The sequence below is a fragment of the Aquarana catesbeiana genome, linkage group LG06 (assembly GCF_042186555.1).
Source record: "Aquarana catesbeiana isolate 2022-GZ linkage group LG06, ASM4218655v1, whole genome shotgun sequence".
Lineage (NCBI taxonomy): Eukaryota > Metazoa > Chordata > Amphibia > Anura > Ranidae > Aquarana > Aquarana catesbeiana.
This window is the reverse complement of record NC_133329.1, coordinates 26,440,404-26,512,492: the sequence shown is the minus strand read 5'-3', so window position 1 is coordinate 26,512,492 and position 72,089 is coordinate 26,440,404. Positions and strand designations below refer to the sequence as shown.

The 72,089-nt window shown below is 44.8% G+C and overlaps 1 protein-coding gene across 1 annotated transcript; it reads left to right on the top strand.

Annotated features, from left to right (window-relative positions):
* Nucleotides 1-41,071: 41,071 nt before the first annotated feature.
* Nucleotides 41,072-67,352, top strand: LOC141148239 (guanylate-binding protein 3-like). The gene is made up of 11 exons (XM_073635492.1): nt 41,072-41,255; nt 41,352-41,550; nt 41,732-41,859; nt 44,203-44,312; nt 44,963-45,150; nt 49,622-49,879; nt 52,977-53,257; nt 61,185-61,397; nt 61,698-61,800; nt 65,418-65,611; nt 66,655-67,352. Exons 2-11 carry the CDS (start codon nt 41,364-41,366, stop codon nt 66,874-66,876), a joined length of 1,884 nt encoding a protein of 627 aa, XP_073491593.1. The 5' UTR covers nt 41,072-41,255; nt 41,352-41,363; the 3' UTR covers nt 66,877-67,352.
* Nucleotides 67,353-72,089: the final 4,737 nt, after the last annotated feature.

Sequence of the window (72,089 nt, the reverse complement as noted above, 5' to 3'; positions counted from 1 at the left end):
TCTTTTTTAAGCTTTTTGGAAAACAAAGGGAAGGGTTATCACCCCTGTGACATTTGTTTTGCTGTCTGTCCACCTCTTCAGAAGATTTCACCTCACTTTTTGTCCCAATGACAAATGTTTTTTGAAAATTTTTTTTTTGTGGAACAAGGATTGGAAAGCATCAGTGGAAAGAAGAAATGTTTTTCCCATATTAACTCTTACAGGAGAGAATTTCCCTTCCTAGGGGTATGTGACAGACCTTGCCGGAAAAGAGGCTTTTGGAGGGGACTGAATGCCAGCCTCCTGCAAACCGATTATGGTCCCTGGCATTTGGGGGGACGGTGCTCTTTGTGAGCTGTATGCCTGGGGACCCTGGAGGTGGCGTTACTTTAGATTCAGGTCCATGTCCCCCAAGACACACAGACTCTGGGGACCCTGGATATGCCATTGTGATGGGAGTCACTAATAGGGGCACAAGGTGAATGAGAACCCCACTATGATCTGTGCTAGTCAGAGACTCAATGCTGTGTATATGTGTATATAGAATGTGTACTGTTTGCTGTGCTACTTTGGGGAGGGGCTGTATTCCAATGTTCTATTGTGTTTGTCTGCCTTGGATCACAGGATGTGTATTGCTGTGAGGAAAGAGGGAGGGGGGATTCCTCCAGCAGCCCCCCTGTTAAGACTGTTTACTGATGAGAAGTTAAGCACACCTGACCTGTGTGTCCATTGTTATTGGACAGTTTAACCCGCCCTGTTTTCCAAGGGTGGGGGGGAAATGTTTTGAAGTGGGATCTGTATAACATGTGTTTTTTGAATAAAGATTCATTCCTGCTTGGAACCTGAAGACAGAGCTGTGTCTCATTTTTAAGGGTGGATTATTTGTATGGGTTCCTTGTTTGGCTGATTGGAGTGTTCGGTAGCTGCCTTTGTGTTTGGGTTTGAAATGTCCTAAACGACTTTAACCCCTTTCATACTCGGGGTGTCGTTACAGGGTAGATTTCATCTCACTTCCTGTTGTCTCCTTCCGTTTGCAAGTAGGAGTCGTTTGTAAGTTGAATGTTTGAAAGTAGGGGCCTGCCCTATATACGCAGAAATTTGGGCCTTAGGTGTTGTTGTGGCCACAACACTCTAAGCCCTCACAGGGCCCTGCTGTGAAATATTAGATCAAGAATTGTAATTACATGCCCCTGTTGAACAAGGGCAGAAAAATTGGGCCTTTGGTGGTGGTGGTGGTGCTGGTGCCACAACACTGTAAGTCCTCACTCGCTCTTGGTGGGTGCAGAAATGGGCCCTGCTGTGAAATATTAGATCAAGAATTGTAATTACATGCCCCTGTTGAACAAGGGCAGAAAAATTGGGCCTTAGACACTGGTGCTGGTGCCACAACACTGCAACCTCTCACAGATACTCTAGTTGTAACACAGAAACGAGCCCTGCTGCAAAGTATTGCATCAAAAAGTGTAATTACACGCCCCTGTTAAACAGGGGCTGAAAAATTGGGCCTTAGGCACTGGCGGTGGCGCCCAGAACCAAAAATGTTCTTACAAGCTATCAGCATGATCATTGAGGAGGAAGAGGATAATTAATCAGGGATAGTCACTCAGCATTAGCATAGGCAGTTTTTGAAGGGATCTGAAAAAAATTATTCGGTTACATCAGCATCAGGTGCTTGGTAGCTGGTGATAATCCAAGACTGATTCATTTTTATGAAGGTCAGTCGATCGACCGAGTCGGTGTACAGATGCACACTGTGATCGGTTACAAAGCCTCCAGCAGCACTGAATGTGCGTTCCGAAAGAACACTGGATGCAGGACAGGCCAGTAGCTCAATTGCATACTGTGCAAGCTCTGGCCAGTGATCCATCCTCAAGACCCAGTAACCCAGAGGATTTTCGGTGGGAAAGGTGTCCAAGTCAGATCTTGCCCCTAGGTATTCCTGCACCATGTAAAACAGACGCTGGTGATGGTTGCTGGAACCGATCATACCTTGGGGCTGCGGACCAAAAAATTGTCTGAACGCATCGGTCAGATGGCCACCTTCTCCACCGCTCCTTCTTTGACTGACCGAAGCCTCAGCAGCAAGTTGTCCCGAAAACAGGAGTTTGTAACCTCCCAGTCTCTGGGAAAGCGTTGCACAGACCTTTCTGCAAGGCCTCCCGAAGATGTTTCATCCTCTGCTCCCTCTGCGATGGCAAGATAAGGTCCGCAACCTTACCCTTGTAACGTGGATCAAGAAGGGTTGCCAGCCAGTATTGGTCCTTCTCCTTGATACCACGAATACGAGGATCCTTACGCAGGCTTTGCAGGATCAGGGAGGCCATGCAGCGTAGGTTTGCTGAGGCATTCGGTCCGGAGTCCTCTGGGTCACTAAGGACGACATGGTCCACAGCCACCTCCTCCCAGCCACGTACAAGTCCATGTGTTTCTTGGGACTGATCCCTTAAAGACTGCTGCTGAGTGCCAGGCTCCACCTCCATACTGACACAATCTTCCTCCTCCTCCTCTTCCTGTGTGATCGGCGGGCACGCAGGAACACTGTCTGAATAAAGGGGAGCTAAGGAAGTCCTCCTCTTCCTGCCTCTGTTCTGCCTCAAGTGCCCTGTCCATTATTCCACGCAGCGTGTGCTCCAACAGGTGGACAAGGGGGACAGTGTCACTGATGCATGCACTTTCACTGCTCACCATCCTCGTGGCCTCCTCAAATGGTGACAGGACAGTGCATGCATCCCTGATCATGGCCCACTGGCGTGGGGAAAAAAAACAAGCTCCCCTGACCCTGTCCTGGTGCCATAGTTGCACAGGTGCTCATTGATGGCCCTCTGCTGCGTGTGCAGCCGCTGCAGCATGGCCAACGTTGAGTTCCACCTGGTAGGCATGTCACAGATTAGGCGGTTCTTGGGCAGGTTAAACTCCTTTTGGAGGTCCGCCAGCCGAGCACTGGCATTATATGACCGGTGGAAATGCACACAGACTTTCCTGGCCTGCCTCAGGACATCCTGTAAGCCCGGGTACCTGCCCAAGAACCGCTGCACCACCAAGTTAAGGACGTGAGCCAAACAGGGCACATGGGTCATTTGTCCCTGTCGGAGGGCAGAGAGGAGGTTGGTGCCATTGTCGCAAACCACCATTCCTGCCTTAAGTTGGCGTGGCGTCAACCACCTCTGAACCTGCCCCTGCAGAGCTGAGAAAACCTCTGCCCCAGTGTGGCTCCTGTCCCCCAAGCACACCAGCATAAGCACCGCATGGCATCTTTTGGCCTGCATACTTGCGTAGCCCCTTGAACGGCTACGGAGCACTGCTGGTTCCGAGGACAAAGCACAGCAAGAGGCCATGGAGGAAGAAGAAGAGGAGGGGGTGGAGGAGAGAGGTGTGTCACAATCATTAGCATTTTGGTGGCATGGTGGCGGAACAACCTCCAACACTACTGCACCTTGTCCTGCATCCTTTCTAGCTGCCAGCAAAGTCACCCAATGCGCCGTGAAACTTAGGTAACGTCCCTGTCCATGCCTGCTGGACCATGAGTCAGCGGTAATATGCACCATACCGCTGACCGCCCTGTCCAGCGAGGCATGGACATTGCCTTCCACATGCCGGTAGAGAGCCGGAATCGCCTTCCGTGAGAAAAAGTGGCGTTTGGGTACCTGCCACTGAGGAACCGCACATTCCACAAACTCACGGAAGGGGACAGAGTCTACCAACTGAAAAGGCAGCAGTTGAAGTGCTAGCAATTTTGCCAAGCTAGCATTCAACCGCTGGGCATGTGGATGGCTGGGAGCAAACTTCTTTCGGCGGTGCAGCAGCTGGGGCAGGGAAATTTGCCTGGTACAATCTGATGTCGGTGTACCAAAAGCAGATTGCCCACAAGTACTTGGCTGTGACACACCTAATTCTACACCTTCATTCCTCTCAGTGCAGGTCTCAGAGAGGACTGAAGGTATAGTGGGGTTGGAGATCTCAGCTGATGAGGAGCAAAGAGAGGTCCTCTTTGTTCTTTCGTGTGGGTCTTTTAGATACGCTTGCCAACGAACTGTACGGCAGGTCAACATATGTCTGGTCAAGCATGTGGTACCCAAGCAGGAGATGTTTTGGCCACGCAAGATATGCTTGAGACATATGTTGCAAATAGCAGCGGTGCGATCTGATGCACTCGTCTCAAAAAAGGCCCACACCACAGAACTTTTTGAATAACGCGCAGAGACTGCAGCGTCCTGCACATGTGGAGCTTTGGGGTGTGATGCAGTCAATGTGCTGCCCTTAAGCTGGCCCCTGGAGGGCATCCTGCCTTGTTGGTGATGTGCCACCTCCTCCTCCTTCTCCTCCTCTCTCCTATCAGGCACCCACGTTGAGTCAGTGACCTCATCATCCCCTCCCTCCTCATCACTGGAGCAAACCTGGCAGTATGCTGCAGCAGGGGGAGCATGACTGCCAGTTTGCTGTCCTTCTTGGGCACCCCCTCTGTCCGTGCTCACATTACTGCCTTCATTGAGCTCAGTATCATCATAAGAGCCTTCCAAACGCTGGGCATCCTCCTGGAGCATGTACCCAACACTGTGGTCAAACAGTTCGAGGGACTCCTCAGGAGGATATGGTGGGGCTAGGGAAGGAGTCACTGATGACATTGAGCCAAGGGAAGAGGCCGCTGCTTTGCCAGACAAAGTACCCTGGGCATGGGTGAGAGAGGATGAGGAGAATGAGGACGGCTTGGTCATCCACTCGACCAAGTCTTCCACATGTTGCGGCTCAACGCGGCCAGCTGCCGAAAAAAAGGCCAAGCGTGTCCCACGGCCACGTGCTGATGAGGATGCTCCGTCTCGACGACCAGCACTAGACACAGAGCCTGCTTGCCCTTATTGGCTTGTGACTGTCTGCCTCTCCTTCTTGGCCTTCCAGACATACTAATGGCCTGTAGCTGCACTAAACTGGGATATATATATATATATATATATATATATATATATATATATATATATATATATATACATATATGTACTGATACAGCAGCTAGCAAAATCAACTGCCTGCCTGTAGTATGAGAACACCACCAACCTTCTACAGGTAGCTTTAGCTAAACACTGTGCAGAGCTTGCAAAAAAATAACTTGTAGCTTTTTTAGCTGCCTGCGGTAGTGATATGATCAGGAAAACACCACCAACCTTCTACAGGTAGCTTTAGCTGAACACTGAGCAGAGCTCGCAAAAAAATAACTTGTAGGTTTAGCTGGACACTGTGAGGAGGACGCACCACACTAACTTGTAGTTTTAGCTGAACACTGTGAGCAGGACGCACAGCACTAACTTGTAGTTTTAGCTGAACTCTGTGAGCAGGACGCACCACACTAACTTGTAGTTTTAGCTGAACACTGTGAGCAGGACACACCGCACTAACTTGTAGGATTAGATGAACACTGTGAGCAGGACGCACCCCACTAACTTGTAGTTTTAGCTGAACACTGTGAGCAGGACGCACAGCACTAACTTGTAGTTTTAGCTGAACACTGTGAGCAGGACGCACCCCACTAACTTGTAGGATTAGCTGAACACTGTGAGCAGGATGCACCCCACTAACTTGTAGGTTTAGCTGAACACTGTGAGGTGGACGCACCGCACTAACTTGTAGTTTTAGCTGAACACTGTGAGCAGGACGCACCGCACTAACTTGTAGGTTTAGCTGAACACTGTGAGGTGGACGCCATGCACTAACTTGTAGTTTTAGCTGAACACTGTGAGCAGGATGCACAGCACTAACTTGTAGTTTTAGCTGAACACTAGGGATGAGCTTCGAGTTCGTGTCGAACTCATGTTCGACTCGAACATTGGCTGTTCGCAAGTTCGCCGAACAGCGAACAATTTGTGGTGTTCGCGGCAAATTCGAATGCCGCAGAACACCCTTTAAAAGTCTATGGGAGAAATCAAAATTGCTAATTTTAAAGGCTTATATGCAAGTTATTGTCATAAAAAGTGTTTGGGGACCTGGGTCCTGCCCCAGGGGACATGGATCAATGCAAAAAAAAAGTTTTAAAAACGGCCGTTTTTTCAGGAGCAGTGATTTTAATAATGCTTAAAGTCAAACAATAAAAGTGTAATATCCCTTTAAATTTCGTACCTGGGGGGGTGTCTATAGTATGCCTGTAAAGGGGCGCATGTTTCCCGTGTTTAGAACAGTCTGACAGCAAAATGACATTTCGAAGGAAAAATTCCATTTAAAACTACCCGCGGCTATTGCATTGCCGACAATACACATAGAAGTTCATTGATAAAAACAGCATGGGAATTCAACACAGGGAAACCCCGAACCAAAATTAAAAAAAAAAATTACGTGGGAGTCCCCCTAAATTCCATACCAGGCCCTTCAGGTCTGGTATGGATATTAAGGGGAACCCCGGCCAAAATGTAAAAAAAAATGATGTGGGGTTCCCCCTAAATTCCATACCAGACCCTTCAGGTCTGGTATGAATTTTAAGGGAAACCCCGCACCAAAAAAAAAAAAAAAACAGCGTGGTGTCCCCCCAAAAATCCATACCAGACCCTTATCCGAGCATGCAACCTGGCAGGCCGCAGGAAAAGAGGGGGGGATGAGAGTGTGCCCCCCCCTCCTGAACCGTACAAGGCCACATGCCCTCAACATTGGGAGGGTGCTTAGGGGTAGCCCCCCAAAACACCTTGTCCCCATGTTGATGAGGACAAGGGCCTCATCCCCACAACCCTGGTCGGTGGTTGTGGGGGTCTGCGGGCGGGGGGCTTATCGGAATCTGGAAGCCCCCTTTAACAAGGGAACCCTCAGATCCCACCCCCCCCTGTGTGAAATGGTAAGGGGGTACTTACCCCTACCATTTCACTAAAAAACTGTCAAAAATGTTAAAAATGACAAGAGACAGTTTTTGACAATTCCTTTATTTAAATGCTTCTTCTTTCTTCTATCTGCCTTCATCTTCTTCTGGTTCTTCTGGCTCTTCTGGTTCTTCCTCCGGCGTTCTCGTCCAGCATCTCCTCCGCGGCGTCTTCTATCTTCTTCTCCTCAGGCTGCTCCGCACCCATGGCATGAGGCGAGGCTCCCGCTCTTCTCTTCATCTTCTTCTTCATCCTCTTCTCTTCTTCCTTCTTCTCTTCTTCTCTTCTTCATTTTCTTCTCCGGGCCGCTCCACATCCATGCTGGCATGGAGGGAGGCTCCCGCTGTGTGACGGCGTCTCCTCATCTGACGGTTCTTAAATAACGGGGTGCGGGGCCACCTGGTGACCCCACCTCCTCTGATGCACGGGACATGACGGGACTTCCCTGTGGCATTCCCCGTGACGTCACAGGGAAGTCCCGTCAAGTCACCTTGCATCAGAGGGGGGCGGGGTCACTGGGTGGCCCTGCCCCCCGTTATTTAAGAACCGTCAGACGAGGAGACTCCGTCACACAGCGGGAGCCTCCCTCCATGCCAGCATGGGTGCGGAGCGGCCCGGAGAAGAAAATAAGGAGAGAAGAAGGAAGAAGAGAAGAGGATGAAGAAGAAGATGAAGAGAAGAACGGGAGCCTCCCCTCATGCCATGGGTGCGGAGCGGCCCGAGGAGAAGAAGATAGAAGACGCCGCGGAGGAGATGCTGGACGAGAACGCCGGAGGAAGAACCAGAAGAGCCAGAAGAAACAGAAGAAGAAGAAGATGAAGGAAGATAGAAGAAAGAAGAAGCATTTAAATAAAGGAATTGTCAAAAACTGTCTCTTGTCATTTTTAACATTTTTGACAGTTTTTTTGTGAAATGGTAGGGGTAAGTACCCCCTTACCATTTCACACGGGGGGGCAGGATCTGGGGGTGCCCTTGTTAAAGGGGGCTTCCAGATTCCGATAAGCCCCCCGCCCGCAGACCCCCACAACCACCGGCCAGGGTTGTGGGGATGAGGCCCTTGTCCTCATCAACATGGGGACAAGGTGTTTTGGGGGGCTACCCCAAAGCACCCTCCCAATGTTGAGGGCATGTGGCCTGGTACGGTTCAGGAGGGGGGGGCGCACTCTCGCCCCCCCTCTTTTCCTGCGGCCTGCCAGGTTCCGTGCTCGGATAAGGGTCTGGTATGGATTTTTAGGGGGACCCCACGTCATTTTTTTAAAAAAATTTTGTCCGGGGTTCCCCTTAATATCCATACCAGACCTGAAGGGCCTGGTATAGAATTTAGGGGGACTCCCACGTCTTTTTTTTTTTTTTAATTTTGGTTCGGGGTTTCCCTGTGTTGAATTCCCATGCCGTTTTTATCAATGAACTTCTATGTGTATTGTCGGCAATGCAATAGCCGCGGGTAGTTTTAAATGGAATTTTTCCTTCGAAATGTCATTTGGCTGTCAGACTGTTCTAAACACGGGAAACATGCGCCCCTTTACAGGCATACTATAGACACCCCTCAGGTATGAAATTTAAAGGGATATTACACTTTTATTGTTTGACTTTAAGCATTATTAAAATCACTGCTCCTGAAAAAACGGCCATTTTTAAAACTTTTTTTTGCATTGATCCATGTCCCCTGGGGCAGGACCCGGGTCCCCAAACACTTTTTATGACAATAACTTGCATATAAGCCTTTAAAATTAGCACTCTTGATTATTCATGTTCGTGTCCCATAGACTTTAACGGTGTTCGCGTGTTCGAGGGAACTTTTTTCCTGTTCGCATGTTCTGGTGCGAACCAAACAGGGGGGTGTTCGGCTCATCCCTACTGAACACTGTGAGCAGGACGCACTGCACTAACTTGTAGCTTTAGATGAACACTGTGCAGAGGTCTCACTACACTAACTTGTAGGTTTAGCTGAACACTGTGAGGTGGACGCACCACACTAACTTGTAGTTTTAGCTGAACACTGTGAGCAGGACGCACCCCACTAACTTGTAGGTTTAGCTGAACACTGTGAGCAGGATGCACCCCACTAACTTGTAGTTTTAGCTGAACACTGTGAGCAGGACGCACCCCACTAACTTGTAGGTTTAGCTGAACACTGTGAGCAGGACGCACCGCACTAACTTGTAGTTTTAGCTGAACACTGTGAGGTGGACGCACCCCACTAACTTGTAGCTTTAGCTGAACACTGTGAGGTGGACGCACCCCACTAACTTGTAGGTTTAGCTGAACACTGTGAGCAGGACGCACTGCACTAACTGTAAATAGTCTAGCTGCCTGACTGTAGTACTAATAGGATCAAAAGAACACCAGCAATTTTCTTCAGGTAGCTGTATATACTGTAACAAGACAAGCCTGCCTGTCAGTAAGAAGATAACAGGAATGGATCTAGCTGAACACTGTGAGCAGGACGCACTGCACTAACTGTAAATAGTCTAGCTGCCTGACTGTGGTACTAATAGGATCAAAAGAGCACCAGTAATTTTCTTCAGGTAGCTGTATATACTGTAACAAGACAAGCCTGCCTGTCAGTAGGAAGATAACAGGAACGGATCTAGCTGAACACTGTGAGCAGGACGCACTGCACTAACTGTAAATAGTCTAGCTGCCTGACTGTGGTACTAATAGGATCAAAAGAACACCAGTAATTTTCTTCAGGTAGCTGTAAATACTGTAACAAGACAAGCCTGCCTGTCAGTAGGAAGATAACAGGAACGGATCTAGCTAAACTGAATACAGTGTATATATATATATATATATATATATATATATATATATATATATATATATATGCAACACCTGGGATGCATATATATACACAATACACTGCAAGTGCAGCTAACTCACTGACTGTCCTGCCTAATCTATCTAACTCAAATAAAATGACACTGTCTCCCTGTCTATCTATCTCTCTTTCAACGCCGGAACACACACTACACAGGGCCGCCGTGCAGGCGGCCTTATATAGTGTGGGGCGTGTTCTAAACCCCCTGAGCCAAAATTGGCCAAAGCCACCCTGGCTTTGGCCAATTACAGCTCTCTCTACCGACGGCGCTGTGATTGGCCAAGCATGCGGGTCATAGTGCATGCTTGGCCAATCATCAGCCAGCAATGCACTGTGATGCCGCAGTGAATTATGGGCCGTGACGCGCCACACGAATTTGGCTCGAACGGCCCATATCGTTCGCAATTCGGCGAACGGGCGAACAGACGATGTTCGAGTCGAACATGGGTTCGACTCGAACACGAAGCTCATCCCTACTGGGCACTATGGCAAATAATAGCGCCCATTTTAGCCAAATGGAAACAAAACCGGCGAATTTGCGCATGAAAATTTTCCTTCTTATGTTAAGAAATGCAGTTCTGAATGATTATTACATAGTAATGTCTGCTATTCTGTAAAGTTACATGTATTAATCATTTAGGTTACCTATTTGTTGTATGTTGTTTTTTTCATGTTTTTGATTTATTATTTATTAATTTAGTTGACTATAAAGCAGTAATTATTTATGTTCATTCTTTAATAATACTACACTATTATGCAGGTCTTGTACTTAGCACAATGGCTTAGTGGTCTGCTTAGATATCTCCACACCACTCATGGTATGAGTTCAAACAACAGCCAACCTACCATCCACCAGCTGTGTTTATTTTTTCAGTGCACAAGTGAATTAAAATAAACAAACAAAGAAATGTAAACTGCCCTTTAGCTAGTGTGTGGTGTTTGGAATGTCACATCATAATATAATTGAATACTTACATACCATTGCATGCATTTAAAGAGTTAATACAATAAAATCATTCACATTAAAGGGCTATTTGGCAATCACCTATTTTCAGGATATATATATATATATATATATATATATATATATATATATATATATATATATATATATATATATATATATATTTATATATATATTTGTGTTGCTTTGGCTAATTGGCATTCTCCTTTTCCCACCAATGCAGTCTTTTAGCATTTTTCTGTGGGATTTGAACCCATGAGTCTTTCAATACCTGAATGTTTGAAGGTAGAGGTGCTAACTGCTAGCCTATTGGGCTGAGCACAGTTATACATACAAAATACTTTTTTGTTGCAAAAGTTTTTATTGAAGAGTATTTAGAACATAACAAAGCCAAAGTATGCGAGTTTGCGGGCGCAGCCGCCATGCAAGGGTATATAAGATATAACAAATACAGTCAGAGTTGTGTAGAATACTCATATATCGTAGCTGAGGAACTCGCGTGTGTCAATGACAATAACAATAACAATAACAAATCTAGTGGATGCACATGTTGAAGTATTATCGGACATCAGTCAGGTAAGAGAAGCAGAATAAATTATTTATTGGAGCTGAAGTCATAGTGGGTTCATTAGAGTCCAGGACGTGAGGATATCGTCTGGACATTATGATAAGACAGGAGGGGGGGGGGGGGGGATCATGTATATCTGAGAGTTTCGCGTATGTTTGTCCGGATGTTGTCTAGGAGAGGTTATAAAACTGGGGTTATGTCAGGAGGAATAATATGTTCGGTTTGGTGGTTAGGAGAAGGGACGTTAGCAAAATGTTTCCTCAAGTATTTCTTATCTCTACTAGTGTTATTAGTAAGCATTCATGTGCTATACTGTTGAAATTCGTCAGTAGTGATGAAATGTAACCAGCACGACCATATTGTACAGAATTTAGATGGCGTATCGTGAGCCTGATGTATCAGTTCCTCCATTTCTGCGAGTTTTTGTATTCGTTTGAACCATTTCGCTATAGACGGCGGTTTTGAGGATCGCCAGTTTGCTGGGATGCACATCTTAGCAGCATTGATCATATGCATTGCCAAGGATTGTACATAATTTTTAGTCGCTGAGTTGGCGTGATGTAGCAAAAATTGTGCAGGTGAGTATTCTACTGGGTAGGTTGTTACGTGTTTGATTAATCTGTGCACTTCTTTCCAAAAAGGTTGTAGTTTAGGGCACGCCCACCATATGTGTAAAAGGGAGCCAATGTCAGTCTCGCATCTCCAGCAAAGTGGGGGGATGGAAGGGTAAATGTGGTGTAACCTCAGGGGGGTTTTGTACCATCTTGAAAATACTTTAAAAGCATTTTCTTGTGCGTGTACGTTTACTGTTCCTTTGTGCATGCATTTGTATATTTTTTCCCATTCCTGATCTGACAGATCGAGGGAGAGTTCTTTTTCCCATTTGTGACTGGCCCAGTTAAGTTTGGGTCGTTGTTCTGAGAAGAGAAGCGTGTATGTGTAAGAGATCAAATGTTTTAGAGGTGTAGAACTTTGACATAGAGCTTCAAAGGGGGTGAGTTGTCTTGACCATTCAGGTTTAGGTTTAGGTTTATCAAAGAAATGTTTAATTTGGATATATGTCCAAAAGGGGAATGTGCCAGAGGTCGTTGTGGCCGCCAGATCAGTGTGGGAGACCATGTGGTCATTTGCAAAGAAGTGTTCAGTGCGGGCGGTTGTGTGTGGCCAGATGTCCGATAAGAAGGAGGCAGAGGTACCTGGGGTGAAGTCCGGGTTTTGTCTAATTGGCGTCATTGGTCCTAAGGCGGAGGAGATTTTAGACCTAGTACAGGCAATACGAAAGGAGGTCAATGTAGGGTTGATGAGTGGGTGGTTCTTACATGTGGGGGGAATGTGTTTTGGTGCAATCCAGGGTACTTGGGAGAGCGGGATAGGTGATAGAGATTGTTCTAAGTGGACCCACGCTTTGGTGTTGTGGTGTACATTCCAGTCAATAATTCTTGTTAAATGGCAAGCTTGTTGGTACTTGTGGATGTCAGGGAGGCCGATGCCTCCTTTGAGTTTTGGGATGGTGAGTCTAGCATAACTTATTCTAGGGTGTAGTCTGCCCCAGATAAAGTTTGAACAGGTTCTTCGATATGTTGTAAAGAAAGCAGGTGGGAGCCTAATTGGGACTGTTTGCAGCAAGTACAGGAGTCTGGGTAAGATGTTCATTTTAATTATGGCGGCTCTGCCGAACCAGGAGAAGAGCCCTGTGGACCCTTTTTTCAGATCGTTCACAATGTTGTGTATAAGAGGGAAATAGTTAGTGGAATATAGATCAGATAGTGAAGAAGGTAGTTGGATACCCAAATAGGTAATGGAACGGTTGTTCAATTTAAATGGAAAGTTAGTTTGGCATTGTGTACATAGGTCAGGGGGCAGTGTTATGTTAAGGGCGTCAGATTTTGTAAAGTTAATTTTGAGGTTCGTTAAATAATTGAAAGTGTGGAAGTCTTTAAGTAAGTTTGGGATTGTAGTGAGAGGTTCAGTAAGAAAGAGGAGAATGTCATCCGCGTACGCGGCTATTTTGTAGGTGTGACTTTTGATATCTATCCCTTTTATGTCAGGGTTTATTCTGAGACGTCTGAGTAGCGGTTCTAGAGTGAGAACAAAGATTATTGGGGAGAGTGGACACCCTTGGCACGTCCTATTAGAGATTGTAAAGGCATTCGATAGGTGGCCATTTACTCTCACTTTAGCAGTGGGATTAGCATAAAGGGCGAGTATGTGTTGCAGCATACGTGGGGGGAGGCCCAAGAATCGAAGGGCTTCCGACATGTAGTCCCAGGCCACTCTAACGAATGCCTTTTCTGCGTCAAGGGAAACCCTGTCACTGCTGAGTTGTTAGCCAGTGGTGCACATTAAGAGCCTTAAGCGTGTTGTCTCTCGCTTCTCTGCCTGGTATGAAGCCGACTTGGTCCAAATCTATCCATTGGGAGAGCAAAGGGAGCAGTCGGTTAGCAAGCATTTTGGCATTCCACTTGAGGTCAACGTTCAGCAGTGAAATAGGTCTATAATTTGTGACTGCGGAGGGGTCCTTTCCTGATTTTGGAATCACTGTTATGTATGCCGTGAGTAGATCTCGAGGGGGTTCGATAGGTGATGTGAGGGAATTAAAAGCTGTGAGAAAAAAGGGGGTAAGGAAAGTAGCAAATGATTTGTAGTAGCCTGGGCTTTTGCCTGATTTCATTTGTTTCAGCGCTATGTCAGCTTCCTCAGTAGTCAAGGGGTCATTTAGTTGCTGCACTAAGGAAGTTGAGATTGGGGCGGGGCTGTATTGCTGCAAGAAATCTCTGATAGCTTGTTGTCTCAAATCCACTTCTGTGGGTGGGCAAGCAGGTGGCAAATTGTACAATTGCGAATAGTAAGTGACAAATTGTTCGGCTATGTCTGGGGTAGCCGTTAACTTACGGCCTTTGGAATCCGTCAGGGAATGTACTGTAGTGGTCGTTTTTTTGGCCTGTAAGGCTCTCGCTAGTAGCCGTCCAGCTTTGTTGCTATATTCGTAGAATACGCGTTGGGAGAGAATGTATTTAAGTTTAATTTGTTTACCTAATAGTTCTAATAGTTCGTTTCTAGCTTGTAAAAGGGGTTGTAACGTGTCCAGTACTTGCGATAGTTTATGAGCGTTTTCCAATGTCTTTATTCTGTTTAAAAGGCCTAGGAGGTGTTGTTTTTTTTCTTTACGACGTCTGGATGCGGCCGCTATTAGGACGCCCCTTATTACACATTTGTGGGCTTCCCAGGTGATAAAAGGGGAGGTGTCATGGGGTTTGTTCTCTGCAAAGTACTGTTTGATGTGTAGTTCGACCTCCGCCAGCATTGCCGGGTCCGTGAGCAAGGAGGGGTCCATTTTCCAGTATTGTGGGCGAGGGTGTAGTTCTGGGAAAGCAATGGTCATGGAAATAGGATGGTGGTCAGAGAGAAACATCGGATCTATGGATGCGTGCTGTAGGATAGTTAGGTCATTTTGTGTTATGAACATGTAATTGATCCTAGAATATTTATTGTGGGGAGCAGAGAAAAAAGTGTAGTCTCTGCCGTTGAGGTTTAGGAAACGCCAAGAATCATGTAAGAGCAACAATTGGAGTTGTGATTTGATGGCTTTCAGAGCAGCATAGGGGAGGGAGGATGTACCTGTAGAGGTGTCTTGGATTGGGTTTAAGGGGACGTTAAGGTCTCCACCCAGGATTAGAATGCCTTCGTGAAATGTAAGGAGAGCACTGGTGATGTCACGGAAGAATTTCACTTGGTGGGAGTTAGGAGCATATATGTTTGCAAACGTGATTTTTCTGCCAAAAATCACCCCCTTAATGAAGAGGCATCGGCCTTCCATGTCAGTCAGTGTGTCTGTGAGTAGGAGGGGGCAATGCTTCGATAGAAGTATTGAGACATCCTTCGATTTGGACGTTTGGGAAGTGGCATGAAACGTAGTAGGGTAGTATTGGTTCTGTAGTTTTGGTATCGCATCAGTGCGGAAGTGCGTTTCCTGTAGGAATATTATGTCCGCTTTGCTGCGTTGCATAGTAAGGAGTAGTTGGGATCGTCGCTCTGGAATATTAAGTCCTCTCGCGTTTAGCAAGATGATCTTGATAGGGAGCTTGTCGGTATTGGTCTTTGTGGGGGCCATTGTTATCGATGCAACCAGAGTCCTTCGGACTGAGTTTAAGATGGTCTCTAGTGTTGTGTTAGAGGTGAGGGGGTGGAGAGCAACAAGTAGAGGTTCTGGAAAATTAGCTTAGGAATTAGGGGATTAGAGTCAGTTAGTGTTGTGAGTCGGGGTGGAGGATCAAGGGGTGTAGGTGAGCGGGTATGGGAACGGTCTGGGTAGGTTTCGGCGACAGGTGAGAACCGTCTCACGTGTCCAAGTAGGGTATCGTCCGCAAACGTGGAGTAGCCGAAAAAGATCAGTGGGGTAAAACAAAGGTCACTACAATTTTATAGTTATCGTCAGGTGTACCACTGTGTGGGGAGTGGCTTGATGTTCGAAGAGGAGACTAAGTGAGAAGATGAACCGACAGATGGGAAGCCATTCCGGGCGTATGTTCGGGTGCATGTGGGGAGAACAGTGCTGTTTGGGTCGAATGGAGAAATAGGGCTTGGATCGTATTAGTGGTAGTAGGATGTGGATTGGGTCTTGGTCTGTAGATGCACGGGTGCAGTGGAATTCAGGTGTGGGTGTCAAGCGTGGGGTAGTCCGTTGTCATACTTCTGAAATTTAATTCTGCATCGTGTTAATACCAGAGAGTAGTATCGTGAGCAGAGACTATCAACATATCAATATGCTAACAGTAATATTAAAAGGTAAATTACTAACAGCTCTAAAGTAACGAGCAACCATAAATGTAAATCCAACCGGGAACACATATTGAGAAGTACCCATGAGGGCTTAAAGTCAGTTATAGTCTAACAATATCACTTAACCAGGAAAGCGTTGCAGTACCTGTGTAATGTTTATGTAGGTGCACCAGCCTTAGGGAGGGGGTTACTTTGGAGGTGGAACTAGGGGGCAATCTTCTTGGCAACTTATGCATGACCAACAGATTGCGTTCTAAGTTGGCGCCGGGTCAGAAAGGCGCTGGATATAAAAAACGTTGGCATGCTAGGCGGTCATCAAGAATTTTTTATTTTATTTTTTGTTAAATTTTTTTTTTTTTTATTAATTTCCCCCCCCCCCCTTGTATAAGGGTTATAGTGAGCGAGGGTCACGCACTTGGATATATAGGGTCTATCGTACATGTATCGTGTGAGACAGTCGGATATCGCTGTGGATGGCACAGCAGAGATTCATTCGTGTCCCAGTATGAAGGCTCGGTGGAAAGACAAACCGTATACTGGGGTTTAGGTCATTCAACTTTAAGGGGGACACGTAAAAGTCGTGGAGACATGTACAGTACTGCCAATAGGGATGTGTACACGTGACCCTATAGGTTTATGAAGTAAGAATCCTCATCCTAATATGGATGTGGAAATAAAAGGCACACGTGGTGTAGAAGCACCGATCTCGATCTGGTTATGTAGACAGCAGTGCAAGTATAGGGGAGAGATGCGGCAGCCGCACAGTAAGTCGGTCCGCTAACCTGGAGCAGGTATCCCCGCCGAGTATGTAATGGAAGTCTATACTGTGCTACAAAGATTTTCAAGAAAGGCACTGAATAGGTATACTGAGAAGCAGGGGTGATATGGAAGTATACAGGGTGGAAAATGCATGCAGGAAAGAACGTTAGCAGTAGAGAACAGGAGGCAAAGTCACTTATCTGCTAATCCTAGGCATATATGACAGGAGGATAGCTTAGCGGTCCCTGCGTGCTCTATGAGGAAATGGAGTCATCATGGTGTTCGGAGGTTGTTGCTGGTACATTAAAGCTGGGTTTGATCTGGGTGTAGATGGCGAGCGTCGTCTCCGAAAGCGGGTGTCTTGCGTCTCCATCGCTTCTTCTCTGGCTTGGTGGTGGTGCGTAGCAGGGATGTTGAAGTCCCCGTACCAGTTCGGAACCTCTACTAGCGGGATATCCAGAGTCATGCAGAAGTCTTCCAATTCCTCAGGGACTCGTAGGAGGGCCGTGCAGCCTTGATGAGAGGCCGAAAGACCGAATGGAAATTTCCATCGGTATGGTATTTCTTTTGCTCGCAGCATATCTAGCAGGGGACGAAGATCCTTGCGGTGCCTGAGCATGATTGCCGAGAGGTCTTGGTAGACATGAATAGTGTGACTCTCATACAGTAGTGGAGTCTTGGTGCGGGCCTTCCGGAGGATGTCTTCTTTAATCTGGAAGTCATCTATGTGGCATACGATGTCTCTCGGAGAGTCAGAGACTCTGTGAATTCACTCCATAGCAATGGGCTTTTGGCGGGGCTGATCGAGGAGTTGGTTGAACAGCTCTGTCACCGTCCCCCGTACACGATCGGGAGCAACAGATTCGGGGAGGCCTCTAACTTTCAGGTTGTGACATCTTCCTCGATTGTCGAGGTCCTCCACATGTCTTTGTAGGTCCCGAAGCTGCAAGGTATGTGTGTCCACTATATGGTTCACTTTTCGGATAGCGATGTGTTGTGCTGCAGTGCATTCTACTTCAAGAACTCTGCCCGTTATGGCCTGTATTTCGTGGCGTAGATCCGTGATGGCCGCAAATAGCGTGTTTTTAATGTCGGCCACTACTGTGTGGAGGTCATTCAGGCTCGGCTATATCGGTGGCTGGGTGCCAGCAGGAATAGCGGGAGGTAGTTCGGTGGGGGTGAGGGTGATCCCTGCGAGTGACTGAGCGGGAGTTGCAGCTGAGGAAGATGCCGCCATGTTGGATCTCTGTGTCCGGAAGATCTCCGGGATATTCTGGCTTGCAGGTCCGTGAATGTCTCTCGGAGAGCGAGATCTAGATGCCGAGGATGTGCGGGAAGATGTCCCCATAATTATGAGAGAGGGTGTAGCTGAAGACCCCAGAGAAATCGAGAAGTCGGCCTTGGTCTGTCGGAGCTAGTGGGTTAAGCAGCCATCTTCTCACAAGGCAAGCCACGCCCACCACAAAATACTTTTACTAGTGTTTGATGTGTTATATACTATACAATAAAGTTTATCAAATGTAAACTGCTTGTTAGCTAGTGTGTGGTGTTTGGAGATTCACATCATAATATTAGTGAATACTTACATACCATTGCAAGCATTTGAAGAGTTAATACAATAATATCAACCACATTAAAGTGTATTGGCTACTTGGCATTCACTGTATGCTGCTTTGGCTAATTGGCTAACTGGCTAAGAGTAATTCTCCTTTTCTCCACCAATAGTAATCTTTTAGGATTCTTCTGTGGGATTTGAACCCATGAGTCTTTCAATACCTGAATTTTTGAAGGTAGAGGTGCTAACTGCTAGCCTATTGGGCTGAGCAAAATTATATATACAAAATACTTTTACTAGTGTTTGATGGTTTATATACCATACAATAAAGTTTATCAAATGTAAACTGCTTGTTAGCTAGTGTATGGTGTTTTGGAGATTCACACCATAATATTAGTGAAGACTTATTTATTTTTATTTAAGGTACTTCTATAGTGCCGTCAATTTACGCAGTGCTTTACATATATATTATACACTCACATGGGCCCCTACCCTCAAGGAGCTTACAATCTAAGGTCCCTAACTCACATTCATATACTAGGGCCAATTTAGACAGAAGCCAATTAACCTACCAGCATGTCTTTGGAGTGTGGGAGGAAACCGGAGTACCCGGAGGAAACAGGCAGGTACAGGGAGAACATGCAAACTCCAGGCAGGTAGTCTTGTGGTGTGGTTGGGAATACGAACCAGCGACCCTTTTTACTGCTAGGTAGGGATGAGCCGAACACCCCCCTGTTCGGTTCGCACCAGAACATGTGAACAGGAAAAAAGTTTGTTCGAGCACGCGAACACTGTTAAAGTCTACGGGGGTCATTTACTATAGCGCCAGGAAGTACTGGGCACTATGGCAAATAATAGCTCCCATTTTAGCCAAATAAAAGTTCAATAGGCAAATGTGCGAATGAAAACTTAGCGCTATTAGTGAGAAACACATGTTAGTGAATTCTAAGCTGGCGCTAATTAGCGCTTCCGCGTATATGCAAATGCCAATTCCTACCAAGTTGTTATATAGTACTGCACTGTAACCATGATCCATGTATGTGAAAGAAACATTTTTATGTGAGATGTGCTCTACCTTGTGTGCATCTATTGATGTATGTTGCAATTAGTATTCCTAGTTTTTTTCCTTCTTTTGCTAACTAATGCAGTTATGAATGATTATTACATAGTAATGTCTGCTATTCTGTAAAGTTACATGTATTAAACATTTAGGTTACCTATTTGTTGTATGTTGTTTTTTTTATTTTTTTATTTAGGTGACTTTAAAGCGGTAATTATTTATATTCATTCTTTAATCATACTACACTATTATGCAGGTTTCGTACTTAGCACAATGGCTTAGTAGTCTGCTCAGATGTCTCCACAGCACTCACGGTACAAGTTCAAATACCAGTCAACCTACCATCCCCCAGCTGTGTTTATTTTTCCAGTGCACAAGCGAATTAAAATAAACAAACAAAAAAATGTAATCTGCCCATTAGTTAGTGTGTGGTGTTCGGAATTTCACACCATAATAGTACTGAATACTTACATATCATTGCATGCATTTGAAGAGTTAATATAATAGAATCAGCCAAATTTAAAGTGCATTGGCTAATTGGCATTCACCAATTTTCAGCATATGCTGCTTTGGCTAATTGGCATTTGCCTTTTTTTCACCAATTCAACCTTTTAGTATTTCTCTGTGGGATTTGAACCCATGAGTTCTTCAAGGTAGAATGCTGACCGCTAGCCTATTGGGTGTAGCACAGTCATACATAGAAAATACATAGAAAATACATTCATTAGTGTTTGATATTTCTTCTCCCCGAGCTGTCTCTCCTGCTGCCACCATCTTCTCCCGCTGATGTGTTCTTCAGCGCAGCCGGTTACCCACTATTAAAAAAAAAGCCGCTCTTCTTGTGGCGGTCTTCTGTGGCCATCCGATAATGTCACCCGGAGAGTCCGCTCCATGGCTATGTAAGAGACGCCACACAGCGGGTGACAACACAGCGGAGGAAGACCGCCATGGAAGAAGAGCAGCTTTTTTTTTATTAGTGGGTAACCAGCGGTGCGGAAGAACACAGCAGATGGAGAAGATGGCGGCAGGAGAGACGACTCTGGGAGAATACAGCTCGGTGAGAAGATGGAGGAGGGAGAGACAGTGTCTGAAGAAGATGGCTCAGGGAAGAAGACAGCTCGGAGCTATTTTACAATAAAGGACTTGTCAAAAACCAGCAATTGATTTTTTTACATTTCACTGCTTTTTTTGGTGAATGGGTAGGGGTAAAATGTACCCCATACCTATTCACATAGGGGGCAGGATCTGGGAGCCCCCTTGTTAAAGGGGGCTTCCAGTATCTGATAAACCCCCTGCCTGCAGACCAACAACCACCGACGAGGGTTGTCGGGAAGAGGCCCTTGTCCTCATCAACATGGGGAAAAGGTGCTTTGGGGCATGTGGCCTGGTAAGGTTCAGAAGGGGAGGGTGCTCACTCATCCCCCCTATCCTGACCTCCAGGGTGCATGCTCGGATAAGGGTCTGGTATGGATTTTGGGGGGGCGCCACATCAAATTTATTTTACATTTTGGTGTGGGGTTCCCCTTAAAGTCCATACCGAAGGGCCTGGTATGCACTGGGGGGACCCTACGACATTTTTTTCCTTGAATTTTGGAATTCCATACCATAATATTATTGAATAAGTACATACCATTGCATGCATTTGAAGAGTTAAACTATGGAATAAAGCTGATGTGCTTTGGCTAATTATGCTTCTGAGTACAATGCACACTTCCAGGAGGTGATGCTGTCAGTGGGATTTGTATTCATGGCTTGAACTTTTGGGGGCAGCAGGGTATACCACTATGCTACAGAGCTGAGCACTTACCTACAGAGAAAATACATTTACTAATGTTTGATTCTATACAATAATGTTTTGCATTTCAGGCATTAATATTATAGTAACAACCATGCTCATGCCGATGTGGCATTGGCTAATAGGCATTCGCCTCTTTTCAGCATATGCTGCTGAGTACAATGCAAGCTTTCAGTAGGTGATAACATCTGTGTGATTTTCAGCCATTTGAGCACAATTATATTGAGAACATACGTTTACTAGTGTTTGATGGTGGGACTACTTTATATTCTAGGTATAAAATAGTACTCAGCACAGTGATTTAGGCACCTTTCACACTTGTGCGACCTAAAAGTTGCGACATTTTAATGCGACTTTAAGCAATGCCTGTGTAATCTTGAGGTCTATGGACGCAGGAGTCGCAGGGAAAGACACGCAACTTTCCCACAATTTTGCATCAGCAATTTTGCCGCAATTCCAGGGAATGCCTGTGTAAACTTGAGGTCTATGGACCTCAACTCGCATCAAAGTCAGACCAAAGTAGTACAGGGACTACGTTGAAGTCAGTGTTACTTGAAGTCGCACAGATATGAATTGTACACATTGAAAATCATGGGGTATGACTTGTCCAAAGTCGCACAAGTGTGACTCAGCCCGACTTTGTCAGCGATTTCAGAGACATCAGGGCACTTTCCTGCACAGATGTCTAGTGAAATCATATAGGTCCCAACTGTTCTCCTTTAAGAAGGTGTCCTATGCCTACCTACTTTTGCTAATAGGTGTCCCTTATACCCATCTCAAAAAGTTGGGAGGTAAGAAATCGCCCCCTGAAGTCGCCCAAAGTAGTGCAGGAACTACTTTTGGGAATCGTTGTGGCGTCGCACCAATTCGGACAGTTCCATTGCCATCAATAGGCGCCGATTTGGCCTGCAATTTGACATGTCAATTCAGACCTATGTGAACATGGGTGAAGTTGCATAGATATTAGAGCTGCACGGTTCTGGCCAAAATGACAATCACAATTTTTTTGCTTAGAATAAAAAGATCACGATTCTGGCTACGTAAAAGCTTTCACATTATCCCCAAAAAAATTGGGCTAACTTTTTTTTTTTTTTTTAATTCATTAAAGTAATTTTTTCCAAAAAAAATGCACTTGAATGGCGCAAATACAGTGTGACATAAAATATTGTAACAACCACCATTTTATTCTCTAGGGTCTCTACTTAAAAAATATATATAATGTTGGGGGGTTCTAAGTAATTTTCTAGCAAAAAAAAATGATTTTAACCTGAAACCAACAAATGTCAGAAAAAGGTTTAGTGTTTAAGTGGTTAACTTTCCTCACTTACACAGAATTCTATTTCATTGACAAATTGTTACAAGGTTTCTAGTTAAGTTCACTGATAAAGAATGTTCTAATTCTTGGCAGACTTCCCTGTTTTTCTATTACTTTCTTTTGACAGCTGTGGCTTCAGAAGAGCAGAGAGAATTCTTTGCATAGCAAGAATCGTGAAACGCTTTTTTCAAGATCGCAAAGGGTAAAAAAAATCACGATGACGATTAATCGTGCAGCTCTAATAAATATGGATGGAAATCATGAAGGACAACTTTTCATGTGACTCTGAGGTTCAAAGCTCCATGAAAAGTCACCCAAGTGTGAAAGTAACCTAATGCGATTAATTGATAACACCTTTATTTAAGGCCCCATTTGCACTTGTGCGACCTTAAAATTGCACAGCTTTGCCATGACTTGAAGCAATGTCTGTGTAATCTTGTGGTGTATGGACCTCAATTTGCATCAAAGTCCAACCAAGGTAGTGCAGGGACGAATTTGCTACACTTTCAGGATGCACAAGTGACAATAGGGCCAAATTCAAAGGTTTTATTCTTGAATCTTTCACACTGCTGCGACCTGAAAGTCACACTATTTTGCTGCCACTTTGCCGCTGCAACTTGGCCCCAACTTCTGGGAATGCCGGTGTAACATTGTACCCGATATACCTCAAGTCACATGAAAGTCAAACCAAAGTAGTACAGGGACTACTTTGAAGTTGGTGCGACTTAAAGTAGCACAGATATGAATGGTTATCATTGAGAATCATGGGGTACAACTTGTCCTGCAACTCAGATTTGCTGGAAAATTCACCCAACTGTGAAACAAGTCATATATATTTTAATAAAAGGAGCTCTCATTTATACTTGCATAGTCCTTACTGATTTACATCAGCAGAACAAATGCAGGAAGTGATGTGTGCACATGGGACGGAAGCAAATGTGTGGTGATGCCAAACAAATCAATGAACCCCACCCACACCAAATCTAACTATGACATCCACCCCCACATTGATTAAGTACAAGTACATATCCTACACTTACCCGGCCAATGAGTAGCACCTCCTCTCTGCTAAAGAGACCTCGCCATGTCCACCTAGATGGAGATCCTGACCAGCACAGGAACTTCCGGGTGCATACAATGACTAATTTCCGGGTCAGAAGATGAAACCACGCTTTTGATTGCAGCTGCGAATATTTGATCTCAACCATGATTAGTATTTTTTTATTTTCAGATATGCAAATCTGTATTTCTACATATATTTGAAGGTAAACTTAAGGGAGTTTGATAAGAAATGGTGTCCCTGGGTTAGCAGCAGGTAAATTACAAAGACAAAAGGCCCAGTTTAAGCCCTGGTTCACACTGACAGAGGGAGGAAATCGTTCAGCTGAACTCACACAATTTCATTCCTGCATTTCAGTCCCGACTGTGGGGGCAACATCAGAGACATCGGTGCAGGATTCTGCACCAATATCAATACAAATCGCACCAATTAGAACAGTGCAATTGCCACAGATTTGACATGTCAAATCACACCAATGTGAACCAGAGCTGACACATACAACACTGCCTATCCACCAGCTGAATTCATTACCTGCAATTCTCCACAGCTGTTATATATAAACATTTCACCTTTATCATTAACTTGCAGGTGTGCAGAAGCCTAGGTTTACATTGGAGCAATTTGAGAGATCAAATCGCATGACTATTTGGCAGCAATGGCACTGTTCCAATCGATGCAACATTTTTTTTGTGGCGCCACACCAATTTGCTAAAGTAGTTCCTGCACTACTTTTGCGGATTTCAGGTGTGACTTCAATAGACATTTGTGTATGAAGCCACACAGATGTCTATTAAGTCGCACCTGAATTCACGCCACCCTTGCTACTTTGAAATTGTGCTACTTCAAGTGAAGAGAGTAACTAGCTCTCCTAGGTTCATAACAAGGGGCCGTGCCACATCCAAAAAACGTATTTAAAGAAAAAAAGGGGGTCCCCTAAGTGGATTTTTCCGACACTTGCACAACAAATGTATGGAGTGGGAGAGTACCAACTCATATCACATGGCCCTGAGGAAGTCATGTGATATGACGTAACGCATAGGACGTAACCGAAAATACATAGCGCGGACCGGAAGTGACGTAGCGGGGATCGTTTCCACGCTGTTTTTCTACTGTTGTTTGGCGCAACTACTTTTACCTTAATGTAAACGGATAATTTTAAATAAAATTCTTTGGCAAAACGTTATTACCCTATTGGAGCCCCCCCTTTTTTGATTACCTTATATGTGGAGTCCATCAACCGTAGGGAGGGATCCCTTCCCATAGACGGAACGGATCGCCATCACCGACCGGACCAAAAGGATTACATCTCCAAAGGATTCATATAGGCACATTTATTGTGTCATCAAGGTGAGAGTTCTGGGAGCCCTTAGTGGGGATATAACACCACGAAAGTCACCAGATCTTCTAGCAACGCATGCTCACTAATATCAGTCACATTTTTATGCATTTACTACCACTTCAGTCACGTTTTAATACACGTATGGACGATCACTTATATATTTATCAGCTGTGTGTTACACACATATTATTTTGAAGAATTTTATCACATTATATTTCATAAGAGTTTTTATTTGTGCATTTATATACTATTTATTGTATATTTATTGGAACCACACATTTAGAGGTATTGCGCAGAATCACATACACAATTGATTTTTATTGTGCAATTTTGAAATACACGCACAACATTGACAGCATGGCCACATAAACCCACTTTTAATTGAAAAAATGCACAAGCATTTAATCAAATCTCCCAATATCATTCCTTCTCCACAACAAAAAACCTGACCTTCTCAGGCCAAACGAATCCTCCCTACTGCAGGCCTTTATATAAGAGAGGTTGTATTGTTAGCACACTGACACACCCAATAGAAGTACACGCCCACCAGTATCTTTCAATCCGTCTCTTCATGTATGTCTAAAGTGATTGCACCTGATGAGCAGGAACACATAATACTATTCACAACTGTGTTAGCCCTTGGCTATGTGCATCAAATCTCCAACTACAGGACAAAGACCAAAATCCATTTGCATCCACATAATCAAAGCAACAGTTTTCTAAGCATATGTACCTGTGCAGTGTAAACCCTAAAATTTGAATTGTCCAAGTCCCTAGGCATGATTAGTGCTAATAAACATTAACATCAGTCCCTGGCTGCAATGAGTTTCCAAAATAAAGTCCAAAATTAACTTTCTTACATTATAACCTATTTCAACAGGAGACAAATAAAATGCCAGCATGTCTTTGGATTGTGGTGAGAAACCCACACAGGGATAACATATAATCTTCAACACAAGGATTAGCATGTTGGGGAATTGAACCAACATCTCAGTTGCTGCTAGACAGAACTGCTACCCACTTAGCCACCAGGCAGCCCCACACATGTTCTCTGCATCTCTGTAGTGTGAACCAGCCCTAAGTCCATAGCCACGCTCAGTGTCACAAGCAATATACAATTTTGTTGGCCATTGGGATGCCTGCCTTTAAATGCACATGAACTGTAATGGCATCCCAGTATTAGTATTGGGTTCAAAACTCATTTGGCCCACCCTTTGCAGCTATAACAGCTTCAACTCTTCTTGTCTACAAGGTTTAGGAGTGTGTCTATGGGAATGTTTGACCATTCTTCCAAGTGCATTTGTGAGGTCAGGCACTGATGTTGGACGAGAAGGCCTGACCTACAGTCTCCTCTCTAATTCATCCCCAAGGTGTTCTCTTGTGTTGAGGTCAGGACTCTGTGCAGGCCAGTCAAGTTCCTCCACCCCAAAATCACTCATCCATGTCTTTATGGACCTTGCTTTGTGCACTGGTCCAAATGATTTGGTGGAGGGGGGAATATGATGTGGGGTTGTTTTTCAGGGGTTGGGCTTAGCCTCTTAGTTCCAGTGAAGGGAACTCTTAAGGCGTCAGCATACCAAGACATTTTGGACAATTTCATGCTCCCAACTTTGTGGGAACAGTTTGGGGAAAGCCGCTTCCTGTTCCAACATGACTGCACACCAGTACACAAAGCAAGGTCCATAAAGATATGGATGAGCAAGTTTGGGGTGTAGAAACTTGACTGGCCTGCAAAGAGTCCTGGCCTCAACCCGATAGAACACCCTTTGGCTGAATTAGAGTAGAGACTGCGAGCCAGGCCTTCTCATCCAACATCAGTGCCTGGCCTCACAAATGCACTTCTGGAAGAATGATCAAACATTCCCATAGGCACACTAAACCTTGTGGACAGCCTTCCCAGAAGCTGTTCTAGCTGCAAAGGGTGGGACAAATCAAATTTTAACCCTACGTCCTAAGACTGGGCTGCCATTAAAGTTCGTGTGTGTGTAAAGGCAGGTGTCCCAATACTTTTGGCTAAATAGTGTATCTGGAAAAGACTTACAATGGTGATGGAACCCTCCTACACTTAAATACTACATTATAGGACCCGGGAGATGAGATAACTTCTCTACATGAAGCAACATGGTTGGGATTTGAACCCAGACACTCAGATGTACTAAGCAGAAGATCTAACCTCTAAGCCATGGAGCTGCCACGTGTGAGAGCCTCCTACACATAACAACACATAACTACACATAAAAACACATAAATACTGCATTTCTATGGCCATACAGGTGATGGAATTACATTACTCAAGAGTTATTCTTCTTGATTTATTCTGTGATATTTGGTGTTTTTTTGTGGGTGAGAGTAGAATATTACCCTCAAATTTTTGGGAATTACATTTTGATTTCTGATGTTGGTACACATATCACATTTTTTGGGCTCAAATTATGAATATTTGGAAATAATAAAAAGCACAAAAAAATTGTGATTCATTTTAAATTTGCATCAGCAATGGTATTGTTTGTGGATTATAAAGACACCTGTGTGAGTTTGGGGTAAAGATGGTTGTGAGATGAAGAATAACAAGTGAAAGTGACAGAGAAAAATATATTTTACCAAAACATCAAAACATTCCACATTGTAGCATTCTTAAAATCAAAATATTTTAAGTAGAAGCAACAATGTTGCAAAGGAAAATTTATTTCACAGAAAGATACATTTTATCTCAACATTAAAAGGTTTTTATTTGTGAAAGTTGAAATTGTTCCATTAGAATCAATGACTGAAACTTCATTTGGACTAAAATAGAGCAGATTTTAACTTCCAAAAAATGCTCTCTAATTAGCTCTCATTTTGGTATTTACTATAGCGCCGGGTAAAAAAGACACTTGAGTTAAAATGAGAGTTATTTTCAGGTCTGAGCATGCTCAGTTGTGTTGGCACCTAGTTGTCCAAAACGGGGAATTTTTCACTTTTCAGACTTTTAAAGATATTTCAGTGTAGAAATCACTTTTTCACACAGTTTAAAAGCAGATTATCTTTAAATAATATACCGCATATTTCAGTACCATTTAGGCAATTATATCATGCTCTAAACATTATTTCCATGTGCAATTCTCCAGGTTTTAGCAGAGTGATGCTCCGTACACACGGTCGGATTTTCCGATGGAAAATGTCCGATTGGAGCGTGTTGTCGGAAATTCCGACCGTGTGTGGGCTCCATCGGACATTTTCCATCGGATTTTCCGACACACAAAGTTGGAGAGCAGAAGATAAAATTTTCCGTCAACAAAATCCGTTGTCGGAAATTCCGATCGTGTGTACACAAATCCGACGGACAAAGTGCCACGCATGCTCAGAATAAATAAAGAGATGAAAGCTATTGGCCACTGCCCCGTTTATAGTCCCGACGTACGTGTTTTACGTCACCGCGTTCAGAACGATCGGATTTTCCGACAACTTTGTGTGACCGTGTGTATGCAAGACAAGTTTGAGCCAACATCCGTCGGAAAAAATCCTAGGATTTTGTTGTCGGAATGTCCGAGCAAAGTCCGACCGTGTGTACGGGGCATAAGGGTTTGGGCGCTACTTGGTTTCAGGGAACTATAGTAAAATCGATTTTGGGAGTATTTTCTCACCAGCGCTATAGTGAATACCGTTTTAGCACGAATTAGCGCTAGTAGCGCTAATTCGCACTAAATTGCTGCGAATTAGCGCCGTGGCACTATAGTAAATTACCCCCTGTGTGTTTAATATCACTTTAATACATTTGATTAACTACCCCCTGGGCTCTTTCACCCCCTTCCTGCCCAGGCCATTTTTCAGCGTCACATGTGCTGTCACACTTTGAATGACAATTGTGCGTTCATGCTACACTGTAACCATGTAATTGTTTTATCATTTTCTTCACACAAATATAGCTTTCTTTTGGTGGTATTTAATCATTGCTGGGTTTTTTATATTGTACAAAAAACCCCAAAAGTTTTTCTTAATTTTTGTCAGTAAACTTTTCTCCTTCACTGTTGGGCACTGATAGGTTGCACTGATGGGCACTGATGAGTTGGAATGGATGAGGAGGCACTAATATGCTGCAGTTATGTGCACTGATAGGTGGCACTGAAGAGCACTGATAGGCGGCACTGATGGGTGGCACTGGTGAGCCCTGATAGTTGGCACTGGTGGGCACTGATAGGCTGCACTGATGAGGTGGCACTTATGGGCACTGATGAGGTGGCATGGTGCCTTTCAAGCCATTTCATACTCAGCCCCCGATAGCACTGCCATGAATTATTTCTCATATGGTGACCCACAAGAGCACTTCTCATAATGTTATTATGACCACAAATGCCATTGTGGTTTGCTGACTTTCATATATACAACCACTTCCCCTCTTGTGTTCTGTCTGTGCCATTATGAACTTTGTATACACAGCTCCTCTTCATTGTGTCATATAAAAATCTGTATTTATATTCACACTGTCAGAAATGCCAAAAATATTTAGCTATGAATGTTTTAAGAAATTCTCCCTAAATTTATGGTCTAAACTTTCATTTTATAACATCAGTATTTTAATACAAACAATAGTTATTAGTTATATTCGACAATCAAATATATTCCTACTTGAATGCTCTCCTTTCATGTTGTGAGTTCTGCCTGTCTGCTGGTTGTCCCTCCCCACCACTTCCTGGATTGCCGGCATGCTTTACCCAGTTCGGCTCCAGAGCAATTTTTTTTTCCGCTTACATGTAAAATTTTAATTTTTGGCAATAAAATTAATTAAACCCCCAGAACATTCTATATTTCCTGAAAACAGAGGCCCTGTAGAATACAAAGGTGATAGTTGCAAGTTTTTGTTTCACATGGTATTTGCGCAACTGCATTTGACACAGTTCCCCACACATAGCTCATGAGTAAGGTAAAGTCTACAGGCTTGGAAAGACCAATTTGTAAATGGATAAAAAACTGGCTAAAAGACAGAATTCAGAGAGTAGTGGTTAATGATTCTTACTCTGAATGGTCTAAGGTTATCAGTGGTGTACCCCAAGGTTCAGTGCTGGGACCCTTACTTTTTAATATCTTTATAAATGATATTGGGTTTGGGATTTCAGTCTTTGCAGATGACACCAATCTATGCAGAGGAACGTCCTTACAGGATGTCCCCAACTTACAAGTCAACCTCAATGCACTTTTTAATTGGTCAAATATGTGGCAGATGAGGTTTAATGTTGATAAATGTAAAGTTGCACTTGGGGGCTAAGAATATGCATGCATCATAACAGGGACATGTGGTGAGGTGAGTGGCTGGTGAGGCACTGGGTAGTATCAGAGGCAGATACACACAGGTTACAGGAATGTAACCTGTGAGAGGAATAATTCTAGCACTAGACCTCCTCTGTAACTCTAAACATGTAACCTGTAAAAAAATTTAAAGCGTCACCTATGGAGATTTTTAAGTACTGAAGTTTGGTGCCATTCCACAAGTGTGCGCAATTTTAAAGCGTGACGTGTTAGGTATCTTAGCGTAACATCATCTTTCATAATATACAAAAAAAAATTGGGTTAACTTTAGTGTTTTTTTCTTATTCTTGAAACAGTTTCTTTACAAAAAAAATGTGCTGCGCAAATACCGTGTAACATAAAAAGTTGCAACGACCACCATTTTATATCCTAGGGTGTCTGCTAAAAAAACATATATAATGTTTGGGGGTTCTGGGTAATGTTCGAAACAAAAAACTGATGATTTTTGTCAGAATTAGCCTTGGTGGCAAGGGGTTAATTACGGTTCCGTAAGTAAGTAATATACAAATAATTATTATATTTTGTTTTTAAGGTAATTTACTATATTTTCAAAAACTGTATTTAAGCAGGTGGCTTAACAGACAAACTACTGAAGTTTGAAGTTATAACTTCCAACCAGTAATTTCACAGTAAATAGAGATAAATGATAAATGATTATGTTATAACATATAGAATAATAATATATGATTTAGCTTGTACCTTTTCAGCAGCAGCAGATTCTCATTCTCCCTCTTAACTGTGTGAGAAAAACATGGGATTGTGGGTAAATCTTTTATACATAAACACATATATTTCCTTGTAGATAAGAGGGCTGGGCTGGAAGGGAGCATTTGTCTTTTAGACACACACCCACTTCTATGACACTGCAGTGAGAGGCGTGTCTCCAATGCAGCATTTTTATTGGACAGCTTGTTCCAATGGTGCTTTACAATTGGTCCAAGGCTCCAAGCTGTCCATTGAGCTCAGTGCCTCTGACAAGAAATGAGGAGAGGCACTGTGAGCTCATCCTCTCAGTCTGCTGCAAACAGTGTGTGCCAGCTTGTATTTAAACTGGCCGCTCTGTATGTAGCTTCTCCATAACTAAGTCCCGGGGGCGGAGTGAAACACTTTGGGGGCGTGTCCTGGTTGGAGTCCAGGCTGAGGTTGCTACTCTCTTCACCTCTCTAGGACATCTTGGATGTGCGACTTCCAGAGACTACCCTTTTCTCTTCTGTATGTAGCTTCTGACAGGCTGAGCAAGGAGTCCTGTTTCCCTGGAACCATATATGATAGGAGCCCCAAATTTTGACCAGTGTTGGAATAGGACTTCAGCTACCCCAGGTCGCCAAGCTATGACCCTCAAAGTCAATCGTTTTTTCTTTAATTTTTAATTTTTTTTGTTCATGGCAGCTCACCTGCCTCCCCTGACTGCACCTCCCTGCATCATACATACTAGGGGGAGTACAACTTGGCATCTTGCTGGAGTCCTTTCCCTGCATGGCTGTGCTCCTATTAAAGTCTCAGAGTCTGCTAATTGCACAACTACTCAAGGGTGTCCTGGCCCTAATCCTCTTTCCCCCAAAAGGTTTGTAAGAGAAATAAACATCTCTTTTGCATTCAAGAAGTGTCTGGTGCCCAATAACTTTATCCACCTTGAACCCACTATGCCTCACAATCCACCACATACAGAAGGATATCAGCTATCTCTGGCCCTGGAGGTTCTCATTAGACTGAAGGAGGCCGGAGACCTTGCTACATCTGTATCAACTGTGGGTGAAGGATTGTGTATATGCTGCTGGCTCTGTGAAAGTGATCAGCAGCTACGGAGTTCCAACATCACTTTCACTTTGAAGCTGGTTGCCAGCTGAACAAAACACACACAAGCTAATGGCTGCTACTACAGCCATCAGCTTGTGATTAAAGGTTCACTCTTTCGACATACATAGTACACTCAAAGAGCTGAATTGGTTACAGCTTTTCCTCAATTTCTAAGGACTACATATCCCATGGTAACTTGCTGTCAGCAAGATGTGCCCCCTGGCTGTACTGGCCAGGAAAGGGTTCATCTTAAACCAGAAGTGACATCACTTCCAGTTTCACTGTTTGCAGGTGAGATGGAGGCATGGAGTTGCTTCGGTCTCACTGCAATCTCTCTTCCCCCGCTGCCAGATGTATTCCCGGGTAACGGTGAGCACAGCACAGCCTAGAAACCACGGAAGAAGAGGGGGGGGGCGCTGGCAGGGTGGAGGGAGGGCTCACTGAGCTGCCGGCTCTGTGACAGTTATCAGAAGCTATGAAGCTGCCGCATCAATTTGCTGCCGCTGCTACTGCCATCAGCTTGTGATTGAAGGTTCACTCTTTGGACATACATAGTACGCCCAAAGAGCTGAATTGGTTACAGCTTTTCCTCAATTTCTAAGGACTACATATCCCACAATACCTTGCTGTCAGCAAGATGTGACTCCTGTACTGACTCTGCCTCCTGAGACTCTGCGGACTAGGTGGACTCTGTGAAATGTGTGACACAGCAGCGCCTACTCACAGGGCATAGTGAATATGTGTCACAGAATTCAAGGAAGTGAATGTGTGAGGATCTTCACAAAGTAAGTTTACAACCTTCATGATCAATCATATTAATAGGTGTAGGCCAGATATCATTGGTTACAGGTTGTCAGGTTGAAAAAAAAGTCCATCTAGTTCAACCAATAAAAGGGGGGAAAAAAACACAATATGGAAATTAATATTTTTATGATCATTAATTAATAATATGATTTTACATTTTGACCATAGATACAGGAAAGCTGTCGTGGGTGAAGTAGTATGGACAGGTCTGTAATTAGACATCCTGTTCCCCTAACCATGCCGGAAAGATAGAATAAAAACTACAATGTAATCAGTGATTGTGAGGCTGTGCTTTGTGTTCAAGTTCACACAAATCTAACTGCAGCAGAAAATGTATGAAGGGAATGTATTACTTGAAAGTGCACAGTAAAAGGTCTATTGACTGTCCAGATGACCTCCAGAAAAATGTCCCCCCCTAATGACTAGGCCCTTTTTTGCTATTCAGCACTGTGCTACTTTAACTGATAATTGCTCAGTCATACAATGCTGTACACAAATAAAATGTATGTTATTTTGTTTTTTTTTTGCTACAAATAGACCTTTCCCCTGTGTCTTTTTTATTATATAAATGAAAAAAAAAAACAATATTTTCACTCTGTTATGAAACATATATAAAAAAAAAAAAAAAAATTAAATTGAATTTCTTCCTAAGTTTAAGCCAAAATGTATTCTGCTACATGTGTTTGGTAAAAAAAAAAAAAAAACCAACAATGCCGCGTACACGCGAGCGGACTTTATGGCAGACTTTGTCCGGCGGACTTTTCGACGGACTTTCCGAATGAACGGACTTGCCTACACACGATCAACCAAAGTCCGACGGATTCGTACGTGATGACGTACGACCGGACTAAAACAAGGAAGTTGATAGCCAGTAGCCAATAGCTGCCCTAGCATCGTTTTTGTCCGTCAGACTAGCATACAGACGAGCGGACTTTTCAACCGGACTCAAGTCTGTCGAAAAGATTTGAAACATGTTTCATTTCTAGGTCCGTCGAACTTTTGGGGAAAAAAAGTCCGCTGGAGCCTACACACAATCGAATTGTCCGACGGACTCCGGTCCGCAGGACCAAGTATGCCGTAAAGTCTGGTCGTGTGTACGCGGCATAAGTCTATATTGATAGGTTTGTGTGAAAGTTATATCATCTATAAGCTATGAGAAATACTGTAGACTGGAATTTTCTTTTTTTTTTTAATACTAGTAATAGTGCTAATCAGCAACTGTGTGAGACTGTAATGGGACTGTGATAGTGTGGTGGATAATCTGACACTAACTGACACTGACATCAATAGTGACACTAGTACAGTGATCAGTGCTAATACTATACACTGTCACTGTACCAATGACACTGGCTGGGAAGGGGTTAACATCTTGGAGCAATGAAAGCGTTAATTGTGTGCCTAACAAGTGTAATGTGTGCTGCTTTTACTATTAGATGTGGCTAATTTTTCTCTGCCACATCTCTGCTCCATGTACAGAGCTCTGTGTTGTTAGTAAACACAGGCTTCGGTGCTGTGATTCCCCAAGCCAATCAGCAGGTCCCAGCCATAAATCATTGGCTAGGACCTGATGACCGACTTGTGCTGTACCGAATCACAGCACAAATAGGGCGGCGGGTACACGCTGTTGGCCCCTTCCTGGAAATGCCGTATCATGCACATGTCTTGGCACACCACAGTATATGTACATGGGACAGTCCGCCATTGGTTGTAAGTATACCTCAAAGGTTTAATACACTGGGACTGGAAGTATATAATTAAGGGCCTATGACTGTGTATGGAAATTTACAGTAAAGGGTTAATTTACAGTGACTGAAAAGTGCCAAGTAAAAGGTTAATGTTCAGTGACTATACAAATACAACAAAGGCTTAATAAACTGGGACTTTAAGTGAATTGTGAACTCACAATGTGTGTTAACTGGAAATGTACGGCAAAGGGGTAATATACAGTTACTAGAAGTGTACAGTACAGCAGGGCTCGAAATTTCAATCCCTGAGCTACTAGCCAGCCTTAAGAGTTATGCCCCTTACACACAGTCAGACATTCTGACGTAAAATGTGCGATCAGAGCTTGTTGTCGGAAATTCCGACCGTGTGTAGGCTCCATCGGACAGTTTCGGAATTGCACAAAATTTGAGAGCTGGTTCTCAAATCTTCCGACAACAAAATCCGTTCTCGCAAATTCCGATCGCGTGTACACAATTCCGACGCACAAAGTGCCACGCATGCTCGGAATCAGGTAGGAGAGCAGCACTGGCTATTGAACTTCATTTTTCTCAGCTCGTTGTACGTGGTGTACGTCACCGTGTTCTTGACGTTCGGAATTTCCGACCAACTTTGTGTGACCGCGTGTATGCAAGACAAGTTTGAGCCAACATCCATTGGAAAAAAAATCCATGGATTTTGTTGTCGGAATGTCCGATCCGATTGCCCCACCCACCCCCTACCCTGCCCCACCCCTAGTTTTGCCCCTAAGCATGTCCTCATAAATTATCTCATGGAATGACACTGTTAAAAGTTTTATTCAGAATTGAGTTGCAAAAATATACAGTATATTAACAACAACTTTAACAATATTAACATAAAGCATATCAGTACCCATCAGAGCAGCATCATCAGTGCCTAACAGTGCAGCCTCATCAGTGCCCATCAGTGCCCAACAGTGCAGCCTCATCAGTGCCCATCAGTGCCCATCAGTGCAGCCCCATCAGTGCCCATCAGTGCAGCCCCATCAGTGCCCATCAGTGCCCATCAGTGCAGCCCCATCAGTGCCCATCAGTGCAGCCTCATCAGTGCCCATCAGTGCAGCCTCATCCATGCCTATCAGTGCAGCCTCATCAGTGCCCATCAGTGCAGCCTCATCAGTGCCCATCAGTGCCCATCAGTGCAGCCCCATCAGTGCCCATCAGTGCCCATCAGTGCAGCCCCATCAGTGCCCATCAGTGCAGCCTCATCAGTGCCCATCAGTGCAGCCTCATCCATGCCTATCAGTGCAGCCCCATCAGTGCCCATCAGTGCAGCCTCATCAGTGCCCATCAGTGCCCATCAGTGCAGCCCCATCAGTGCCCATCAGTGCAGCCCCATCAGTGCCCATCAGTGCCCATCAGTGCAGCCCCATCAGTGCCCAACAGTGCAGCCCCATCAGTGCCCATCAGTGCAGCCCCATCAGTGCCCATCAGTGCAGCCCCATCAGTGCCCATCAGTGCAGCCCCATCAGTGCCCATCAGTGCCCATCAGTGCAGCCCCATCAGTGCCCATCAGTGCAGCCTCATCAGTGCCCATCAGTGCAGCCTCATCCATGCCCATCAGTGCAGCCTCATCAGTGCCCAACAGTGCAGCCTCATCAGTGCCTAACAGTGCAGCCTCATCAGTGCCCAACAGTGCAGCCCCATCAGTGCCCATCACTGCAACCTTATCAGTGTTTATCAGTGCAACCTCATCAGTGCCCATCAGTGCAGCCTATCGGTTCCCATCAGTACAGCCCTATTAGTGCCCATCAGTGCATCTTCATCAGTGCACATCATTGCCGCCTCATCATGGCCATTAGTGCCACCCCATCAGTGGCCATCAGTGCAGCCTTATCAGTTCCTATCAATGCAGCCTTATTAGTGCCCATCATTGCAGCCTGATCAGTGCCCATCAGTGCAGCCTATCGGTTCCCATCAGTACAGCCCTATTAGTGCCCATCAGTGCAGCCTCATCAGTACCCATCATTGCCGCCTCATCTTGGCCATTAGTGCCACCCCATCAGTGGCCATCAGTGCAGCCTTATCAGTTCCCATCAATGCAGCCTTATTAGTGCCCATCATTGCAGCCCCATCAGTCAGTGGCAGAAGTATAGGGGTCGCTGAGGTCGCCATGGAGACTGGGCCCCATGCTGCAGGGGGCCCTTGAGGGCCCCCCTGTTTATCTTGATAGGAGGAGTGGCTGAGATCGATCTCCCCGATCGTCGGCCGAAATGTAATCGGCACTGTGCAGGGAGCTTGTCACACTGTTCTAAAGTGAAAGCAGTGTGTGCTGTGCTCTTTGTCTCCCCCTACAGTGCAGTACCCGGCAGGAAGAGGTGAGGTAGAGCACTGCCATTTTTGAAAAGGCTTTCTGTGTGTGTGTTCTTATGTGTGTTTATATGTGTGTTCATGTATGTGTTTGCATGTGTTTATGTGTGTATTTATATATGTATATGTGTTTGTGTGTATATACAGTATATGTGTGTGTATATTATGTGTGTGTTTATCTATGTGTGTGTGTGTGTGTTTAGATGCAGTGGTGGCCCTTGCATTAAGGGCGCACGGGCGCCGCCCTCTTTCTCCGGTCACCCCTCCATCACTAATAGATAGATTCATGCATTGCATCGGTTGCATGAATCTGCATGAATCTGCATGAATCTGCATGAATCTATCTATGGCCGCTGCTGCCACCCCCTATTCAGGCGCCCAGCCCCTTTTTGGGCACAGGGAACCTGAACTACAGCGGCGGGGGGTGTTTTTGAAGCACCGTATTAGAGCCATAGGCTCTAATAGGCATCAAAAAAGGTGACCTCGCAGGCCACTCAGCTGTGTTAGAAAAGCAAATGACTATTCACTTTCCTAACACTAAACTGCCTCTCCACCAATCAGGTGCTCGGGTCTGTTACCCCTCACCTGATTGGCTGAAACGACAGGCGCCTCTATTGGACGCCTATTAGGAGGAGAGGATGGGAGATGTGGACAGCAGGAGAGGCATGGAGGACCCCACTCGTCGCAGTCACCCGCTGCCCCACCAAGACAGGGTAAGTGCCGATGAGCAGTCGGGGGTCACACTGGGGGCATTCAAGGGCACACTGGCAGCATTTAATGGGCACACTGGCAGCATTTGATGGGCACACGGGCAGCATTTGATGGGCACACGGGCAGCATTTGATGGGCACACTGGCTGCGTTTGATGTGCACAGTGGCAGCGTTTGGCACAGTGGCTGCGTTTGATGGAACACTGGCAGCATTTAATGGGCACAGTGGCAGCGTTTGGCACAGTGGCTGCAACTGAGGGCACAGTGGCTGTGTTTGATGGCACACTGGCAGCATTTAAGTGGCACAGTGGCAGCGTTTGATGGGCACAGTGGCAGCGTTTGATGGGCACACTGGCAGCGTTTGATGGGCAAAGTGGCAGCGTTTGGCACAGTGGCTGCGTTTGATGGCACACTGGCAGCATTTAAGTGGCACAGTGGCTGCAATTGATGGCACAGTGGCTGCATTTGATGATTTTTTTTCAAAAAATGTTTGCGCCCCCAAAAAAATTTTGAGCACCAGCCGCCACTGTTTAGATGTATGTATGCACATTTTATGTATACACGTTTAATCCTGACACCCTATATGTGTACAATCAGGACTGATTTTTTTTTCTTGCTCGTTCAAAGTACCAACAACAAAATGCTGTTCCTCTGAAAAGCGATCCATGCTCAGATCACTTTTCAGAGGCATTTGACAGCCGGTAAAGAGGCAATATGTTGCCTCCTGACCACCTGTTTTAACCCCTTAAAGTGATTGTAAAGTTTTTTTTTTTTTAATAACAAACATGTCATACCTTCATTGTGCAGTTAGTTTTGCACAGAGTGGCCCCGAACACAGACTTCTGGGGTCCCTCGGCGGCTCTCGCAACTCCTCCTTTTATCAGACATCCCCCTAGGAAAAGCGCTGTCCAGGGGTCAGGGGGGCCCTTCATGATTTCTTGCATCGGGCCCTGAAGGTTTTAGTTACGCCACTGCCATCAGTGCCCATCAGTGCAGCCTCATCGGTGCGTATCAGTTCATCAATGAAAATATCACTGCATGGGGATCACAGGAAGGAATCCTGGAGGAGAGCCAAGCTGAACACACACTGAACACATAGGGGTTTATTTAGTAATGGCAAATAGACTGTGCACTTTGCAAAGTGCAGTTGCACTCTGTAAGTGCACATGCTCCAGAGCTTAGTAAATTAAGTAAAGCTTCACTTTGTAAAGAGTACCCAAACACATGCAAGGAAAAAAAAAAAAAAACAGCATTTTTGCTTGAACATGATTGGATGATCGAAGTCAGCAGAGCTTTTTCGCATTTAATAAGCTCTAGAGCAGCTGCAAGCTGCAAAGTGCACAGTCTATTTGCCTTTAGTAAATCAACCTCACAGAGAGAGGATTTCCCGCTATGACACAGTTTGGATCTAAAATGCCGGCAACTGTCAAACAAAGTCCTGCCTCCTGGACTGGCTCCTATGATAGATAGCACACTGATTACATATCCTGGCATTGAACCAGGAAATGTAATCAGTAAGAGGCGGTCCAGCAGATGGGCATTGTTTTGGCCGGCTTATTAGATCCAAGCTGTGTCACAGTGGAAGATCTTCTCTCTGTGTGATCTGACCGGCTCTCCTCCCGACAGTTTCCTGGATGATCGCTTCTGGCAGAGTCAACCTTTTTTACAAGGCATCAGAGCGGCCCCGGGGGGCAATTGCCTCCCTTCCCCCCGGCCCAGTCTGCCCCTGCTCCACACTTGCCCTCAGCTTATTTCCACTCGCCTAATGTAACCAGGCGAGTGGACATTGTAATGTACGGTAAATAGAAGTGTACAGTAAAGGGTTAATATATAGTGAAGGGAAGTGTACAGTAACGGGTTAATGTTCAGTAAATTTAGGGGAGGGGGTTGTTTGGATTTTAGGGATTAATGATAGTACAGAACACACCCTACAGACGTGGAAACATTCAGAAATCTATATACATCACATTTACAGTTAATGTACAATGACTGGAAATACAGAGTAAAGGGTGATATACAGTCACATGAAGTGTATATGAAAGGTATATATACAGTAACCAGAAGGGTACGGTAATGTCTTCAGTATACAGTAAAGGATTAACATGCAATGAAATTATGGGAGGTGGATATGTAGGGATTGAGAGGGATTTGTGTATGATTGTGTACATTGATCATGTCTATGTTGGCAGTATTGTGTGTGACCGGTGGGCAGGGAGTAGAGGTGGTGAAACAATGTGTGTTGCAATGTTCAATATTTTAATTAAAGATCAATCACTGGTTTGCAATTGTTTGTATGTAAATCTATTACAAATCACTAAGTGTATGTATGACCTTCTGTAAACTTCTACTGTGTATAGAGTGCAGATGGGTGAGTATTGTTCACCGATCTACTATTAGACTGCGATACTTCTACTGTGTATAGAGTGCAGGTGGTGGGTGAGTATTGTGCTCCCCTCTTCTCTTATGCCCCTGTACACACGGTCGGACTTTGTTCGGACATTCCGACAACAAAATCCTAGGATTTTTTCCGACGGATGATGGCTCAAACTTGTCTTGCATACACACGGTCACACAAAGTTGTCGGAAAATCCGATCGTTCTGAACGCGGTGACGTAAAACACGTACGTCGGGACTATAAATGGGGCAGTGGCCAATAGCTTTCATCTCTTTATTTATTCTGAGCATGCGTGGCACTTTGTCCGTCGGATTTGTGTACACACGATCGGAATTTCCGACAACGGATTTTGTTGTCGGAAAATTTTATCTCCTGCTCTCCAACTTTGTGTGTCGGAAAATCCGATGGAAAATGTCCAATGGAGCCCACACACGGTCGGAATTTCTGACAACACGCTCCGATCTGACATTTTCCATCAGAAAATCCGACCGTGTGTACGGGGCATTAGACTGCAATGCTTCTACTGTGTATAGAGTGCAGGTGGTGGGTGAGTATTGTGGTCCCCTCTTCTCTTAGACTACAATACTTCTACTGTGTATAGAGTGCAGGTGGTGGGTGAGTATTGTGGTCCCCTCTTCTCTTAGACTACAATACTTCTACTGTGTATAGAGTGCAGGTGGTGGGTGAGTATTGTGCTCCCCTCTTCTCTTAGACTACAATACTTCTACTGTGTATAGAGTGCAGGTGGTGGGTGAGCATTGTTCACCCATCTACTATTAGACTGCAATACTTCTACTGTGTATAGAGTGCAGGTGGTTTGTGAGAATAGCACACTCTTCCTCTCTTTGGCCTCATTATGTCTAATGTGTATAGAGGGCAGGTGGTGGTGCACTATCTTGGTGCACTAATTGAGGGCAAGGGTTAAAAGTCCACACTGCAGGTTTTATTTCACAAAACACTCCGCATTAAATCATGTGAAATCTCAGAAGTGGTAGTTCTGGACTATAAGTGTAATGCATAGCGTGCCGTGTAAGTATAATAACATCTGCATTCACAACTGAGGTCTACCGCTGAGTTCTGCAAGTGTGACACAATAGTCCTAATAAAGAGGCATTCTGTGTATTTCACACGTAGAAGGAGTTAACAAGAGCCCACAATCATATTATTCTATGCTACCGCTGCTTTCAGTTTCCTTTTTGCACACACCCCTGTTTACCTATTACAAGCGTTGATAATGCTGTTAGATACTGAGGAGAATACTGCTAAACAACGTGTGAGCCGGTCACTGCTCCTGAAGCCACTTTCTTGGATCTAAGTGAATAACTTACAAGACTAAAGAAATATTAAAAATTTGAAGAACTCTTTGCCTATTGAGCAAAGCAGTAAAGAGGTAAGTATACATTTGGGTAGAGGTTAGTCAATCAGGAGATTTAGGTTGTGCTGCAAATTGCCTGTGTACAAACAGACTTATTTGGAATCTTCCTAGGTCTTCATAAAGATGTCTATCAGAATGGAGGCTCCAGTGTGCCTGATTGAGAACCGTGAAGATGGTACGCTCCAAGTCAATCCTGTGGCTGCAAGCATCCTGTCCAGTATAGAGCAGCCGGTGGTGGTGGTGGGAATTGTAGGAATGTACCGTACAGGGAAGTCCTACCTGATGAACAAGTTGGCTAAAGCCCATAGAGGTGAGCTAAGGGGTCAGGCGCAAAGATATTTTGTTATTAATACTTTACATACAGTATAATAAATACACATATATATATATATAGATAGATATATATATCTATCTATATATATATATATATATATGTATTTATTTTTTGGTTTTTCTTTTTTGTTTTTTTTTAATCCATCTTATCGCTGCAGGTTTTGAACTGGGGGCCACCGTTGAATCGAAAACCAAAGGTATCTGGATGTGGTGTGTCCCTCACCCCACTAAGGAGAGCCATACACTGGTTTTGTTGGATACAGAAGGTCTGGGTGACGTAAAGAAGGTGAGTCATAACTAATGGCCTTCCATGACCCTTCACACCTGAGACATATTATCTTATCCACTAAAGAGGTCTTAAAACCCATCTACAGCTGGGTGTCATTCAGTCTTGATGATAGGACTTATTTTGCTCTCACTTTCTCTTCAGTGTACTCCCCAGGTCATATTTTGTCTAAAAATATACCAAACAGGTAAAGGTGCCACACAGCAAGCCATACATTGTATAGTCACAGACACTTTAATGGTCCAGCCCGCTTTGGTCACACCCCCACAAAAACCATAAGGATTTTTCTTCTTTAATGCTTTAAGGTGTCGCTCCTAATTATTTTCAAATTTTGGCAATTTTTTTGGGCGCTGCTAGTGTTACCATGGTAACGGGTTGTTCCTGGGGAGGCTATGATCAATTGACAGGGTGTGCCATTTGGAATCTTTCTGAAAGCATGTTGAAGGAAAGCAAGAAAAAACGCATACCATCTGACAAGATCTGGAAAAAGTAAATGTCCCTCAGCCTAGGGTTGTGTGCTGTGTTGGCTGGCAGGACAGATTGGCCAGTCTTCCAAACCTTCTTCCCCTGCATGTGTAAGAAAGTGGAGTGGTGTGAAAGTAAGTTTGCTGCATGAGGTGACCACTGTAATTGCAATATGGCAAGTCTAACCCCAGTCCTGATAGAGTTCTGCATCCTGCTGCCTCAAGAGATAGAGTGAGATGACCATCTCTGGGAATATCAGGTAGGCTGTATGAGGTCCCATGATTTCTAATGGTGGCCCTACACATGAATTATAACTTAAAAATAAAGATAACTCTTTTAATATTGAAGAGTGTGTTGGTTTCATGTATGCTCCCATGGATGGCACTGATAATGATTTGAGGTTCTCAATCCATCATATACATCATACACGTGTGCAAAGCTAGAGAGTATGGTTGAACCGATACTGGTATCGGTATAAGTACTCCTACTAACGCGAATGCGCCCGATACCCGGAACTGATACCTTTGTGGTACAATTTGAGCCCATACAAAATAAATGAGCTACTTATGCAAATGGTCCTGATACCAAAAATCGATACCTATGTGGTGCGATTTGAGCCCATACAAAATGAATGGGTTTTAAACCGCACTGAAAAGAATTGCATATGTTTTGAACAGGAATGCGGTGCAATTCCTGTCCGTATAGCATGTGGTTTCCCCCACCACTCCTGTGTGATCCCAGTATAGGAAGACAGGGAATCACTACTACTAAGAAGTGCAGCAATGGCCAAACAAACAGTTTATTAAAAAATGTTATCACAACTCACATGATAAAAGTCTGGAGGAAATGTATAGGTGCAGGGCTGTCTTTAATGCAGGGCAAAAGGGGCAACAGCCCCGAGCCCAGTCATTGTTGTGGGGCCCAAAGCAGTTTCCCCTTAAGCCCGGACTGCCAGCAAATAGTTGATAAGTGGATTTGGGAGGGCCCAAGAAAATGTTTCCCCAGGGTCCAATCAATATTAAAGATATTATGGGCAGACCTCCCCCTTTACCCACAAGGGTCCTGGAACTTCCTACATCTCCTCCAGCCATGTGAGCACCGCAAGCAGCTGTGGTTTTGGATTTGATATGCAGGATGTACAGTATTGATGGTGATTTATTAAAACTGGAGTGTGCAAAATCAGCTTCCATGTTTTATTGTCAAAGCCTAATTGAACAAGCTGAAGTTAGAAGCTGATTGGCTACCATGCACAACTGTACCAGATTCTGAGGGCACCAACCCCCCCCCCCCCAATTAATGAACTTTTAACATGTGAGCTGTGATAACATTTCTATTAAACTGTTTGTTTGCCCATTGCTGCACTTCTTAGATGGCCCTTCCTTGTCTTTCTATACTGGGATCACACAGGAGTGGTGGGGGAAACCACATGTGATTCGGGCAGGAATCGCTCACATTCCTGTTCAAATCAAATGCAATTCTTTGCAGTGCAGTTTGAGCCCAATTCATTTTGTATGGGCTGAAATCACACCGCAAAGGTATCGGTACTTGGTATCAGTGAGTACTTGGCCAAAAGTATCGGTACTGGTGCACTCCTACTAGAGACTACAAAGGTATTTTGTGGTGGCCTAAAACTTCTCAGGCTTTGGCAAAAGTTCACTTTTCTTCTACCAGTAGAGCTCTCCCACATGAATGATCAAATCTTCTGATTGTCCAAAGCAGAACTATACTTGCGCAGCTGGAAAGATGCCCAAATACCACCCATGTTCTAACGTCCCATCTCCAACTTAAATTTTTTATTGTTCAGAGTTGAATATATTTGGTGACTCTGGTAGTCATTATTTTAGACACACCCTGATAATTTCCAATATTATTTTACAGGGAGACAAGAGGAATGACTTGAATATTTTCTGTCTGTCCGTCATACTGAGCAGCGCTCTGGTCTACAACAGCAAAGGCACAATTGACGAGGACGCCATTGAGAAACTCCGGTATTATACTTCATGTGCAATAATTAATATAAAGCGAGACTGCCACCAGGACCAAGGGGTGACAACGTTTCACACATACATTGTGCTTCTTCAAAAAGAGTTTTGATAGCCCTTGCTATCAGTGTAGGCTATTTATGTTCCTCCCGCAGCCTAACCAAGAAACTCCCAGAGATGGCATCATCCTGGCTTGTTGCTAGGTCATAGCAAAGAGTCTCCCAGCTGTTAGTTCTTACCCCCACCAACACAGGAGCAAGCTCTTCCTCTGATTCAAACCCCCTCAAATGTGCTTTCTTTCCCCTGAAGCAATAGATCTGAGCTCAGCATTTGAGAGCTTATTTTTGTGGTGATGGAGGTGAACAATTACAACTGGGAGCCCCTTAACATCATCCTAGCAACAAAGCAGAATGGGATGATGCAACCAGTCAGGGTTCACGAGGTACATAAATGGCCTATACCTATAGCAAGGATATTATTCACCTTTGGTCAAAGCTGCACAGTTTTTATTGTCTGCAGATGCACATTACCAGCATAGACATTTTTTTTTGATAAAGGTGAACTTACCCTTTAAATCATGAAACAAAACTTGAAATTGGTCTTATGAATAAAAAAATAAAACATTTTATTTTTAGCATTTTTCTTACCTTTAACAGCTTTGTGAGTGAATTGGCCGATTTCATTAAGGTGAAATCCAAAGACAATGAAGATGAGGAGGATGAGTTCTCCAGACACTTTCCCATCTTTATCTGGGCGGTGAGAGATTTTATTTTGAAGCTGGAGAGTGATGGAAAGAAGATCACTGAAGATGACTACCTGGAGAGTGCATTGGCACCGCAAAAGAGTGAGTTATTTTATAGCAACTGTAGAGGAAATTTTTTAGCAACTACATAGAAAAACAAACAGGGACACTTTAGGTCATGGTCCTGTCTATCATGGGCTCTGGCAGTGCTTATGCAGTGAGGTCCCATTGACGTGAATGTAGCCATATTCCTACAGTCTCAAGTGTAGGGGTAAAGCCCTATTCAAGTCAATGAGGCATCACTGTGAAGGACCAGGTAATGCCACAGAAGATTTCTGGATGAGGAGAGTTAACAATAAAGGAGTCTGACACTGTCCTGGGGAAACAAGCAAGCACCTGGATGGGGTTTTTAGGTTGGAATGGATTAGAGGGCTAGTGATAGGGGGCTAGGAGGTTAAGGTGATACTAAACGAAGAAGTTTTAACTGTCATAATTCATTTACATTGATCATATTCTGTATATCGGTAGGAGGCAGCAAGAAAAAATGTAAAAATAATAAAAGTCAAAATATTATTATTATAAAGATCCATTTATATTAACAAAACATGCTATGTATGATGTTATGATGGTACTGGCCTAAACGTTGAGTTGGCTGAGACTTTCTATCGATGAAATCAAGTTGTAAGAGGGACGGTGGGACCCTCTACAAATTTTATAGAGAAATCAACACATGGAATGAATAAGTGGGCCTAGAATATAATGATAATATTTTATTGAAATCACTGAGATGTGGTCATAACACAGTATGGACTTCCAGCTCTTCATTTAGTCCACCTGGGGCCAGGGTGTCCAATGCAAAAATGCAGTATGTCTCCCTTCCACAGAGAAGTTTAAAACATTCTGCTACAGGGAAAATACGAGGCATAGCTTCTAATATCCACACAAATAAACCATCTGATGATTGGTTATGAAATTATATGAAGTGTCTGGGGACACTGTGTTTGTCTGAAACCTTCTTCTACAATCCTCCGGTGTTCTGCAAATCATTTTTTTAAAGTACGTATAGTGCGCCCCCCATATGATAATCCGTAAGGACAGGAAAGACAGTACAAGATAAACTCTGTAGAACAGTTGGAAAATTTGGAAAGAACATAGGTGGTACATTTGTGTGTGAAGTCTTTCTGTCCATGCCGGACATGTTTACACGTGAGGCACCTCAACTTCCAACAATGATACATGTCATTTAAGGCAAAGAAGGTGAGTGGATGATTGTTCTGATTCCCATTACATTTCAATTTACTTGGCGCAATTTTGCTTTTGATATTTCTTGTCTGTCTGTATGAAATTTTAGGTTTGTCTGTCCAATCTCAAAACCACTCTGACAGACAAACCTAAAGTCTCATACAGATGGGCAAGAAATATCAAAAGCAAAATTCAGAACACACATTCTGCACAAAACAAATGCGTAAGTGGTTTTGTGAGTATGAACACTCTGTTATGTAGAAAGTAATGAGAGTTTTTCATAGTCTGGAAAACCCAGTTTGGGCAGCACAGTGGTGTAGTGGGTAGCACTTTCGCCTAGCAGCAAAAAGGGCCGCTGGTTCGAATCCCAACCATGACACTACCTACCTGAAGTTTGCATGTACTCCCTGTACCTGCCTGGGGTTCCTCCGGGTACTCTGGTTTCCTCCCACGCTGTAAAGACATGCTGGTAGGTTAATTGGATATCTGTCTAAATTGGTCCTAGTATGTGTATGCATGAATGTGATTTAGACACCTTAGATTGTAAGCTCCTTGAGGGTAGGGACTGATGTACAATGACTATGTAAAGCATTGCATAAATTGATGGCGTTATATAAGTACCTGAAATAAATGAATAAACCACTTGACCTCCAGAAGGTTTTACCCCCTTCACGACAAAGGCATTTTTTGCTATTCAGCACTGAGCTACTTTAACTGGAAATTGGGCAGTCATGTAACACTGTACTCAAATGAAATTTGTATCACTTTTTTTACACACATAGAGCTTTCCTTTGGTGGTATTTAGTCACTACTGAGTTTTTTATTTTTTGCTACATTTACAAATAAACCTATTTTTCTTAGTTTCTGTTATAACATTTTGCAAATAAATAATCTTTCATCATAACTTTAGGCCATAATGTATTCTGTTACATTTCTTTGGTGAAAATAACCCAAATCAGTGTATTATATTAAGTCTGTAGGAAAGTTATAGAGCCCACAAACTATGGTATACAGTATATCTAAAAATTGATCAATCCTGATGTACTGACGGCCTCTTATTTCTTGAAACCATAAAATGCCAGGACAGTACAAGCATCCTCAAAATGACCTCTTTTTGGAAAGTAGACAGTCCTAGGTATTTAGTAAGAGGCATGGTAAGTTTTATGATGTTGTAATTTTCTTGTTACAATTTTTTTAAAAATTAAGATTTTTTTTTTCCGTATTTTTTTTAACATACTACCAGCAGTGCAGTACAGCATCATCCAATGAACGGTGTGGCAGTGGCCATGGACACTGACTGGTGACAGTATGTAAAAATAAATAAATCATTTTTTATTTCACCTTTTAAACTTCTTTTCAATTTCATTCATTTTTTTTACATACTGTCATCAGAGTAGTTCACTGTGACCATAGTGACACTGTACTACCTGAGGGGGGGGGGGGGGGTGATTAGGGATTTGAACTATCATGAATAGCTTTCATTCATGACTCATTCTTAACTATGGTGATGCTGTGATTGGCCCATTGTTATTACATGGTACAGGGTGCTGTGATTGGCCCAGGTACCACATGATCACTGGTGACCAACTACAGATCACACATAGTAGTAAACAATGATGTTGTGAATGGATTCCATTCATGACTCTTGTTTACTATGTGTTATGTGATCGCACAGCGGTCACGTGGTATCTGGGCCACTTACAGCAGCCCGATACAGAGCACAACAATGGACAAAGCGGTTGTAAAGGGTATCACTGCATACCCCAGGGGAGGCGCACAGTGAGCATGAGCACCACAATGTACAGGTATTTTGCGGTGCCTGGGGGAGTCGAAGGGGTTAATGACACTTTAACCTCTTGCCGTCCATGCTATAGCCGAATGATGGCCACAGCACGGACCTGAATTCCCGGGAGGCCGTCATATGACGTCCTCCCCTGTGCACGCGCCCTGTAGGGCGCACGCGGGGTTCGCTGTGATCACCGAGTCACTGAGACTTGGGTGATCACCGATCCGAGTAAGGAGCCGGTCCCTTACCATGTGATCAGCTGTCAGCTAATGACAGCTGATCACATGATAAAAACAAAAGATCGGTAATAGTTTTTTTTCTCCTCGCGCTGACAGCGTGAGGAGAAAGAAAAGTGGATCACCGGCTCAGCTGCAAGGGACATTGGTCCCGAAGAGGAAGAGGCACATCTGCCTCATCTCTGCCACCTAACAGTGCCACCTATTAATGCCCACAAATGCCACCTATCAATGCCCACAAGTGCCACCTATCAATGCCCACCAGTGGTGCCAATCAGTGCCACCTAGCAGTGCTGCCTATCAGTGTAACTGATCAGTGCCCATTATTACCACCCATCAGTGCCCATCACTGCCACCCATCAGTGCCCATCACTGTCACCTATCGGTGCCCATTAGTGCCGCCTCATCAGCGTACATCAATGAAGGAGAAAAATTACCGGTTTTAAATTTTTTATAACAAAATATAAAAAAAAAAAAATTTAAATTCGGTCTTTTTACATTTTTTTAACAAATAATAAAAATCCCAGTGGTGATCAAATACCACCAAAAGAAAGCTCTATTTGTGGGAAAAAAATTATAAAAATTTCATCTGGGTACAGTGTTGTATGACCGCGCAATTGGCATTCAAAGTGCGTCAGCGCTAAAAGCTGAAAATTGGTCTGGGCAGGAGGGAGGTTTAAGTGCTCAGTAAGCAAGTGGTTAAAGATAGGCAGATCTAAAAGACACAAAAGAATTAAACTCTATAATCATAAATATATCCTGATTGTGTTTTTTTTTTTATGCAAGCAGTGTAAGTACCTGAATTTGGCCCAGATTCAGTCCTGCAGTTCCTGTAAAGCATATATCATAATAGGGGAGGGAGCATACCCATAAGGAACCAACCTTTTAAAACATGCATAGAGGGAGAAAGCAGATTGACAAAGATACTAGTAGATACAAATTGTTTGGAAAGTAAAGCATCTTATCTGTGTATTTAATTGTTTACCTGCAGTTCAGATTTAACCTGTTGCACACTTATTCAAAGGTTTTTTGTGAGACTATGAATTTCATTAACCTTTTTGGTAAAATAAGACTCGGACTGAATTCAATACATTTTGCCAGTTAGAGAACCTCAAATCCTGTACATTTGCCAACAGGGATACTATGGTACTGTATGTATGGTAATTTATCTGTGAATTTCATAATTTCCATTAAACACAACACCCCATTTGTGCTTCTGTACGAACTGAACCAGCAAAGGTATGCTCTGGTATGTAAGGATAATGATTGCAATTATGGAATTTGATTTATTTGTTATTGTTTTGTAAAGCTAAGGTTGTGCAAAACCCCAAAAGGGTAGAAGAACGTAACCATTGCAGAGGATGCATCCGCATGTACTTCAAGAACCGTAAATGTTTTGTTTTCGACCCTCCCTCCGGGAGAAGTGATGTGCTTCAGAGGATGGATGAAGTGTCCGAGAAAGAAATCAGCCCAACATTTCTGGCTCAGGCTGAGAAGTTCTGTACATACATTTATGAAAATTCTGAAGTGAAATATCTGGATCAAATTCACGAAGCAACGGGAAAAAGTAAGCTATCCTAACTTTTTGGTAAAGTGATTTAAAATTAAGCTTTTAGTACTTATTGCTTGGGGGTATGCTACTTTCTTAGTAGTAGAATACATCAAGGGGATGGTGGTTTATGTTTTTCATAACACCATTAAAGCTGGGATCCCCATATATTAAAGCCATCTCTGAGCAAAACGGGCAGTCATGCATGGGTCTTCCATCAATCCTGCTGCCACCCATTTATAATTACAAAAAAACAATCAATAATCCCAAGCCATTTTTAACACCCCTAAATAAACCATTATGTGATGCCTCTTTTGGGACTGAAGACCAGTGCCCACTGTTGCAGTCGAGGCCCATTGACGATCACTATTGTTGTTGGCCCTTGTTGTTATATTACCACACCACCGACCTTGTGAGGAACCAATGGACCCAATAAGTAGAGTTGGGCGAACAGTTCGAACTGAGCAAAGGTTTGACCAGAACCTCGCCTGTTCGTCCGATTGGCAAACACCTGAATTTGTGGGGTCCTCGGCGGGATGTTCATCCGTGGAACAGCCCACAGTGCACTGCTCACTGCACAGTGCTTTCTAGGGCCCTAGTTGGAAGAAGATGATATATTTAGCTCACATCACACTGGGTAACTCTGCTTGCAACTAGGAAGGATGCAGGACAGGGCTCAGTGCTGGAGCTTGTTTTGCCACCACGTCTCCATAGAGCTGATGGTGATGATGTGAGATCTGTCAGCTCCACCCCCTCCTCCTCCTTTTCCATGCCCTCCTCTGCTGAATTGTCCTATGAACCACCAGTACCCTTTTTGACACCCTAGGCAAAACCTCATTTACGCCCATCAAATGCAGCCTACCAACTCCCATCAAATGCAGCCTACCAGCACCCATCAAATGCAGCCTACCAGCACCTATCAAATGCAGCCTACCAGCACCCATCAAATGCAGCCTACCAGCACCCATAAAAAGCAGCCTCACCAGCACCCATCAAATGCAGCCTCACCAGCACCCATCAAATGCAGCCTCACCAGCACCCATCAAATGCAGCCTCACCAGCACCTATCAAATGCAGCCTCACCAGCACCTATCAAATGCAGCTTCACCAGCACCCATCAAATGCAGCCTGCCTCACCAGAGTCCCTCAAATGCAGCCTACCAGTGCCCATTAATGCAGCCTACCAGTGGTTCCGTTCAGTCGGGAGTCGGGACACAGACACAGTCCTCCGCCATCACTGCACCTCTGACACTAAACACGAACAGAGCGGCAGCTGCCTGCTGATGCTGAGACTTAGTTCCTTGCTGCAGAGAGATGAGAGTAGGAAAACCAGTGGCTGGGTGCCCTAGGCAGCAGGTCGCCCTAGGCAGCTGCCTAGTTTGCCTAGTGGTAGCACCGGCCCTGCATACAGTGCTTCACACCAGAGCACTGACCTTGTGAGGAACCCAAATAGACCCATTGAGTGTTCATAAAGCCCTGCACATACAGTAGTTGGGCACCCTAAGAAGAATTCTACTCTGCAGTCCAGGGGAGATTAGACCCAGGACCCAGCACAACACAAGGTAGTGGATTTAGGTGAATATTTGGGACACTTAACTTATATTACTGGAGCAATTAGCTAGAGAGGGTTGAGGGTATTGTTTTGGGATTGAGTTTAACTGACAGGACTTCAACTTTATGGCCTAAGGTCTGCAATAGATGGAGCAATTTTTTTTTACTGCAACCGCGGGTTGCAGGTAAGAAATTTGCTTGATTCAACAAAGTAAGACCTCTTTCACACTGGGGTGTTTTGCAGGTGCTATAGCGTTAAAAATAGTGCCTGCAAACCGCCTTAAAACAGCTGCTCCATTCACTCCAGTGTGAAAGCCAGTGCTCCAGCCGACCTGTGAGTATAGATCTCTTTCTCCATGATGTCTTTTCTCCCTCTAAAGGGGTAGAACATATTTGCTAACATTACATATTTATTTATAATTACAGTTTACTTCTGTACCCAACTCCTGATGAATGTCATATAGCCATGAAACGCGTCGAGTTTCCATGGGGTGCTTAGACAAGTCTGGCTTATTACTTACTTACTGGCCCATATATACTTTTTATACATCCAACATTCATTGAGTACTATGTAATTATCAATGTGTATGTGTACCTATCTTATAGCAGCTCTTTTGCATATGATGTACTAATGCCTGCCAATATGAAACCTCTTGTAGTATATTTATTAACATATGCTATATTTTATGTGTTGCCAAGCTAATGTATATGTATCCATTGTGTTTATGCCATTGTGCATGTATACATATGAAAATACTTTTATACTATTGTTACAAATAAAAAATGATTAATGTATATACTCTACCTCCACAAGTCAATTGCCTCATTTAAAGTCCCACACTCCCTTTTTATGTACTTGAACCAGGGATGGAGACACAAATATTGTGCCTCATTTAAAGTCCCACCCTCCTCCCCTTTTTTTCCCTTTATTTTATTAACCCCCACCACACCAGAAAACTATGGCAGTGGTGATGGAAAGGGCAGGACAGAGGAACTGCAATTGTTGGATATCCATGAACATTGTGTTAGAAATGTCTGATTCTAAATGTAAGGAATCCTCAGCAGCAAGCTTTTTATAGTTAACAATGAGGTAGAATGAGATAGACTTGCCATCAGAGTCATCAGCTCCTCACCAGCTCTCCCACATCCACCAATCATTACAGGAGGGTGTGGCAGTTGGCAAGTGGCAGGATGGAGCAGTTGGTGCACATGGCTATCCCATTGGACGCCAGTCCTGTTGTCTTTTTTTTTTAAAATAACTTAGTTTATCATCTTCTAGTAATTGTAAGCTTACAGGAGAAGTCATAACCTACAAAATATTAGAAACTTACATCTTGAAATATCTGACACCTTTTTCTTATGACTTGGCCAATGATCAATATTAATACTTTCTGCCAAAGTAGGCCAACTTTGTTGCCATCCCTTCTTACCAAGCCAACTGGCAGACCTTAGCATTACACTAAGACATCATAGCTACACAAGGCACACCAAAATAATAGTGTGGATGCTGAAAGGAACAGATTTTCCATTCTGGAAGGCTCCTAAATGTCTTTTCCATTTTTAGTGCTGGGAGAGCTGGCGACCCTCTACACGAACGCCATAATGTCTTCTAAAGCCACTTCCATGGAGAATGTAGTGATGAGTATATCTCAGATAGAGAATGAAGCGGCTGTCCGGGAGGCAACTGAACACTATGAGAAGATGATGAAAGAGAGAGGACGATTCCCCACAGAGACAGACAAAGAGTTTACAGATTTGAGCATAGAGTGTGAGAAAGAAGCTCTTCAGATATTCATGAAAAAGTCCTTCAAGGACTCTGAACTCAGCTTCCAGAAACAGTATATGGTAATGTTTTATCGTGGTTACGTGATAGTTTACATTTTTGGGGTTGTTTTCAAGATGTGCAATGAAAGATCACACAAACACTTGTAGGTATAACATTTAATTAAGTAAAGACAGATACAGATAACAAATGTAATAATATTAGAAAATATAACAGGAATACTTAACTAAAGATGATGTTTCACCACAGAGTCCTGCCCACTTGCGCTGTATGGCACAGATGATTAGACCAGATGTGTGCATGATGCAGCTCTGGAGATGATACTGAATATTACAAGTTTTAGCTGTAATATATACAGGACGAGTTGTTAGGATTTGACCAATTGTAAACAACATTACCTTCTAAAGAAGATAGCACATTCCTGAAAGAAAATTAGTGGGCCACCTTGTCCATATAGTCAATTTACAATTGCATTCTTATGCCCCGTACACATGGTCGGATTTTCCGACGGAAAATGTGTGATAGGACCCTGTTGTCGGAAATTCCAGGCTCCATCACACATTTTCCATCGGATTTTCCGACACATAGTTTGAGAGCAGACTATAAAATTTTCCGACAACAAAATCCGTTGTCGGAAATTCCGATTGTGTGTACACAAATCCAACGGACAAAGTGCCACGCTTGCTCAGAATAAATAAAGAGATATATTATAGTCCCGATGTACGTGTTTTACGTCACCGCGTTCAGAATGATTGGATTTTCCGACAACTTTGTGTGACCGTGTGTATGCAAGACAAGTTTGAGCCAACATCCATCTGAAAAAATCCTAGGATTTTGTTGTTGGAATGTCCGAACAAAGTCCGACCGTGTGTACAGGGCATTATAGCATGAAGTCATCTAAGGTAACTAGACTTTGGGGGCTTGCTTTCTTGGATATTGTGAGACAACTTTAATAAGGAAATATAACATTTCCCCATCAGGAAAGCATATATACAGTATTTGTTTCTATCATTGTATATCTGAAGGACAAAAAATATTAGATTAGGCTTATGCCTAAATGTTTCATTGTTGAAATGATTTGGGCTCACTTATGAAAGTTGCATAAATATCCTTAATCAGGTTTAAATTACTTTTTCTCTGGACGGCTCTGAAACTGGGAGGTCCCGGAAGTGAAAGTTATGGCCCTGATATCTGCCTGACAATATTATATTACTCAGTTCCTGGAATTCTTAAAGAGTTTTATACCTCCACCCAACGAATGTGGATAACAGGTCCATGAATTTATTGCACGGAGGCATGGTGGAGAGGATACTGAGACTGAAGTTTACATACCACAGACACTACATCCTTAGTGCATGTTCATCTGCTGGACCGCACTGGTTTCTAGGATGTTGTCAGCTACACAGCATCCTAGCAACCAATGTAACTGTATAGCCAATAATGTCCTAGAAACTAGTGACAGTTGGAGGAGTGATACATGCAAAGATGTATACACAATGTGGCCATGCTCAGAGCACTCTGGTTTGTCTCTGTACACCATCATAGAGTTGGCCTTTATCACCTCCAGTTTCCCTATGTCCAAACTGGAGGTCATTTTTTTAAATTCTTATGTAGCAATAGTGACCTATTGTGAAAATGGTGCACATAAGAACTACCTGAACCTGTTAAAACTCTTAACAAGACTGTCACAAGGTTTTCATGAATTAAGTGCGGTACTTTTTAAAGGGACCATGCCTCCAGAAAAGTGTTGAAAACGCTTAATGAATTGTCCCATAATGCCGCATACACAGTGTGACGGGGGGGCCCGTGGAACTCAGAATACATCTTATGTCTAAGGCACCCTGTGCCATCTTGGCACAGGGTGAGGGAGAAAATATATCTTGGACTACTTAAAATGGGACAGTAATATTTGTCCACAATATCTCCCAGGATGTATGTTAATTGAATGAGCTGATCACATTGTCCTCTATACAATGTAGGAGACTGGACGACTCCTATTGGAGCTCATGTTAATTAGGTTTTGTTTGTATTGTTAATTGTAATTAGCTCCAGCTATTGTGTTGATATAACTGTGTGAAGCTCGGTGACCACAAGTCTGGGTGAAAGGTCATGTCTCAGTCACCTAGGCTGTATAAAGGATTAGATAATTAGGTCATGTTAATTAAGTTACAGTTGTATTGTTAGAGGAGGTTCCAACAGCATATAAAGTCTTGTAATTGTGATTCTAAAAAGTCAGTTCTTGGTAGCAACAAGCAAGTGTCACCTTGTTTGTGCTCAGAGAGGTTGGGATATCTGTATACAGACTGGGAGGAAGTGGTATATGACGGAAGCACTCAAGCGGAGTGTGGGACGTTCCGTGACATTGGTGGCAAGCAGCGGGAAAGCTTCCTGAAGTCTGGGACATCCAAACCTCCAACTGGATCCAAGATCAGCATAGCAGACTTCAGTCACCCCAGCGGAGATATGGACCTGGCATCAGAATTCCCGGGGCTGCTGCGGATCATCCTTTCAACGTACACCAGGACTGTGTCTGAGGATGAATACCTGGAGCTCAGGCAGCTGATTCGGGTGGAGCTCTGGATTGCAGCCCTCCGTCTCGCTGGTATAAAACAGGGCAAGTGCTTTCCAACCCAAGAGCAACGGGCCAGTGACCAACGGGCATTGCGGATGGCATTCCTGGGAGAGCAGCCCCAGGAGCAATGGGTGACTGAGTTGGACAGGTTGGTCCACCAGGAGATAGAGCTGGACAATCATTATCGGGCTCTGCAATGGCACGCAGAGGAGGGATATTTAGGGGAGACAACAGAATGCTCTCCGGAGGGATATGACTTTGGCGGCCCTGGATTGCTGTGGGAGAACCTTACAGATCTTTTTATGTTTGGCGATGAAGGGGAACCTGACCTTGAGGACCTGAGAGAATATAGAGAGTCTATGCTCGGTCTTGCAGGGGTCTCAGAGCTCAAACCTGATCTGGACCATTTGCTAAGGAAGGAACAGGGCATACAGGAAACTGCTAGAACAAGTTCAGCAGCATGCCAGAGAATCGGCAGTGGAAAATCCGGAGATTGCCGTCCCCAAACCTGAAGTGCTGACAACAGGGCAGAGCTCTGCTAACCTCTGCCCAGAAATGATAGCAATTTCTGGGTTCCATGGACAGGAGATGGTGAACCTCTATCCCCAGACATCAGTTGCAGAGACATGGGATTTGATAGACTTTTCAGCTGAGGAAAAGCAACCTGATGAGACTCCAGCAGAAGAGCTGCTATCAGGGCCAAAGTTCACCGTGTTCTGCCCAGCACCAACAGTGGCTTCGGCCTTCTTGAGAGAAGAGGTAGTTGGCCTTTCTCCCACAACACTGACAGGGACATGTGATTTTCTGCCAGCGGCATCTATGGAGTTAAAACAAACTTCTCCAGCTGAAGATCTGGTAACTAAACAGAGGGTCCAAGACCTCTGCCCCACACTTTTACCAATTCCAGAGACTGGGGATTTAATAGACGTTTCTGTAGAGGAGGAACCACCTGGCAAACCCCCAGCAGAAGTGCTGGCAACCGGACAGAGGGTCCAAGACCTCTGCCCCACACCTGCAGCAATTGTGGAGGCTCAGGGTGAGAAGATGGCAATCACTTCCCAGCAGCAGATACAGGGGGAGAAGGGAGAGGAGGTGTGTGTTGTCCCTCCCCAACAGTTGGCCAGGGTGGAGGAAGCGGGCTTTCCTCCCCAGCAAAGATCCGTGCACCTAGGAGACAGTACCATCGACATGTCGTCCCAGCAGCCAGATGAGGGAATGGAAAAGGAAGCAGCCGGCTTACCTCCCCAATGGCAGCTACACAGTTTGGGAGTGGAGGAAGCCAGCCTCCTGCCCCAACGGTTAGCCGGAGCGGAGGATGCGGAGTCCCCAGCAGAAGTGCTGGCAACAGGGCAGAGTGCTACCAACCTCTGCCCAGCACCAGCAACAACTACAGAGTTCCAGGGAGGCGGGGCAGTCGGCCTCCCTCTCCAACAGTTAGCCGGAACAGATGGTGTGGGGTTTCCAGCAGAAGGGCTGGCAACAGGGCCGAGGACTGCTGGACTCTGCCCTCAACTAACAGAGGATGGATTTCCTGTGAAGGTGGATGGGACTTCAGTCTCCACCTGTATACCCCAGGGATGCTGGGCAGTGGGCCCAGATCCCCAACAGCATGACAGAGTGAGCCCAGACACCCTGTCTTCTCTCCAGCGGCAGAAAGGATTCCAGGGAGAAGAGCCAGTCCAGGCCTCTCCCCAGCGGCAGATATGTTCTCTGAGAGAGGCAGAGGTTGGCTGGGTGAGTAATGCTTTGTTTGGAACAATTTGTTTGGGGTACTGTGTGGGTACAGGCAGTAGAGGACTGGAGCTGTTTACTAACTTCGGAGTCAACCCGTCTGGGGTCTCCTCCTGTGTTAGTCTTCTGCCGAAAGGGGAGAGATGGGACAGGGGGGCCCGTGGAACTCAGAATACATCTTATGTCTAAGGCACCCTGTGCCATCCTGGCACAGGGTGAGGGTGAGGGAGAAAATATATCTTGGACTACTTAAAATGGGACAGTAATATTTGTCCACAATATCTCCCAGGATGTATGTTAATTGAATGAGCTGATCACATTGTCCTCTATACAATGTAGGAGACGGGACGACTCCTATCGGAGCTATCAGGCTCCTACTTACCAGACGGGCGAGTCCTGTCGGGCAGAGGGTAGGCTCCCTTACCCTCCGACTATCGGCCCCCTGGTAGAGTAAACAGGGGGTACGACAGTACGGAGTGGTATGAAGGCCTGTGTGGCTGTCCTGGTATTGCAGTCCGGGTGTCACAGGGTTAACTGCTGCAAAGACTGAGTAGACTGGAGCACCTTCACTGAGCAGAGCAGGCTGGTGTGGACAACAGGCAGGAAGTCTGCAGACAGGCTGATAGGATCCCAGGGAGCAGGCAGATGGATGGTCAGGAGACAGGCCGGGTTTGGCAACAGGCAGACGGCAGAGGTACAGTGGAACAGGCAAGCGGATAGTCAGACAAGCAAAGGTCGGTGCAGGCAGAGTTCAGAGAGAGGTCGGGAGACAAGGCCGGGTCTACAGGTATAGCAGGAACAAACAAGGTACACGGTCAGGCTCTGGAACGACTAGCTGTTGATTAGGCAGCACTGGTCACCAGAACTCACTGGCTTAAATAGGGCTTTTGGCGCCAAACGACGTGCACGCGCGCGCCCCGGCACACACAGGCACGCGCGCCCGCCAACGCCCGCGCGCGCCCCCGCACACCGGCGTGCACAGTGGAACGATCCTGGACACACACACCGGCGCCGCGAGGAGCCCGCACGGCGAGGTCCGCAGAAACGCGCGCGCCAACGCGCGCCGACGCACCCTGACGCACACCATCGCGGGCGCCCCGCCTGCCGAGGTAAGAACCCTGACAGGAGCTCATGTTAATTAGGTTTTGTTTGTATTGTTAATTGTAATTAGCTCCAGCTATTGTGTTGATATAACTGTGTGAAGCTCGGTGACCACAAGTCTGGGCGAAAGGTCATGTCTCAGTCACCTAGGCTGTATAAAGGATTAGATAATTAGGTCATGTTAATTAAGTTACAGTTGTATTGTTAGAGGAGGTTCCAACAGCATATAAAGTCTTGTAATTGTGATTCTAAAAAGTCAGTTCTTGGTAGCAACAAGCAAGTGTCGCCTTGTTTGTGCTCAGAGAGGTTGGGATATCTGTATACAGACTGGGAGGAAGTGGTATATGACGGAAGCACTCAAGCGGAGTGTGGGACGTTCCGTGACACACAGGATCGGACTTTCTGGCATACTTGGTCCGGCACACTTTCTGATGGACTTTGTCCGCCAGGTGCGCCGGACTTTAAAACGGACGGACTTGCCCACACACGACCGGACTTTCCGGCGGGCTAAGTCCGCCCCTCTTTCCGACGGACTTTCACCGGAGTTACGGCGGACTTTCAGAATGAACGGACGTGCCCACACACGGACAAGTCCGTTCATTTTGAACATGACTCAGGTGCGACGGGACTAGAAAAGGAAGTCAATCTTGCCGCTTTTATCGGCGAGATTGACACCTTGTGAGCCCTGTCGCGGTGCATACCAGGCCCTTAGGTCTTGTATGGATTTTAAAGGAAAGTCCCTATGCCGAAAAACCGGCGTGGGGTCCCCCCTAAAATCCATACCAGACCCCGATCCTAGCACGCAGCCTGGCCGGTCAGGAAAGGGGGTGGGGACGAGCGAGTGCCCCCCCTCCTGAACCGTACCAGGCCGCATGCCCTCAACATGGGGGGTGGGTGCTTTGGGGAGGGGGGAGCCCTGCGGGCCCCCCCACCCCAAAGCACCTTGTCCCCATGTTGATGAGGACAAGGACCTCTTCCCGACAACCCTGGCCATTTGTTGTCTGGGTCTGTGGGCAGGGGGCTTATCGGAATCCGGGAGCACCCAGTGACCACGCCCCATAAACCGTCACAGTCCCAGCATGCCCAGGGACTGTGACATCATATGGGGGTGGGGTCTCCGCCTATATAAGTCGCAACGGAGCCCTCAGAGAGCAGTCCAGCCGGAGAGAGCGTTGTGTCAACATCTGGAGAAGAGAAGACAAGAAGCCCAGAAGTCCGGACCTCCGCTGGCAAGAGAGCTACCTGAAGACAGCGGAGGGGCCGGCCAAAGAAGTGGAACACCATGGAGAAGAGGCCGGAGAGAGCGGAGAAGAACCAACCGGACGCCGGGAGAAGAGGAACTGGAGGGACCACCGAAGCTGGAAGAAGACCCCCGAAGCTGGAGGAAGATCCCCCGAGCTGTTTAATAAATTATTTTAAAAACCTGTGTAGTGTGTTTTATTATTGACACTTTTTTCCCTAGGTGAATGGGTAGGGGTACCATGTACCCCATACTCATTCACATAGGGTGGGGGGGCCAGGATCTGGGGGCCCTCTTATAGGGGGCTCCCGGATTCCGATAAGCCCCCCGCCCGCAGACCCCAACAACCAACGGCCAGGGTTGTCGGGAAGAGGCCCTTGTCCTCATCAACATGGGGACAAGGTGCCTTGGGGTGGGGGGGCCCGCAGGGCGCCCCCCTCCCCCAAAGCACCTAAACCCAATGTTGAGTGTATGCGGCCTGGTACGGTTCAAGGGGGGGGCGCTCGCTCGTCCCCACCCCCTTTCCTGACCGGCCAGGCTGCGTGCTCGGATCGGGGTCTGGTATGGATTTTAGGGGGGATCCCACGCCGGTTTTTCGGCGTAGGAGTTTCCCTTTATAATCCATACCAGACCTAAGGGCCTGGTATGCCCCGCGCTCGCCGCAATAGGAACATTTGTTTTTCCTATAGCAGCGAGCGCGAGATGCAATACCCTGCCCTCGCGTCGTATCTGGTCCGTTGGACTAGCGTACAAACAAGCGGGCTTTCCATCGGACCAGCACACAGACGAGCAGACACAGAAACTGAGTCTGACGGAAAGATTTAAAACATGTTTCAAATCTAGGTCCGGCGGGCTTTTGGGAAAAAGTCCGCCGGAAAAGTCCGCCGGAGCCTACACACGGGCGGATTGTCCGGCAGACTCTGGTCCGCCGGACCAAGTATGCCGGAAAGTCCGACCGTGTGTACACGGCATAAGTGTGTCTCATAACTCCTGAAGGTGGATAACTGCACCAAACAATAGCTTTCCATGGTTATTCCTATACTATATACCAGCTCTTTTATTTGATATTGTTAGGTTTGATATTGTTAAGTTTCAAAAGAGAGCATCCGCATCTGCTAGCATGAAGTCAAACATTAAAGGGGGGAGTTAGCGAGTGTCTTTTGACACCTACCAAATGCGCTTGACAGATTGTACATATGGCCATGTTCCATGGATGTGTTTTTGTGTTGGGTCACTTTAGTCATTGAAGTACATCCTAAACAGCCCTAAATCTACCAAATTTATAGTTTCATGTTAGGTCAATGGACGGACCCTCATATCATCAGTCTGTTTAACTTCCCAACAGGAGAACATGGAGCTGAAAAAACATGAATTTTCTGAAATGAATAAGATGAAGTCCCTCAAATACTGTGAGGAGCTATTAAGAAAACATTCCAAAGACCATGAGGAAGCCATAAGACAAGGTCTGTACTGCACTCCAGGAGGGTATCAGAAGTTTCAGGAGGATATGGGGCAGATAGTGGAGAGATACAACAAGGAACCAGGGAAAGGTCTACAGGTCAGTGTTCTGTTTATGTGGCATAACAAGATTTTTTATTTATTTATTTTTTTACATTAAAATGGAGCTATTTATCATTGCAAAAAAAAAACCTCAAATCTGCATTTGAAAACTCTTTCACAATAAAAATGTTCCCAAAAAACTGTCCGAAAGATTTAAAAAATCATTATATAAAATGTTCACGGTTTCTGGATCAAATTGGTGAAGATTTTTTAAAGATATATAATTATTAATTTATTTAATGTTTTTATAATGTTCTATAAGTTTTTCAAAATAATTAGATTAGATTTCATATTGCAGGCAGAGTCTGCGCTTCAGGACTTTATTATGACAAAAGAAACTCTTAAAATCTCTATTATGAAGGCTGACAAGACTTTGACTGAGCAGCAGAAGAAAGATGAAGGTATCAAATTATTAATATTAAAACACAGTCATTATTGTTACTATTGTAGCGCTACCCCTTTAGGAGCCATTGGATTTTTGGGTCCCCCTCACAAGCACAGTCAGGCAACATGAATTTCCCGGAATTCACTCAGTAGTCAAGAACCAGTCCCAGGTGTTTTGTTTTTGGTTTAATTGGGATGAACTTGGATGGAGATGGGAAGGTATGGGATGCCCAGAACTGTAAGTTGAATGCAACTTGAGGACTTGAAACTGTCTTGGGCTACCAAAAATCACAAGGCTGTCCTCCCATAGGATAAACAGATCAGCTCAACTGGTAAAACAAGGTTTCCAATCACTGAATGCAGGTGCTCTATATTCGTAGAAAACGGCAAGGCACCTGACTGCTTCTTAAAGAACATAGAAGAAGCTGGGATTTTAAAGGTGCAATGGATAACACAAAATTTATGTAAGAAATTCACATTTTATTTAGAAAAATTGATAAAAACGTATCTATAAAGAGAGTCTATATTCAATGTAACAATACAATCTTGAATAGTGCAACCGAAGGAATTGTTTTTCAACATGTTTCACCACATGCAGTGGCTTCTTCAGGAGAGTAATATCAATCAGGCACTGAAGAGAGTAATACAAAAATTACACAATGAACAATAGAAACATATAAAATAATCAAAAAATCAATATGAGTACAAATCAAAAATACCACACATCCGATCTGCCAACACAACACTTCAGCCAAAGGGGGGTTTATTTACCTGTATGTAATTCTTTCCAAAAATTGAATAATGAATTGAATATGAACTCTTATGTTTGAACCACTAAAATGAGGAAGTGAACCCAGCCAAAGGATCATCTGATGACCACAGAGGGTAAGTAAGATCACGTTTTTAACTAATGGAAGAGATCCTAGAATCAGGAAGGAGAAAGGGATGAAGACATTTTCATTGTTGCAATCTTTGATTTTTATCATTTTTGATCCTTTGTTTTTTATCTATTACTTTTAAATTTTTGGTAAAAAAAAACAAAAAACACCGGAGTCTGTACCTGTAATAGGAACTAATTCTAAATCAAAGGTCCAAGCTGCTTTGCTACATTAATCAGTGTTCTTCCCAAGGCAAAGCCCCAAAAAGGGAAAAGACAGCAAAAAACCTAGAAAGACAAACAAAGAATCAATCAAAAGAACCTGGAACTAAGGAAGGGTCCCTCAATAACTGGCCTAAGATTTCCTCAAAAATGGCATTAAATACCTGGATCAAATGGTGTATGAAGAAAATAGCATCCTCCTCCTTTTCAGGCTGGATCTTGAACCACCACCAGAGTGCTTAAAGTGGAGTTCCACCCAAAAGTGGAACTTCCACTCATCGGATTCCTCCCCCCCTCCGGTGTCACAGTTGGTACCTTTCAGCGGGGAGGGGGGTGCAGATACCTGTATATTACAGGTATTTGCACCCACTTCCGGCATAGATAGCCGCTTGAATCTGCGGTTATTTACACAACTTCCTGTTCCCCCCCGCTGTCTGCTGGGAAACACACGGGTCCCAGAGATAGCAGGGACCATCCCTATTGCACTGCGCGACTCGCGCATGCGCAGTAGGGAAACGGGAAGTGAAGCCGCAAGCCTTCACTTCCTGATTCCCTTACCGAAGATGGAGGCGGCAGCACCAGAGGACCGAGAGACGGTTCGGCCTCGGGTGCCGACATCGCGGGCGCCCTGGACAGGTAAGTGTCCATGTTTTAAAAGTCAGCAGCTGCAGTATTTGTAGCTGCTGACTTAAAAAAATAATAATTTCGGTGGAGCTCCGCTTTAAATACCCTCCCCCTCTACAAATTTGGTGCCAAAAAAACGGCCCCAAAGACTAGAGGAGGGGCGGACATTGCAGGGGCGCCTGCCCATAGGCAGAAATACCGGAAGTGACACTTCTGACTGAATCAGGAAGAGATATACATCAATCAGATCAGCATAGATAATGGTGCAAAGCACACCAGAAGTGACACTAGGTGGCGCACCGGAAGTGATGAGACATCATCTTTAAGGACTGTAAGCAGTAAATGTAAATAACCAACAAGGCCAAAAGAAACATAAAGAATAATATATGTAGAGAATATAACCATTAATAAAGAAAGAAGTGCAACCGGGAAAGAAGGAAAATTAACTGCAGCCATTTATGTGGACAAAGTCAAAATAAAGGTTAGGGAAAGACGCAATTGGCGCCAACCAGTGGAAACAGGCCTACCACTGAGATTGACGCCCTGGGCGTCCGTATGGTCATCTGATCCTGGTAAAAATATTTTGTAATTTGTAAAATATAATTCAAAATCTAGAACTTCTTAGAGAGAGAAAAAAAAAAAAAAAAAAGACTGACTGCTTCTTAGATTCCCCAAGCAAGATGTGTAGGGTAGCTGTACTGGCTATAAGTGCGTCTCATTCTTCATGTAGTTTTGGATGTTTCACAGCTCTTTCACAACAACACAGATCTGGACACCACAACCCACACAAACCTCAGTACTCAGTCCTTCACTGGCAACCCAGCACACCGACCAAGCACATCAACCCAGCACATCGACCCAGCACATCGACCCAGCACATAGACCCAGCACATTGACCCAGCACATCGACCCAGCACATTGACCCAGCACATCGACCCAGCACATCGACCCAGCACATAGACCCAGCACATTGACCCAGCACATCGACCCAGCACATTGACCCAGCACATCGACCCAGCACATAGACCCAGCACATCGACCCAGCAAATAGAAACAGCACATAGACCCAGCACATCGACCCAGCACATCGACCCAGCACATCGACCCAGCACATAGACCCAGCACATCAACCCAGCACATTGACCAAGCACATTGACCAAGCACATTGACCAAGCACATAGACCCGGCACCTGTTCTTTTTCCAGGCTTCATGTGAAACTCCACAACTCACTAGAGTGTCAGGAGCTTTAGGTAGCACTCTCTCCTATCCCTCCCCATGTCAGAGACTTCCCAGTCTCCTTTTCACCCTCCAGGGCAAAGTTCTTCTGGGACTTGTAGTCTCATTCAGTCTTCCTCTTGATGAGCCATGCCTGCCTGGGGACTACATCCCACATTAGTCCTTGCAGCTCCCATCATTATTGGACAAGCCTCTCAGTGCCGCAACTGTGGCCAAAGACAGTGTTCACCTCTCCTGCTGTTTGGCGGGTGGAGCTTAAACCATGGTTACAGCCATAGCAGAGTCACTTTCCCTCTCTCCCCTGACCAGCCACAAATTTCAGCCATAGAGAGGGAAAGCCCAGGGCTGTATGACTGCAGTGACAGTAGTGCCGAATGCCAGGCAGCACAGACTACTGTATTCAGGGTCCCTGAGGCCTACACAATTATGGCAAAAGGGCCACAGGTTGGGGACCAGGGGGATAATTAGGTTATTGAACTGCGAACAAGCAAATTTGCTCACACATGTGGACATGTGAGCCAATCAAACTCCGTGATTTATCTATGCTTCCCTATCCTTCTTTTTTCTGGTGTTAGAGCTAAAAGTTATAAAATCTCTTCTTCAATCTTGGCTTTACAAGTAATTCAGAATGATAAATCACCATCAAATTCAAAACCGATTTCCCTATTTGACAGAAAACAAATCATGTAGAAAAATGGAGGAACTGGAAAAGAAAATAAAGGAATTAAAATTGTCACAAGAGTCTAAAAAAGCTGAAGATGAAAAGCGAACTGCCGATATGAACTGTACAGCAATGCTGGAGAAGAAGTGGAGTGAGAACGTGATGCTGCAAGAAAAACTGAATCTAGTAATGCAAGCAAAGGAAAGAGTAAGTGCTATAGGAACTCTATGTGAATCCAGGGATATGTGGGAGGTGAAGAACCCTCTATGATACTCAGGGACATTTTTTCTCAGAAAATAAGTACAGGTACTCTTCTCTTCCAAGTCACCCCTTGTCTCCACCCCCTACCCATCTCCAAGTTCCGTCCTGTGGTCTCACCCACCTCCCAGTACTGCCCCTTTTAGAGAAAAATGTATCAAGTATAATTTTGCTTTGTTAAGTAAATTGTATGTAATTTGTTAATGATAATAAGAAATGCAGTAAAAATAGATCCTCTGCAACCAGCAACAATACCCCCACAAAACAACAATAGATCCCCCAGCAACAATAGACCCTCCAGCAAAAATATACCCCCTAGCAACAACAGATCCACCCCAGGAACAATAGACCCCTACCAGCCAGCAATGGCTACTGGGAGACCGATATTTGGCCAACCACTACCAACCAGCCAACTGTAGATCTCCCAGAGGCCGACATTAATAGACCCCCAGCAGCCAGCAACAATAGACCCCTCCCTCAACAGTAGGTCCCTTCCAGCAACAATTGCCCCCCCAGCAACATAAGACAACCCCAGCAACAGTAGACCCCTCCTTCAACAATAAACCCCCCAGCAACAATAGATTCCCCAGCAGCAAGCATCAATGGACCCTGCAGCATACCCCAGCACCCCTTGCCATTACATAAATTCAGTGTTGGAGGTGCCGGAACTGCATTCCCCCCCGTGGTCCCGCTGAAAAAAAGCCCTGGTGGTACTACAAGGAGAGGTCACCATCAGCTGTTACTGACAGGGATATAAAATATTATTGGGTAAATTGAATACAAAAGGAAAGTGGGGTGTCAATGGCTGGACATGATGGCAGTCGGGAATGCTAGAAAAGAAGGGATATGGTAGAGATTAAAGGCAATAGCAGTTTTAGATAGAGACAAGTGTACCAAAATATGAAGGAAATTCAACAGAATTGGAGCTTTCTGAATAAAACTTCTTATGGCAGCTTTTCTATTAATCAGTTTTGTCATTTGTGTTTTCGCAGGAACAAGGCTTGTACACCAGTCAAGGGTTTTATGAAGAAGCTGACATGTACTGCCAACAGCTTAAGGACTTAAAAGGAGAGGCGGAAAATCTGAAAGAAACTTCATGGGTGGATTCTGCAGTTGATATGTTCTGCGGTATTGCACAATTTTTTTCATGGCAGGGGGCCGTTGTTGCGGGCGTGGTAAGGACGGCACATGGCTTCTTCAAGAAGAAGGCTTAATAAAAAAAATCTTATTTTATGACATATAGACATTGGGGGTTATTTACGAAAGGCAAATCCACTTTGCACTACAAGTGCGAAGTGCACTTGAAAGTGCACTAAAAGTGCACTTGGAAGTGCATTCGCTGTAGATACGAGGGGGACATGCAAGGGAAATAAAAAACAGCATTTTAGCTTGCACATGATTGGATAATAAAATCAGCAGAGCTTCCCCTCATTTCAGATCTACCCATCAGATTTACAGCGACTGCACTTCCAAGTGCACTTTCACTGCAATTTCAAGTGCCCTTTACACTTGTAGTTTGCACTTGTAGTGCAAAGTAGAGCTGCCTTTCGTAAATAACCCCCATTGTGTTTATCGCTTTGAAATTGAACTGTGTTGGAGTGTTTTTTTATCTTTTAAATTACAACTGTTCTTGCTTCCTGTTTTTTTTATGTAGCAGTAAAATATTCACCATAAACACATGAAGCCATCAGCATCTGTTCTCTTTTTCTCACTATATGCTTCCTCCACAATAAGGATGTGGGTTTTTCTTAGGCTCAATTCACATCTATGCATGTTGCTTTTGAGCATTTCTGCAGTGCTGTTTGCGTTGCTTGCCACAAGAATTGCAGACTAAAAAAATTGGTGAAAAAAAACTGTGTGCCCCCCCCAGGTCCATACCAGGCCCTTGGATATAGTATGGATTCGGAGGGGACCCCCCATGCCTAGATTAAAAAAATAAAATGCTGTGGGGTCCCCCCAAAATCCAGAACCTTATCCGAGCATGCAGCCCAGCAGGTCAGGAAAGGGAACGAGCGAGCACCCCCCTCCTGCTGAACCATACCAGATCGCATGCCCTCAACATGGGGGGGCACCCCACCCCAAAGCACCTTGCCCCCATGTTGGTGGGGACAAAGGCCTCTTCCTGACAACCCTTGCCCGGTGGTTGTCAGGGTCTGCGGGCAGGGGGCTTATCGGAATCTGGAAGTCCCCTTCAACAAGGGGGGTCCCCAGATCCCGGCCCCCCCATGTGAATGGGTATCGGATACATTTCAACCCTACCCATTCACCAAAAAAGGTAGTGTAGTGTGACAAAACACAGTAGACAGTTTTTGACAAGTCCTTTATTATTATTATACGAGATTTATATAGCGCCACCATTTTACGCAGCACTTTACAATGTACAGGGGGGACAGCACAATTACAGTACCGTTCAATACAGAAGGGACAGGAGGGCCCTGCTCGTAGAGCTTACATTCTATTATTAAAAATGTCTTCTTCTTCCTCCTCCCGGCTTCTCCCGCTTCTTCCTCCGGGCTTCTCCTTCTCCCGCCGGTCTTCTTCTTTTTCCTCCGGTTTTCTTCTTCTCCCACTTCTCCTTCCGGTCTTCTTTCTTCTGTCTTCTTTGTCCTGTGTTTTTCTTCCTCCATGCCGCTCCCACCGACGACCCTCCTCCAATGCTGCATCCTGCTCATCTGTCCTCGCCGATGTCAAGCATTTCTTAGATAATGATGGGGGCGTGGCCATCGGATGACGTCATCCGGACGTCTCCATGAGATCTTACTGGAAGGAGCATGATGTCAGTGTAACTTAAAGGATAAGTTCACTTTAAAAAACAAAAAAAGAAATGCACATTTTTTGCAGGTAAAAAAATGTTCACTAACTAATTTTTTTCTTAGGTAAAGCATTGCATCCATGATCAGCAGATGGGTTCATGGTCCGGCTCCTGCAGACTGTCAGTGTGGCTGTCTGCTCGAATATCCGATACGGACAGGCAGTTACTTGAGTCTAGGAAGATTCAGGCTAGGTTCACATCTATGTGGTTGCTGCCATTTTCAAGCACGTTTTGCAGTGTGTTTTGCATTTTTAAATCTGCGTTTTTGATGCGTTCGTTCAGTTTTGATACATTTTGCATTTTTTTTCTCTTTAACACACTGTAGAAAGCTGGCTGATAAGGAGCGGGCCGGGAAGATGTCCGCCGAATCCTTGACAACCGATGCCAGCAAAAAAAAATTGTGAAAAAAAAGGCTCTTTAGGTCTGGTATGAATTTGAAGGGGAACCCCACGCCAAAATAATAATAAAATAAACCCCCCCCCCAAATTCTTACCAGATCTTTATCTGAGCATGCAGCCCTGCAGGTCAGGAAAGGGAGGGGATGAGCAAGCTCCCCCCTCCCAAACCATACCAGGCCCCATGTCCTCAACATGGGGGGGGTGCTTTGTCCCCCACCCTTAAGCACCTTGTTCCCATATTGATGGGGACAAGGGCCTCTTCCCCAAAACCCTGGGCTGTGGTTGTGGGGGTTTGCTGGCAGGAGGCTTATCAGAATCTGGAAGCCCCCTTTACCAAGGGGGTCCCCAGATCCTGGCCCCCCTCACCAAAAAGTGTCAATTAGAAAAAAAAACACCCCGCCCCTTACCTATTTAAGAACTGTCAGATGGCAAAGCAGGTAGACGGCGGTTAGCCTTCGATGAGTGCTGAGCTTCTTTTTCTTTTTTTTGGGACCGACAGTGCAGCGAGCGGCGTGATTGACAATGGATCTACATCAGTGGACACTGTCTTTGGATTTTTAGTAAAAGAATTGTCATAAACTGTATTTGTGTTTTTTTTTTCTAATTGTAAGATCCCTGGCCCACTGTCATGGGGCAATAGGGGGAGGAGGGGAATAGGGGGGAGAGTTGCAGAAGCAGGAACCACCCTAAAAACAGGTGGAACATGTCACATGTTCCCAAAGGTGAACTTATCCTTTAGCCACCTCAATACCGGGCACTTTCACCCTCTTCCTGCCCAAGCCATTTTTCAGCTTTCAGCGCTGTCACACTTTGAATGACAATTGCGCAGTCATGCAACACTGTACCCAAATGGAATTGTTATCATTTTTTTCCACACTAATAGAGCTTTCTTTTGGTGGTATTTGATCACCTCTGCGGTTTTTATTTTTTGCGCTATAAATAAAAGAATAGTAAAAAAGTTAGAAGAAAACACAATATTTTTTACTATAGTAAATATCCATTTTTTTTTTTTTAAACACATTTTTTTCCTCAGTTTAGGCCGATATGTATTCTTCTATATATTTTTGGTAAAAAAAAAATTGCAATAAGCGTATATTGATTGGTTTGCGCAAAAGTTATAGCGTCTACAAAATAGGGGATAGATTTATAGCATTTTTATTATTATTATTTTTTTTACTAGTAATGCGATTTTTATCATGACTGCGATATTTCGGGGGACATATCGGACACTTTTGACACATTTTTGGGACCATTCACATTTATACAGCGATCCGTGCTATAAAAATGCATTGATTACTGTATAAATGTGACTGGCAGGGAAGGGGTTAACACTAGGTGTGATCGAGGGGTCAATTATGTTTCCTAGGGAGTGATTCTAACTGTAGTGGGAGGGGACTCACAAGGGGAGGAGAACGATCGGTGTTCCTCTGTACTGAGAACACACCATCGGTCTCCTCTCCCCTGACAGCACGTGGATCTGTGTGTTTACACACACAGATCCATGGCCCTGCTCTGTTACCAGGCAATTGCGAGTGCCCGTCGGACATCACGGGTGCCTGGCGGACATAGCGGCCGCCGGGCACGCACAACGGGTCCCCAGTGACGTGGCGGGTGCGCGCGAGTGCCGCTGGTGGAGCGTGTGCGCCTCCTGGTGGACCGGGAAGGGACGCCCTCCCAGAATGAGAGCCGCTCTGCCTAACCGTCATATGACAGCCAGCGGGGCGGCAATCGATAAGGGGCCACTGGTGGAAGATGGGGATAAGGTATGTAAAATATCCAGCTTTTCTTCCCACAGGTTTCTTTTCTGCTTTCATGTACCATTTTAGGAAGAGGTAGGTGGGCACCATTAGTGAGGTTTATTTAAACCCAACGTCTATTTTTAGTATACCGTATATACTCAAGTATAAACCGACCAGAATATAAGCCGAGGCACCTAATTTTACCACAAAAAACAGGGAAAACGTATTGACTCGAGTATAAGCCTAGGGTGAGAAATGCGGCAGCTACTGTAAGTGCAAAAGAGGGTCAACAATGCCCATCTCTTTGCCTCACTGTGCCATCTTCATGCCCCACTGTGCCATCTCCATGCCTCACTGTGCCATCTCCATGCCCCACTGTGCCATCTCCCTGCCTCACTGTGTCCATCTGCAGGCTCATGTAACTGATCTCACAGTGTTGTGACATGCAGTCAGTCTAGTCAGTGGCTGTGCAGTGTAACAAAGCCCCGCCTCCTTCTTGTCCTCGTTCGTGATGGAACACTGATTCAGCTTCCCAGCAGTGAGTCAGTGTTCCTCCTATCACGGACAAGGAGGAGGAGAAGGCGGGGCTTTGTTACACTGCACGGCCACCGACTAGTTTAGGCGCATTATGCCCCCTACACACGGTCGGACTTTGTTCGGACATTCCGACAACAAAATCCTAGGATTTTTTCTGACGGATGTTGGCTCAAACTTGTTTTGCCTACACACGGTCGCACAAAGTTGTCAGAATTTCCGATCGCCAACCACGCGGTCACGTACACCACGTACGACGAGACTAGAAAAGGCCGGTTCAGAACCAAGCGCGGCACCCTTTGGGCTCCTTTTGCTAATCTCGTGTTAGTAAAAGTTTGGTGAGAGACGATTCGCGCTTTTTCAGACTCGTGGCTTTCAGATCGTTTTCTGCCGTTCAGTTTGTGCTTGTGGGTTTGTATCTGCTCTTCAGTGCGTGCAAGCAAGTTCCGCGTGACTTTAGGTAGTCATTGTATTCTTGTTCGTTCGTTACTGTTTTTCAGGTCGCTCTTCACAGGCCTTGCTGTTCTTCAGTGCGTTCTGTTACTTCGTTCTGAGCAGCCGACCGTTTTCTAGCCATGTTTCGTATGCGTACTCCTCGTAGAGTTCGTGCTGTGCGGGGGCTTGGTGTTGGGGTCCTGACCTTGACACAAGTCCAGTCCATGAACAGGGTGGGGAGGAGTTCATGGACCAAGAATTGGTTGCTTCAGCGTGACCAGTTCTCTCATATGCCTTTGCTCCGTGAGATCCGTGAGAATAATCCTGATGATTTCAGGAACTTTCTCAGGATGACGGACCCCGTGTTTCACTGTTTGTTGGCTTCGCTGACCCCCTATATCAGCAGGCAGGATACCTGCATGAGGCAAGCCATCACTCCGGAGCAGAGGTTGGTCGCTACCTTGCGGTATTTGGCCACAGGGAGAAGCCTGCAGGACTTGAAGTTCTCG

Coding starts and splice junctions, on each gene's coding strand:
- LOC141148239 (XM_073635492.1), top strand. CDS start 41,364: ATGTCTATCAGAATGGAGGCTCCAGTGTGCCTGATTGAGAACCGTGAA. Junction 41,860..44,202: donor GTCTGGGTGACGTAAAGAAG/GTGAGTCATAAC, acceptor ATTATTTTACAG/GGAGACAAGAGGAATGACTT. Junction 61,398..61,697: donor AACCAGGGAAAGGTCTACAG/GTCAGTGTTCTG, acceptor TTCATATTGCAG/GCAGAGTCTGCGCTTCAGGA.